This window comes from Crocodylus porosus, unplaced genomic scaffold, assembly GCF_001723895.1.
Source record: "Crocodylus porosus isolate Cpor-Errol unplaced genomic scaffold, CroPor_comp1, whole genome shotgun sequence".
NCBI lineage: Eukaryota > Metazoa > Chordata > Crocodylia > Crocodylidae > Crocodylus > Crocodylus porosus.
In genome coordinates, this window is record NW_017728886.1 from 246,490,107 (window position 1) to 246,562,195 (window position 72,089).

Here is a 72,089-nt window from a genome sequence, read left to right on the forward strand (position 1 = left end):
ATTAGCATGCACAATGTTTATTCCAGGACCCCATGAAGCAAAGCAAGCTCACTTGCTCCAAATTTGTGGATAGAAGGATTCCCTTCCCTTATGTATCCCTTCAAAAGAAAATAGGCAGATCAGAAAGGACTATTCACCAAACGAAAAAAATGCAGTTCCTATTAAAACAACAATCCACAGAGAAGGAATAAACTAATTAGCATGACAGCAGCCTAGCCTTGTTCTCATCAAAATCAAGAAATGACTTTCCAAGGCATAAGATTTTTTTTTTTTTTTTTTTTAGCTTTAGGCAAGTCCTAGAAACAATTATTCCCTCTTCAGCCATGCCACTGCCATGCTATGATTTAACAGGCAACTCTGAACACTAAAATGTTCTTCTACTTTGTAACCAAAACATTCTTTGGGTAGTATTATACTACATTACCTTAGACTCATCAAAAGGCACCCTTTTTAGCTCCCTAATATGAAACAGCTTTTCCTAACACCAGCAATAATATGAGTATATGTTATTTATATTTCCTAATAAGCATGTGATCTGTAATCAAACTTCTTTTAATTGGAAATCTGAAGGAAACATGTCTTCACTTAGCTTAAAAACTTCCTCTAGAAAATGAAATAACCCTATGAGAAGAATCATGGAGATTCCACAACCTCTCTAAGTGCCTGCTCTAATGCTTGACCAACCTCATATTCAGAAAGTTCTCCGGCCTAAATTTCCACTGCTGCAGTTTGAGGCCATTGCTTCTAGTCCTGTCCCCGAAAGAAACAGAGAAAAGGCTATTAAAAGCCTCTTTAAAATCATCTTTCGCATACGTGAAGACTATTATCAACCCCCCTGCATCAAGTCTTATCTTCTCCAGACTAAATAACCCTAGTTCTTTCAGCCTTTCCTCATACATCACGCTACCCAGACCTCTAATAATTTTTTTCACTCTCTCCTGGACTTTCTCCAATCTGTCAAATTTTCTTCAAGTGTGGGGCCCAAAACTGGACACAAGACCTCACCAGTGTTGAATGGTGCTGAAAAAGAACTTCTCTTGATTTGCAAGTGACACTGCTGATAATACAACACATTATGACATTGAGCTTTTTTTGCAACGAGAGCATGCTGTTTACTCAGATTCAGTGTCTGGTCCACTGTAATCCCCAGGTCCTTCTCTGCAGTGCTGCGCCTTAGCCAAATATTTGCTAGTCTGTATTTGTACATGCAATTATTCCATCCCAAGTGCAGGACCTTACATTTGCCCTTGTTGAATCTCATCTGACTGATTGTGGACCATTTCTCCGATCTGTTTGGGTCATTTGGGAGCCTAGCCCTACCTTCCAGAGTATCTCCAAGTCCACTGAACTTGGTGTTTCCCACAAATTTGCTAAGTATGCACTCAATCCCACTGTCTAAATCATTAATGAAAATGTTAAACAATACCAGACCCAGGACAGACCCCTGGGGGGCTCCACTTGATACCTCCTCCAATTAAAAACTGATCCAAAGATGATTTAGCCAGTTGTGTGTCCACCTCACAGTACTTTTGGTTAATCTCTATGTCTTTATCTTATTAATAAGAATATCTTAGGAGACAGTGTCAGAAACTTTGCTAAAGGGAAGGGATATCACAGACACTGCTACCCCCCACCCCCACTCCCCAATCCACAGATTGTGTCAGCTTCTCATAGAAAGACATCAAGTTGTTCAGGCATCCTGTGCTTTTAGTTAATCCATACCAACTATTCCAGATTTTTCTCTTCTCCTCCAGGTGTTTCACAATACATTCCCTGAGAACCTACTCCAAATATTGAGGTCAGGTTGACTGGTCTGTAATTCCCCTAAATCCTCCTTTTTCAGTCTCTTAGAGGTGGGCATTATTTTTGCCATTTTCAAATCATCCAGGACCTCACCTGACCTCCATGAGTTCTCAAAGAGGACATAGCCAATGGCTGTACAAATTACCTTCAGTACCCTACAGTGTATCCCATCCAGCTTTGTCGACTTAAAATCATCTGTCTTTTCTAAGTAATTCCTAACCTGTTCTTCCATTATTCTATGCTCTTTGTGTTCTTCCCTTTGCTGCCAACTGTGCTCACCCTTCTGTAGCTGACTTTCTTTATGAAGACTGACATACAGGCCATGTCCAGATGAGTGCTGCAGACACATCTGAAAAGCCACATAAGGCACATTCAGCTGTTCTCCATGTGGCAAAGTAGATCCCACAGTCAAAAAAAAAATGTGCATAATAGAAGTAGAGCAGTGCACATGGGGCAGCACATGCTACCCAAAACCAGAGCCTGGCAGGTCAAAGCCAAACTCTGGCTGCCAGCCATGCTCTGAGCAGCAGGATTTCTGCTACTGCTGCAGCCCCAGGAGGCCTCCAGGGCCCCAGGTAAGGCTGCTGGGGTGCTCCAGCTGTCAACTAGACAAAGTCATTGACTACTACCCTCTGAGCCCAATGATCCAGCCAGTTTTCCATCCACCTTAAAATACATTCATTCAACCCATACTTCCTTAACTTGCCTGCAAGAACGTTGTGGGAGACCATCTCTAAAGCCTTCTTAAAGTCAAGGCATATCACATCCACTGGTCTCCCCACATCCACAGAGTCAGTTACCTCATCATAGAAGGCAATCAGGTTGGTCAGGGCTGACTTGCCCTTGGTGAATCCATGCTGACTGTTCCTAATCACTTTCTTATCTTCCAAGTACTTAGAAATGGATTCTTTGTAGACTTGATTCATGATTTTTCCAGGGACTGAGGTGAGGCTGACAAGTCTGTAGTTCCCTGAATACTCCTTTTCCCCTTTCTAAAATATTGGGCACTATTTTTGCCTTTTTCCAATCATTCAAGACCTCCCCTGACCATCATGGGTTTTCAAAGATAATGGCCAGCAGCTCTGCAATCAAATCAGCCACCTAACTCCCTCAGCACCCTTAGATGCATTTCATCTGGCCCCATGGACTTGTACACATCCATCTTTTCAAAGTAGTCCCTAATCTCTTCTTTCACCACTGAAGACTGCTGACCTCCTCCCCAAACTGTGCTGCCCAGTGCAGTAGTTGGGGAGCTGACCTTGCCTGTGAAGGCCAAGGTAAAAAAGGCACTGAGCACTTCAGCCTTTTCTTCATCCTCTGTCACCAGGCTGCCACCTTCATTCAGTAAGGGACCTACAGTTTCCCTGACCTCCCTCTTGTTACTGACATACTTGTAGAAATCCTTCTTGTTACCCTTCATGTCCCTTGCTAGCTGCAACTCCATTTTTGCTTTGGCCTTCCTGGCTTCATCCCTGCATGACCAAGCAATATTCTTATACCCCTCCTAAGTTTTTTGTCCAAACATCCATTTCCTGTAAGCTTCCATTTTGTGTTTAAGCTCACCAAAGAGTTCTCTGCTAAGCCAAGTTGGTCACTTGCCACATTTGCTATTCTTCATGCACATCAGGATGGTGTCCATACTTGTACAATACCTTTTTATTGGCTGTTTTTGCCCCTGCCAACTGCGTCTTAAATCATACTGTGACCTACCCAATTTTCTCCTTGCTCATCTGCGCAATGGTCTTATACTCTTTTCTAGTAATACGATTTTAGGATTCCATTTTGACTTTCAAGTCATGGAAGGGTTTGCTGTATCCAGGATGGTCTCTTGTTATAATTCCCTTTTTCCTGTCACAGAGATATTCTTGCCAGGTGGATGAGATTGCTTTAGGGAATCTTCAAGTGCTTTAATGTCAGTATAATAAGTTTTATGTGGCCAAGTCCAGCCCTAGCATTCTGACTAACCTTGGTTCTTCACTGGCCCCATTGATCTAATCAAGTGGAGATTAGGGTTTGGCTAGAGAATTTAAGTTACACCAAAATAAGTGTTAGCCCTAGAATTAGGAGAATAAAGCCACCTTTATTCTCAGCTTCACTGAACATAGAGTCAGAGCAACTAAATCAGTTTTAATCTATATATATATTGTCTTGAATGCATTTTGCCAATATAATCCTAATTCTGTATTGTTAAACGTTGCTGTTTTAAAGTACATATGTGCACATTATTCTAGAAGAACATCATTAAATCAGAGTAGTTATTTTGTATGGCATATTATTAATAACGGCATATTGTGGGATAAAGTACAATGTATTGATCCAAATATATTGTAGTATTCAGCATAAGGTCATAGAAACAGCATCTTCTCACCAACTTAGCATAAATTAATGCACTATAATTCAAATAGATCCTCATTGTAAATATAAATTTTATGTTAAATATTGGAAAATGTTTAGATGTTCATTAAGCAATTCATAAATTTGAAATGTATTGCAGTCACTGGTATTACTTTTTATTAGCTAATACAAAAAAATCCTACAACCTGTGTTACTATCTTAATTGAATATTGGCATATGTAACACAAAGTTATCAAAGCTGGTTAAAAATTCAAAGTTAAAGGAGTTACACTAGTAATAATATATATTGTAATGTTTGCAACTAAATCCTAAACAGCCAAACCTGGATATCTTATCTTCTGCATCCATATTTAGGTTTCTAAATAAGTTTCTTAAGTTTTACGGCACTTGCTAAGCCTACAGATATTATATTATGATATGGTACAACAAATCCATGCCCATATATTTTCTTTGTTGATTTAGTACTGATTTAACAACCCAAGTTATAATCTTTAAAAAAAAAAAAAATACAGTTCATACAGGGTTGCTGGAGACTTGCTAGTTTAACACTGACATTTTCCATCCTCTCACAACTGAGTTTCTCACAACTCCCAGTGTAGTGAAGACCAGAATGTAAATACAAAGCAAGTGAGCAAGCTCTATCTGCCCACGGGTGCTTGTACGGAAAAGTGTATGCATATACCACCACCACAGAAGAGCACAACATGTTAGCGGCAAAGGGAGACTTCATCAGTGGTGAGACTTCATCAGTGGTGTCTACTCTGGTTAAGTATTGGGCACTGAAACTAAGACTACAAAGTATCTCTCCCCCTTGCTGGGCACTCAGGCAGCATGGAGGAAGAAGCTATCTGATTTAACAAAAGTTGGATTGGGGAAGAAAAGAACTGCTTAGGACAGGGTGTTTAGCAAGACTGCATATAGAGAGAAACTAGTGCTCAACAGGCAATGGGAATGGAAGTTGGTGAGGAAAATGGGGGGAGGAAGGTGAGGAAAATGCGGGGAGGAAGGAGACTGGAATACAGTTGCCAGGGAAGGGCCAAACTATAAAACTAGCTTTGTTGGATTAGGCTTGGGAAGTGAAAATAAAATCTAAGAATTGAGACTGGATGGGAAAAGGGGACTGGGATTTGGACCCAGATTGCCTGCAAGGACAATGAAAATGATTGCGGATCCTGAGAAAGAATGCTAAGCCTTTTAAAGAAAAAGCCTATGAATTGAAATTCAAACAACATTAAGATTGCAGAACCAGAACTAAATCAAAATTAAGTGACTGTCAGAATTAAGGTTACTAGCTCAATTGAATTTGCCACATACACACCCTCTTTGTGTAAAAGCAATCTGATACTCTTTAAATAGAAGATATATAGTTTTTCTACAGGACTCCCACTTTACTGTGTGCACAGAAAGGGTGGTGTTCACCTCACAAACAACCAGTCAATATTTTGTTTTCTCCTCACTGATCAATGTGATCCCATGCTTTCTCTCCTGCACAATTCAAATCTACTTTGGTAAATTTCCTCCTGAGCTTTTCTTTGGTGCTCAATACTGCAGAAAGTGATTTTTTCATAGAAGTTACTGACTTATTTTTCCACCAAACTAATAGGGTGATGAGTGATGAGGTGGTATTATCCTCATTTTACAAACAGTAGCAAAAAAAGATTAAAGTAACTTTGGATGCCCAACATAAAAAAACCTTGAACTTCTTTCTTCTGAATACTTAGCATTATATAGTATTTAAAACGTTCAAAGCATAATTCAATTGTTTTAACTTTCAGCTGTGAGGATTAGCACGCTTGTGCAGGGTTAGATTCCAGGTCCCATAGAAAATGAGAACATATAACAGTATCCGCTTTAAAAAAGTTTAGCTTAAATGACTTGTCTTGCTTTACACTGGAACAAGAAATTGAATTCAGTTTGCCAAGGTAACATGCAACTACATTAACTATATGAAACCATCCATTCTTCTGGCAATTCAGTGCCTCATACATACCTTACAACTTCTACAACCAATGAGTTTGATGACAGTCTTTCTTTTTATACAAGCTTTGATCCCCAATTCAGGTCCACCCTGCACTAAAAGGGATGGGAGTCCTGCAGAAGAAGATAATACAAGAACACAAGAATTCTGATTTATTGACCCAAACCATAGCTCCATCCTATAACCTGGTGGTAGAGAGTTGATCCAGAAGGAGAGGGAGAACAGCATATATCCAGAAATTTCCACCCACTGCAGCTTCCAGCAGGCAATATACAGTTGTTATTAAAAAAAACAACCATAATACCCACATGACAGTAGGCCAAAATAAGCTGGCATGGGCAACAGCAATTAAAGATTTCTTTATTTTAGGAAGTCTAGTTATATAACATTCTTGAAATGTGGTTTTGTATATAAAAAGTTAGGCAATATTGATTCCTTCTAGTAGAAGTCAATAGGAGCTGCAGGAACTCAGCTCTTCTGAAGATCAGACTACTCTAGCCAGACAAATAAAAAATAAATAAATAAATAAATAAATGGCCTAGAGGCTAGAAATCTATGTTATACCAGTAACTTGTATTAAGTCCACTTGGAATAAAGGAAATGCTTCCATTTACTTTTTAACATTCCTTAAAGCATCAGAATGCTCATTTCCTTAAAAGGTTGAAATTAAAAAACTGTTTAAAGATTACTAGAATGAGTTGCCACAGAATAAAGTAATTGTGTTTTCTTTTTTATTTGTAGCCATAAGTTTTGGGATGCAAACAAAGCTCTTAATTTGAATTTGGATTATTATTCTGATTCCTAAATAATACCAGTGAAATGCCTAGTCAGCTGCTAGTTATCTGTAAGATCTCCACACATTATAGAAGGATAGTTCAAATGCAGCATCTAAAACTGAAGGGATATTCATATAGTCCTATCTCATGGATCAAAGCTATATGCCTTTATCACTTTAGGCTTAAATCTCTTGGGCTTAAATTTTGAGCACTCCATTCTGAAGAGGGGAAACAGAAAAGGATGTCCTGGCTTCTGGATCCCTGCACCTCTGGTTGCTGACAGGCAAAACTCATTACATGGGTGACACTGTTTGTGTTAAGGTGCAGTGGGATGAAAGCTGCAAGCCTGCTAGCCCCTGCTGAGGCCATGAAGCCTGCCAGCTGTCAAGGAGATAGGTGCAGGCGGGTTCTGGGGCCCTGCACCCCTAGCTGCTGACAGACAAAACTCATGACGTGTGCTTGTGCAGACTGTCTCTGTCTTGGGGCAGTTGATTGTCTGTATTGATTATTTCCTCTCCTTAGTCTGTGGTTTTGTAGGTGTTAATCCATGCTCGTTAACTCCTTATGTAGTAGCTAGGTACTGTATTTTGAGCTGGTGCCTGAGCGAATCACGATTAACTGGTAACTTAGCAGCCAGGCCTGCAGTATTCACCCCCATGCCTCAAGACAGGCACAGTTGCACAAGCACCCATGCCACGAGTTTGGCCTGTCAGCAGCTAGAGGTGCAGGGCCCCAGAACCCAAAACCCCTGTATGTATCTCCTCAACAGCTAGCTTTCACCCTGCTACGCCTTAACACATACAGTGTCACCCGTGTCATATGAGTTTTGCTTGTCCACAGCTTGAGGTACAGTTTCCCCCAAATCCCTGCACCAATCTCCTTGAAACTTGGCAGGCTTTGTGGCCTCAGCAGGGGCCACCATCCCTGCAATTTTTATCCTGCTGCACCTTAACACACAGGGTCATCTATGGCACAAGTTTTGCCTGTCAGCAGCTTGAGATACAGTCCCCCCAAACCCCTGCACCTATCACCTTGAAACTTGGGAGGCTTTGTGGCTTCACCAGGGGCTACCATATCTGCAGTTTTGACCCCACTCTGGCTTAACACATACATGTGACATGAGTTTTGCTTTCAAGAATTTGGGGTGCAGTTCCTCCCAAACCTCTGTACCTATCTTCTTGAAACCTGGTATGCTTTGTGGCCTCATCAGGAGATATCATCTCTGAAGTTTTCACCCCCCTGTGGTATAACACATACATGTGACATGAGTTTTGCTTTCAAGGATTTGGGGTACAGTTTCCCCCAAATCCCTACACCGATCTTCTTGAAACCTTTCAGACTTCATACTCTCTATGGAGGCTACCATCCCTGGATGTTTTGTCCATATCAGACAAAAAAACAACAAAAAGAAAAAGTTATAGATATTTCATTGATTCCCCATTATACCCTATGGCCAGATCTCCGAGGCACTGCTCCGAGGATCTTCAGAGCTGCTTCAGCCGGATCAAAGTCGGAACCCAGTCCAGAGCTCCGGATCAAATCACCAGTGTCCAAAATGGCCAGATCTGAAGCCAGATAGAATAGCTGCCTACTCATACAATCCTACTGCACACAGTTGAAGTTTATTCCAAGATAATGCTATTTTTGTCCTGAAGCACTGAGGGGTTATGGTTCAGATCATCAAGAGGTATTTAAGCATATAAATCCTATTGCTTTCAATGTGAGGTTTGCACCCTGCTGCCTTTAAGATGTGGGTCTGTATTCTGTCTATATTTGTATCCTTCTTAACTTTCATATGTTCCCATGGGGTAATTTCCTACCCCAGACACATATTTTGTGCAATATCTTAAAGTTAATTAATTCTAAAAAATGTTCTTTTTAGGACATTGTCACTGGCACCACAGTGCACAATATCCCCAACGAACAGCAAGCTTACATGAATGGTTCACTCTCTGCAAATTAAAAACTGCCCAGGGTAACATGTTACCTCAGGCATGAATGTGTTTTTCCATATGGGGTAACACTTTACCCAAAGTCCATGTTAATGCATTAGGGTAACTTGTTACCCCAGTGCAATTTCTGTATAAATGACCTGTTTGGCCACTTTGGGTGGATGCATCTGAAAGGTCAGCATTCATTCACACCTCATTCATATCCACTTCAGGTATCCATGGTAACTAATGGTTGGCCATCCTGCACTCTACTTTTGCAGAAGATGTGGTAATCTTTTTTTCCTAACCACTTTGTTTGCAGGCTCTGAGGTCATCAAAACACCCTATCCTTTCCCCAAAAAAATCATACACTTTGCTACACCCAAATCCACCTCTGTTCTCTTTTTTCATGGCAAAACTCTGCTTCACCTGCCCCTTTCATAATATACAAGCTAGTTTGCCCTGCCTTTGTTGGAAGTGATGACAAGGAGAAAAGGGACAGCAGAGAAGAAATAGAAGAACATCATACTGCAATACAGCGTACACTATGGAGTTCCCTTCAAAGGTAGGGACTTGACACCTTCCATGCCCCTTTTGCCTGCTCTCAATAAGCCCTTGCATGTGTGGTTTCCAAATAGCATCCACCCACATTTGGCTTGCCTGCAAAGGATGGATGCTGGTCTCTGACTTCTGTGCCCAGGAGGAGAGGGTGCTACCTGCACTGCCATAGGGCAAGGCAGAATTGCTTCTGTGACAGCATAGGTGGACAGGCTTGTCTTCACTTATTATTTATATTCATTCATCAGTGTCAAAGATCAAAGTCTTTGATTTCAGATGCCGATGGCAAAAGGTCAGAAGCAAAAGGTCAGAGGCTAACAAACTCTACAAACTCTGTAGTCTATCCCTCTGTATTAACAGTGCTGCAGATACACACCCCTGTCTGTGCCTCATTTCAAATCACTTGAGCTCCCATACGAGAGAGAAACTAGCCTTGAACAAATTGCAGCCTGGTACCGTGACATCAAAAAAAAGATATCGGTACCCATGGTGACCAGATAATAAGACTGCAAATTAGCTGACTTTAATGCAGTTGTAAAATTAAATAATGTACTATACTCGCCCTCCTCTGACCAAACAGGACCAGTACCACCCAAGCAAAAAAATAACCCCCCCTTTTCCTGAAACTTGAGCAAACAAAGAGAGCACGAGTGCCAGCCTGTTAATTATTCATGCCTGGCGTGTAGTAATTGGTCACCTTGCCAAGTATAACTTTGAAAGAACTTCCGCCCAAAGCGGAGAACTCTCCACACACACACACCCAGGAGACATAGTTTGTAAATTGGCCTCTTACAAACATCTCCCCACCTCCAATCTTTATCTCGGCATAATCGTCCTTGCCAACTCACCTATCTCTCTCGTTATCTTTCTTATCAAGAGCTCTCGGTAATCTGCAGACTGCAACAGCTTATGTGAATCGCTTGGAATCTATAACAAGCAAGTCTATTACCCACCCTGTAAATGCTGGGTAACATGATATCTGCATACTGTAACTGAATAAATCAACTCCTCTGCCTACGCTGCACTACAATCAGTAGCGTAAGTAAAATAAACTTTGTGTAACCAATACACTTTAAATCATCTAACTCCTGCTCGCCGTTAACACCCACCTGTCCGGTCATAAATCCCTCCTCATGCCAAGCCAGTCATGCCGACCCAGGCTTTCAGGTCAAGGGTGCACCAGTCATCGGAGCGTGACAATCAGTAATCAATTTTCTTTTTTTCTGCAGTCCAGGATGAGAAGGCCATTGCCACATATTCAGTGCTGAAACTTGGCTTGCACAGGTAATCGGGGATGACAGCAACATATCCACTGATGAAATCTTGTCCCAGGGCAATGAGGATGCTGACTTTGTTCCAGACATGGGAGATTGTTCAGAGCAAAAAGACCATGTGTCTGTGGAAGCTTCATCCAGCTCAGATGAGGAGGAGTTGGTGTCACAAGCAGAAGTGATGCCAACACTTCCATTGGGAAAGGGAAGAGGACCAGCCCAGGGCCACCACCCCCAGAAAACACTGCAGATGACGACACCTTTAAAAGAAGGAATGGCAGAATGTGGGGGAAAAGTCCACAGCTAATACATCATTGGAGAACAGCCAAGGACATAATCCATGAAAGTGCTGGGCCAACAAGAGAAAGTAATAAAGACAGTGGTGGAAAAATTTTACCTGTTTCTCTCACAAGATATCCTGACTGTTATCATAAGAGAAACAAACAGAGAGACAGAAAGAAGATTCAGGGAGAGGAATGATAGCCATCCTGAAAATAGAAAGGAGTGGAAAAAGCTGAATGAAACAAAGCTGAAAGCCTACATTGGCCTCCTACTGTGAGTGGTCTCTACCGTGATGGTCACAAGGCACTGCAGAAATTGTGGGATCAACGTACCAGGTGCCTTGCTTCCATGCCACTGTGAGTTAAAAACAATTCTGTCAAATCACCAACTACCTGAGATTTGACAACAAATTGACACATGAGAAAACAAGACCTGTGGACAAGCTTGCTGCCCTCAAAGATATTTGGACACAATTTGTGGAGCAGCTCAGGAAATGGTATATTGCAGGAATACACCTGATGGTTGGTGAGCAGCTCATTGTGTTCAGGGGTCGCTGTCCCTTCAGACAGTATACGCCCAGCAAACTTGCCAAATATAGCTTAAAAATGTGGTGGTGCTATGATGCAGCAACATTATTCTCCCTATCTGCAGACATCTACCTGGGCAAACAACCAGAAGCTCCACACCAAGGTAATCTTGGTACTCAGGTCACTGAAAAACTGGTTTATCGCTGGTACAAGATGGGAAGGAATATGTGAGTGATAATTTCTTCGCAAGTACTGACCTGGCAGAATGACTGCTACAGCAGGACTTGACCTATGTGTCTCCGATTTGAAAAAATAAGGCCGATATCCCAAATGAAATGCAAGCAAATCAAAGAAAGAATACTTTTTCATCCATTTTTGCTTTTCGTGGAGAACTCACCCTAGTTTCCTATGTTCCAAAGAAGTCCAAAGTTGTGCTGTTGCTGTCAAGCATGTACCATGACCTGTCAGTGGGTGGAGAGGAAAGAAAGCTGAACATCATCCATGACTACAATAAAAACAAGGGTGGGGTGGCTAACCGTCACCACTTATGATCACCTGCAGACAGAAAACCAACAGGTGGCCAATGACACTATTTTTCAATATGCTGGATGTGGCTGCCATTGCCAGCCTCATCATTTGGCTAGGCCACAATGCAAACGGGAAGAAAAGATCACATTTAAGAAGACACTGCTTTTTTTTTTTTCAGGAGGTTGGAAAGCAGTTGATCAATGGACAAATAAAATGAAGAATGATGGATACATATAATCTGTCAAGTCTGGTATGACTGCCCTAATTTATAAATTGCCACAATTCACCCCAGTAGAATCTTCTGCAAGCATGAGTGGACATTGTGCTTTTTGTCCAAGGACCGATGACCACAAAACCTGGAAACAATGCGAAGATTGTAAGCAATTTGCTTGTGTGCACCATAGTACATTACTGCTGCTCTGTGAGAAATGCAATATTTAGTTAAAACAGTTAGGAAATGTTTTTGGAAGTAACTGTTAGTTTGAAAATGGTGTGAACTGCAGACTTAGCAAATTGTTCATTCACATGTTGAAACTCTAAAAAAAATGTTTAAGTTTTGTTCATAGTTCTAGTTAAAAAATATGTTGGGTTCAAATCATCATAAATACTCTTTCAAACAATCTGTATATTTAATGCTTAGTTTTTGGTACATTTATATTGTTGTCACTGGTTCCATTTTGTTCATGCGGTGGGATAACAAATTACCCCATGAGACCAACAATGGTGAGTTGAGGGGTAACAACTTACCCCATGAGAACAACAGTGATTGCAGTTTCATGAGAAAAGATGAGAGTTAAATCTAACTGGATGTTCTTATTAGGTACATACATTTCTAATTCTTTCTGAATACTACTATTATGCTTACTGCACCAGTAAAGTGATTTCTACAGACTACTTACACGTTGTGTAAAAATAATATTTCTTTTTTGCCTTGTTCCAGTCCGTTTCCTTTCTGCTGCAGTAAGCAAAGTAGTTTTTTAAAATGTAGATGCAAAAATAAATGGTATAAAGAAGAGAGACATCTCTGATTCAGTTCCTTGTTTCTAAAATAAAGTTAATTATACTTGTGTCTTTAGAAAATAAAGCCACATAAATATTTGCTTTTATTAGCAATGGAACTACTGTGATTCTTAATTTTTAATAACATTAGATTATTTCCTTATGTAAAGAGTAACTGGGAATGATGTAATAAAGTAATAAGATCATTGTCAAAACAGATCTGAAACAGGAAGCTTCATGCTGAGAGATTCACATAAGGTTAGGCCACTTTCCCAACTCTACAATGTCCAGATTCTGACTCCTAGTGAAGTCAATAGGAGGTTCTCCAGTGACTTCAGGAAGTTTAGAATGGGTTTGAAGTGAACGCCCTGAGTACATACTATAAACTTCCCCCGAGTTGAGAGAAATGTGTACCTGGGCATTCACTGGCCATGGTTGTGCACAAGACTTCATCCCATTTAAGGTCTTAACTTCTGTTTCTTCAATAAAAAAAAATAAAAAAATAGACATCCTACCTTTATTTCTTTTACTTCAGATCTTCCCTTTGTGCAGTATTGTTTAGCAGAAAACTGCTAATTATTTTGATGCTTGCTAACAGTGCAGTAAAAAAAAAAAAAAAAAAAAAGCTACAAATACTGTCTGTGTCCCCATTCTTTACCCATCTAATCCAACCCAAAGATACAAAACTGATTTTCCTTGTATGGAAAAGTTCATATGGTCTCTGGTTCGGTGGCAGGGGAACTATTTGGAGACTATTGTGATCTCTTTTGTGAACTTCCACACTACATATCACCCAGAGGCACATGACAGTAGGCTTAAAGGATTATTGACCTATCTTCTAATGACAGAGCATGCAACACTATTACACACGTTTTTGTAAATCATTTTATTCAGACCTTATCCTTAGAGAAAAAATGATTAGCAAACAAATTTAAAGGGCCACCCCATGTGTTTAACTATTTTAAGTTATGTCATGTTAGCATCAGCTGCTTGACAACTGGCCATATTCAGCTATTTCTTGGCACAAATTCAAGGTAACTTCCTTAAAGTCACTTGAGATCTTAATTCAAACTTGCCTTGGCATTAAAAAGAACAGACTTTAGTTTACTCATCTGCAAGCAACTACTGAAAGAAGTTATAAGATCTTGGATCACTGCAAAATGATCCAAGAAAGCTTTCATTTATGCTCTTGTACTGTGAAATGAATGCCTTAGGCCACTGTTACATATTACACTTTAAGATTCTCAAATGTTTATTAGTATTAGTGTTAACTTCATTTTTAGAGCAGTCATACATTCTAAAAACCTCTGATTATTCCTGACCTGCACAGCTGTGACTTGTCTCAAGAGGGCTGGCAAGCAGGGGCTACCCCTGTGAATTTCTACTAGGGCTAGGGGCAGACATTCAAAAAGCCTGAGCCTGAATTGATTCAATCTTGGCAAGTTAGTCTAATCTGCCTAGATTGAATCAGTTTGCAACTGGAAAGACATTCCCTCTTGACTGAAAAAATGCAGGCACATGCCTGCAGTGACTCAGGCTAGGAGCTAAGGGTAAAGGGGAGAGCACTACAGAAGCCCTCTCTTCCCTTCAACAGTGCTAAGCTGAGGGGGAAGCATGCCCAGGCCCCAGCAGGATGCCCTGATTAGGGAGGGGTTTAAACCCCCACCCTACTTGCACAGTCCCAGGCTTCTCCCTGCTCACTGTTCAAAGGACAGGAGTGTTGCCAGACCCCAACCTAGCACTCTGAGTGCACTAGAGCTAGCAGTCTGAGGCAGAGGCAGAGTGTGCAGTGCATGCATCTGTTGATGATACTGACCTTTTCAATCTCCCTCTCCCTGCTTTTTCATACCATCTGCAACAGACCTAACAGAGGAGGGAGACAGCAGGGAGATGATAACACAGTGTTTATCAGGCCACCATCAACAAAACAAAAGCCTCTCATTAGTTCAAGCTCTCCTTAAACAGCTTTTTCCAAGGAAGGAACGGAGGGACATTACCATCCGACTTGTTGATTAGCTCCAAAAAGCCCTAAGATGGCACTGTTCTCTCTGCCTGTCCCAGTGAAATTGGATGGACACATACACAAACAATTCTTAGCATTAGCTAGCATACCACATACCTAGGGTCTGTGGGGCTGGGGTCCATGCTGTGGGAGATGGGGGTAGGGAGAATCCCTGCTAGAGCAGCAAGTAGTGAAGCAGGATGGGGTGGGGGTAGTGGAATCCAGGCAGACCCTGCTGTGCCTACAGTCTCTGCCGGAGCTCTGGCTAGGGAACAGAGGCATGGGGCCAGCCCTGTTCTCTGGAGCAGACAGTCCAGTCCAGGGGTTTATTTTAAACTAGTTTTAGACATTTTGAAACTGTTTTATGTGCACTGAACTTAAGTTCTATTACAGTTTAAACCAGTTTCTGATCACTTAAACTGGTTGATGTGTAATGTCTGTCCCTAGGGGTCAGGGTGGTGAAATGGAAGAAGTCAGCCACCAAAGCCACTAAAGGATAAAAGAAGAAAAAAGAAAGAAAGAAAGTAAGTAAGTACATTTTTAAAAGTTTCATGTGTTAATAAATTGGGATTGGGATTGGGAAGCCCCAGCTCATGGGGACACTACCCCTGCCCCAGAAGGGAAGTCCCAGCTCACAGGGACCCCTGACCTGGCTACTCCCCATCTCCCCTCTCCATTTCTCCAACCCTCCCTCCCAGATTGGTCTGTTCCCCTGCAAGCTGCCCAGCTAGGTCACATCCCTAGGGACAGGTGGAGGAGTCGGCTTGGTGTCAGTACTACTCCCAGGCAGTAGAGTTCAGGGGGTGAAAATTTGTCCCCACAGAACTGGAGAGTCAGGGGAGGGGATACTGCATCCTGCGATGCTGGAGGACTGAAACTTGGGTGGCTTATCTGTGCAGAGTGGCCAACATTTATGGTACACAAGCTGAGTAACACAGATCAGAGATAAACCGGCTGTGGAGATTCATAACTTTAAGATGCTTAAAGGGTGCTTAAAATAAGTTGCATATCTTAACGTGCAGACAATCCAGGGGCTAAGTGCTCCCTGAGCTGCCTAACATTAAGATGTAACAAGGCCATTATTGCAGTGTCCAAGACACTGAAGAATGAAATCTTACGCCTAGCGTCCTGTAGAAGAAATGTGAGATTAGCAAAGAATGTCACTGGAAAGTTATTTCAAATATAACCATGAATGTATCAAAGCCTGCAAGTGGAGCAGGGTGACGCAGTGCAGTTGCACTCTCCTTCACCTGTGCAGTGAGCAATCCTGCAGTGAGTTCTCCCCCTCCAGTGCTGTTTCCTCTCTGAGTTACCCATCTGCTTGGCATAGGCTCTGGCCACAAACCCTGCCTTCATCTCCAGAACTCAGGGGATGAGCACTTGCGACATTTGCCCTCCCTTTCTCTTGCCCCCCGCCCCTCAGCTGAATTCAGCAGGAATAGAAAAGAGAGCCAAGGAGTAGCAGTATTAACCACTGGGCTCAGGAGCTGTGTGACAGCAGTGGTTGAGCACTGTTACTATTCACTCCCTCTGTTGCTGAATTTGGTACCAGAGAGAGGTAAGGGCAGGGAAAGGAGGGCTAACAGCAACAGCACCTGAGCTCTGAAGCTGCATGAAAGCAGGAGATCTGCTTTCCCGGGGCCCGTGCCATCCGGCTGGCAAGCTTAGAGCTTACAGAACATGCAGAGCTGTAGTGGGAGCTGCACAGACATGCCAGTGAGCTCTGAGACCTTGCTGGCATCCAGGATCATGGCAAGGGGCTGTGGCACCTTCATGCTGGGGCACAGTATGTGATAGGAGTGAGAGAAAGCTTACTCCACAGACAAAGGTGTGGCTCCACCCTTCTGGATGCTATCTTGGATCTTCCCATGTCCAAAGAGGCTATCAAATTAAATATAAGCCATATGCAGGCTATAAGATATGTTGCAACACAGGTGCTGTCCCTACATAGCCCCTTGTGTAAAGCAACTTTACCTAATTTTCCTACTCTTCAGACTGCTATGATTTTAACTTAACCTTTTAATCAAGTCACTGAGAGAATTCAGGCCCTTCCTGTGTCTGAGGGTACCCAAGTCAAAATCCTGCAAAAACCAAAACCAGTGGAGATTTTAGGCTCGTTAGATTTATCTCTTCCCTTTCCTTCAGGCAGACCCCAGGTGTAGCAGGTTTCCTCAGGAGGCTGCTAAGGATGCAGTCACATGTTTACTTGCAACAGCTACAAATCATTGGAAAGCTGTGACATATTACAGTTAGTTCATATTAAAGTTAGGGTGCTAAAACTGCACTTAGTAAATGTTAACCTAAATGCGTGACACCACCCTAAAATATCAGTTTAACAAATGTGCCTACCTTACCATGTCTGTAAGGGGTAACCAGCTGCATGCAGGCTTCTCACACAGCATGGGAGCTGCCAGTGTGCTCTGCTTCTTAATCAGCCCCAGATGAGCTGATATTTCTCCTTTAAGACTTTGCACTTATGCCATGTAGTTGGACAAGTTTGCTTCAAATCCCTGCAGTTTATTCATTTCTTCCTGGAATTAAGGTGCCCCAGTACACACCTCAAGATACTACCCAACATGGTATTTAGTTTTCTCCAATAGAATTGCCATACATAGGCTGAGCCTTTCTGACAAAAACAGTGCTATTCAGTGGCCACATCTAAAGACACTGACTGCACAGTTGTTACCGCAAAGTCATTTAGTACTTGCATACCCAAGTACTAAGTGACTGCACAGTAATGGGCGATACTGCACAGTAGTATCTCTGCATGGCTTTGTGGTGATGCTAACTGTGCAGTAGCTCATTACTACTGCACAGTAGTGTCACATCATGGTTTATGGCCTGCGATGCTACTGCACAGTAGCAACAAGCTATTGTACAGTAAGCATCTCATGTAGATGCAGCCAGTGGGCTCCAGCTGGAGCAACTAGCTTTAGTACCCATCAGCTAATGCCTGATAACAACCTAGGATCTCAGATATCTCAAGTCAGATAGCTGTCATTTATGTAAGCAAAGCAGGGCTGAGTGGAGTTCCTTGAGCTCTTTAGCTCTTTCTGATTAATATGCGTTCTCTGCATCTTGACAAATCTAGTTTAAAGGTTTTTGTCAACCATAGTATATGATGGATCTATGACTGATTCCATAGTGATGCAGTGGCATAACTAGGACAGGGTGACCAGAGCACTGACTTGGGAGAGGGAGGAATAGATGCCTGTATAGCCACATGACCATCCTGCCGCAACCATGGTTGCTTCTGCTCCGGGTAAATGCCCCAAGCACCCAGCTACATCATAAACACTCTGAGAGGCAATTTTCCTCACCTTTTCCAATGTGATTACAGTATGTAAAAGCAGATAAACATCAGCTTTCCAAAATTCATGGTATATTTTTAATGGAAGATGAAAAAGCTAAAGAGCATACAAACTACTTTAAAAGCTTTCCCAAAAGTTCTAAGTGTTATACAATCACATTAGTATTTTTAAGCACACTGCTTTTCCAATTGTAAATTAAAGTAACAGTGAATAAAAATGTGCTTTTTATAATGGCATCTTTATTATTCACCTGAATTCATTCATGATATCAAAAAAGTAAAACAGAAAAAAATATTGTGAGTCATACCTTCCTTGCCTAAATGCACCTTCTGAAGTTAGAACAAGCTGCAAAATTCCTGTGCTGAAACAGACTAATGGATCAAATAAATAGACTTTCATATGCTCCTGTCTTCACTGACTTCAAAAACACATAAATGGGGCCCTTTGTGCTGACTTCTGCAGTTATTCTCCCTTCATTTTCTCTCTCCCTCAGGCCCACATTTTGTCTTTGAACATAAGCTGTTACCTCATGATATCAACATTTATCCCTTTCCTATATGCGACAGATAGGGACCAAAGCCTAAACGCTGGGACAGTGCTGGAGTGAAATGTCCTGGAGAAGTGGAGTAGCAAAGAAAATAATGTTTCTCTTGACCATCCGTGAGACATGGAAATATTACAGTATGTGAAGAGGTCAGCTAATGCAGAGGTTGTATGGGTGCAATGTTTCAAGTGAATGTTATTTTAGCATGTATGATCTATGCTTCCAAAGATGCCTGCTCACATTTTGAGACAAGTATATTCAGCAGCCATGTATTGTTCAATGACAGCTACAATTTGTCCCTCATTTTCACAAGTATGAACTAAAAGTGATTAGCTTTCATTGGCTAACGCTGGGCACATCTACATGAGAAGCTTACTGTGGATTGTCTAATTAGCTCTGCAGTAAAGCATCACCATCTACATGGGCAGTGCTATTAAACCAGAGTAAATTAATTAACTCCACCATAGGATAATACTGCCCAATACATGTACTATTCTATGACAGTTATTTACTCTGCCACAAGACACATGTAGATAGTGACCAGGGCTGGCTAGGGCTCAAGGGTGCTAAAGTATAGGGCTGCCTGTTGGCTAGCACTGCACTGTAGCACCCTCATGCCCCAGCTAACCCCTCTGCAACTCACTGAGCTGGACAGGAGCTGTATGTGACCAGACACATGGACTCCTTGTCTGGACCATACAGTTGAATGACAAACCCTTTGTATGAGATCCTCTATTTCCTTATTACGAGTACAGTATGACACCTGTTCTGCCTTATTAAAGACATTAAGTGATCCTAAATAAACTGTGTAGGAAAAAGACATCATCATTTACAACCTTGCTAATTCCCACAAAGTTCCCACCCGTCTTCAACTGCATACAGAAATCCTTTCTTTCATACCTGTATGGGAACATGTTGATTCCAATGTATCACTACCACATGTAACAAGTGGCAGGATTCCTGTACTACGAACCAAATTCTTCTGCTGAGCCTCATGGCAAAACTCCCTTTAACATCAGTGAGAGCAGGACCCGAGTCCTGTATATGAGTGAATCATGGATTACACGAGCAAGCTGACAACTACCAAAATGCTATAAGTTTTTAACGAACAAAATGTACAATAGCTGTTTTATGTGCGTCTTATCAGTCACATTTGCATCCACTTTATGGTCCAGTAGGCAAAACTGGGTACATCTACACATGCAATTAATGTGAAGCAATAAACTCCAGGGCTAATTGCTCTGCAATTTAATGCTCCTGGGTGTGCCATTTGAATGTGTGCCCACTGAGCCAAGTTGGAGCAGCCCTGGCTGGCAGGGGGCCCAGGCGGTCAGCCTGCCAGCCCAAGGTTGCTCCCTCCTGTTTCAACAAGGCCACAGACGGCTGGCTGGGGCATAAGGGTGCTTCAGTGAAGGGGCTACCAGCTGACTAACCTCACACAGGAGCACCCTCATGCCCCAGCCAGCTGGTAGCCCCTTCACTGAAGCACCCTTATGTCCCAGCCAGATGGGACAGAGTCTACATGTGTGCTGCTGCAGAGTAAAAAACTAATTTGTTATCACCATACAAAGGCTTTTGGTTTTAGGAGGGGGCCTTGCCAACATTTGTTAGATTGGTTTTTTGTGCCAGTTCCTGTTACTTAGAATATAAATAATAGAATAAGGCAACTGAGAGCATCACAGAGGTTGGAGGTCAAAAAATGTAGTTGTGCCTGCATACCCCCTGCATCCAGAAGGTACTATAGCCCAGTACCTGAATATTCCAGTTATGTACTTTCACCTCCAAAAGAGCCCATAGCTAAAATACTAAGAAGAATATGCTCCCTTTCATTTGGTTTACTTTCTGCAAAATTGGCGCCTTCAGAGTAAAAGGTGCTACCTAAGCATAAATTTTTATAATTACAGCTGTGGGTAGTCCGGGTTCTTTTTGGTTAGAAAGTCAGAGAGAAAATGAAAGAGAGGCCTCCTCATACTGAAAGCTGAATTCCAGAACTGCTCGATAGATGTGATAAGATGAAACCTTAGCCATTCATAAAAGTATTCCATTTACATTAAGTTGGCTTTATCTTTTCACTTTATGAGATACATTTCTATAATACAAACTATAGTTGTAGGAAGCATTTGAAGAAATTGCTACATTATTAACAAACATTTTGTAATACTATGTAGAAGTGAGCAGGTTTAATTCTCCTGAGGAGCCCCTTGCTCTAACGTAAGCGCCACAAAAAGAAACTTTCATTTCTGTGATGCACTTCCAGTGCTTCCTTCTGCATCTCTTTCTTTGAGTTTGTTCATCCAGTCCCACAGTTTCCCTTTATTTCCTTCAGCCTTCCAGATTGCTCACTTTTGAACTTTGTTTCTTAACACTATAGTCCATTGTTTCTCCCATTTGAAATTAGCCAGTTCTGAGGAACAGACACAAAACAAGCATCTAATTTTGTCATTTGAATTAAGTAAGAATCCTGTCCCAGATGAAATCCTGCTGACTTCATTTGCCTTGCTCAGGCTTAACAGAACATCATGTAGGAGTAAGGTAAGTGAGATCAGACCTCACATTTTCATGCCAGGTGATGAATCAAGTACAAAAAGCACATCCTGGGCATGCACTTAATCAAGTGAATGTTATTTTAGCATGTATGATCTATGCTTCCAAAGATGCCTGCTCACATTTTGAGACAAGTATATTCAGCAGCCATGTATTGTTCAATGACAGCTACAATTTGTCCCTCATTTTCACAAGTATGAACTCTACATAGGGACCAGATTATGGCAGTTTGCTACTGGGTCATAGTAAGGAAGATCCAGGAAGGATCCAGAAATTGTATTCCTCTAATTAGAGCATAGCAGGGATCAAGCCTACCATGCTATTCCATTTGATACTGCAAGGTATAGACAGACTGGGCATGTCTACTCATGCAATTAATGCACCTGACCTTCCTGGGCAGAAAATTCAGTCTCATTAAAGTGTGCCTGGGCACACATCTGAATGTGCACCTGTGTCAGAAGAAAGTTTACTCCTGATAGGAGAAGTTCAGTCCAGGGCTGCTCCTGCCTTTCTGCTCTGCTCTGCCTCCTTGCAGCAGCCAGGGGGAGCTCCAAACTCCCCCAGGTGCCAGTTCTGGCCTGACAGGGTGCACAGGAGTCAGGCCTGGGCTCTGGGGAATCAGGGGGAGCTGTCCCAGACTGAAGGACAGCTCCGTCACATGGAGCTCAGAATCACAGTCCAGCTCAATGGTGCCGGCTTGGGGCCTCTGGACTTTGGGGCTGCTCTGCTTCCCAAGGCACTCAGCTTGAGGGAGGGTAGCAATGAGCTGGGATACCCCAGCCTGCAGCCAGCTCCTGCCCAGTGCCAGGGGGAGGTGGGAGCTGAGTAATTCACTGGTGATACCAAAATTTGGGGTGAGGTGAGCACACTAGTAGGGAGAGAAAGATTGCAGCAAGATCTGGATAGGTTACAGGGGTGGGCTAACATAAACAGGATGCGTTTCAATACTGATAAGTGCAGGGTGCTGCACTTGGGCAGTAGAAACCAGCAGCACACTTATAGGATGGGAAACTCCCTTCTTGAGAGCACGGAGGCAGAAAGGGATCTTGGAGTCATTATCGACTCCAAGACGAACATGGGCCGACAATGCGAGGTCACGGTTGGCAGGGCTAACCGGACCTTGTCGTGCATCCATAGATGCATCTCAAGTAGAGCCAAGGAGGTGATCCTCCCCCTCTACACCATGCTGGTCAGGCCACAGATGGAGTATTGTGTCCAGCTCTATGCACCCCACTTCAGGAGGGAAGTGGACAACATTGAGAGGGTCCAGAGGAGGGCCGCCCGCATGATCCGAGGACTACAGGGCAGACCCTACAGTGAAAGACTGCGGGACCTGAACCTGGTCAGCCTTCACAAGAGAAGGCTGAGGGGGGACCTGGTGACCATCTATAAACTCACTAGGGGGGACCAGAAGGGTTTGGGAGAAATACTGGTTTCCCCTTGCGCCCCCTGGCATAACAAGGAATAATGGACACAAGTTGTTGGAGAGTAGGTTTAGATTAGACATCTGCAAGAACTACTTCACAGTCAGGGCGGCTAGGAGCTGGAACTAACTTCCAAGGGAAGTGGTGCTGGCTCCTACCCCGGGGTCTTTAAGAAAAGGCTTGATGCCTACCTGGCTGCACTCAGTTGAGTCCAGTTTTTCTCCCGCCCAGGTGGGGGGGGAGGGGGGGTCGGACTTGAAGATCTACAAGGTCCCTTCCGACTCGACTTCTATGATTCTATGAGCACGGGGGCCGCTGGCAGAGGAGGACAGGGTAACTCAGGATGTTGTGCTGTGCCATACAGGGATCTGCCATCCCCTGCATCTGTGCCAAGACTTTGATTGCACCAGCACCATCACAGATGAGGTTTGAGAGTCACTGGAGAGAGGCCTCACCTCAGTCCTTCCTGAGGCCAGAAGCATGGAGCCAGGCTAGACTACAGAGGGGTTGGGTAACCCAGCCTAGTGCACAAGCCCCAAATCCTAGAGAGGAGAAAACTGCTACAGAGAAGCTGCTCAGAACTCCCTGTCTCAGCCACAAAGTCACAGGCACAGCAGAGATGCTTCCCCGGAGGGGACAGCAGAGATGCTTCCCTGGGGAGGACTGGACAGATGAGGCGACCCCAGGGCCCACAGGCACTCTTGCTGGCCCTGTGCTAGCTAGACTCTGCACATCCAGCTGATGCAGGGCTGATCTGGGCTCAGGCAACAGGAAGGGAGCAAGTCTCACAGACCCAATTGAGGCAGGGAGCTCCAAGTGACTCCTCTGTAGCATGGAGCCTTGAGAGAGATGTGCAGGGCCGGCAGGTCCCTGCACAGCACAACACAGCACCCCCAGATGTCCCATTCTAGGAGATGTGGATCCCACTGATCCCAGCACTGCTCAGTTCCCACCTCCCCCTAGCGCTGGGCAGGAGCTGGGGCATGGGCTGGGGCTCAATACTGATCTCTCTCCAGCCAAATACCATGGCAGGTAGAATGGCCTTGTAGAGGTGCAGAGGCCCCAAGCCACTGCCATCGAGCCAAGCTGTAATCCTGAGCTCTACACAGCTGGGTGCTGTCCCCAGCTCCAGAAAAGCTCTCCAGAGCTCAGCAGCTATGGCACCCTGCTGCCTGGGCTGATGAGGGGGAAATTGGTAGTGGTCAGTGTCTACATGTACACTACAATGTGCCATTTTCTAGTACTTGTTTTTGCTGGTACTACCAAATATACATTACAGTAATCTAATACATATTAAGTGCCACTCGTGTTGTTGGTGATGCTTTTCTGTGCGTTACATTAGTCTGATGTGCAGTAAAGCATCTCATGTAGACACACCCACTGTTGTGCTACCTGACTTTTATAGCCTTACATCTTCCCCTGCTTTTGGGCAGACTTTTGATCCCAGGCATGAATGGAGCATTTTACTTATTGGAAATGAGTAACCCATAGGCAGAAGACAAACACTATGAATTATGAATCTTCTCCCTTCTTTTCCTCAAGTCTTCTTCTTCATTCCCCCTCTAAAAAGCAAATAATCTCTACAAACCAGAACCAGTGCAACTGTCCAAGTTATTAAAAAAATCTTGTTAATTTAGGATGGTTTCCCTGCCCCTTCCTTTGGGCTTTTTTGCTGACAGATTCATTTTCATTACACACATTCAGTTCTCTCCAGCTGCTTTACAATGTAGTTTTTATAGACTTATTTAACACTGTTGAGATTTCTTTACCTTGTGCTGACAAGAGTTTTACAGAATTATTGCTGGATGCTGGTGTTCATGACAGGTTTGTGCAGGGTCTGATACAATAAAGCTATGAAACTGTTAGACTCACCTCACTCACAAAATCAGTGGCCCTTTCAAAAGACCTATGGACAGTTTAAGACCCTTTATTACTCTTCAGTGAGAAGTCATGGCTGTTTAAAATAATCTTTCTGTTTCTGTAAAAAACAATAGAACAATTAAAAGTCATTATAAGGTTTTGAAAAATAACATCAGCTGCACATGATTTCAATTGCCTATTGAATATATGAGCTACTTCAAATGCTAAGTTTCTTTAAAGTCTTATTAGCTGTCTGGTCCTACATGTTATACTTTAATAAAACTGTCCAGTTCCCTTCCAATAATTAATATTTTCTGTGTATTTGCTTAGTCACAGAGTCCTTACTAAGTTAAAAATGGGTTTCTGTAGTGTCAGTTAAATGTCATTGCTTAAGCAACAGTTACAAAAAGGGCATGAACACTAACAGAACAACTCAATCCCATATTTTCATGTGAAAATGTTAACTGTATGCACTTACTGATAACTATGTATTTGCACTGTTTGGTGGTTTCTATTTACATGCAGAAATAGCAGTTTTCTGTACGTGCATTATTCAGTAAAGAGAGTCACTTCACACAACCAGAGCCTAGAAGTTTTTCTAAACTAACAAAAACCAGGAAGTAAATCCTTACAGGCAGTTCTTAATCCAAGCAGCTATGAAGGAAAGTACAGGCCCAGTGGAGCCATTAAAGAGAGAGGATATTTATATGGTGATAGTGCTGCTTATGTATAAGGTATACAAAAAGGTTTTTATTACTTGTTTTAGCAACAAGTTGTGTACATTAAAGGAACATTGCAATAAAGAAATGAGTAACCTGCCAGCCCACCTATTTTTCCCCACCTATTTTTTAACTTGCTCTGAATGTATATGTGGAGCAGCTGGTTAGCTTGATGTTATGAACTGACAGATAAAAACTGGTGATGCCTGAGATGCTGAAGTGAGGAGAGCAAGATCACAATTTTTTTTGTGGCAATGGGCATTTCTCCAAAACGCATCTTTACTATATGGTGTTTCATGGCAATTGTAAATTTATGACAGTGTAGTGTCAGGATAAGATCTTGTAGCAGATCAGGGATGCACACTGACAGAAAAGGCTTAGGCAAAAGATGAACTAGTTGTTTATTAGCCACATTAGAAGCCACTAGAAGATTAAAACTATGAGCCCTAGGATTTAGTAATTTGACTATTTGCTGTAGACTGGGGAAATAGGAATAGCAGATTTCCTCTACCCTGTTCCAAAAGGACACCAGCTTGAATGAATATTCTTATATCTCCTAGAAATGAAATGGTGGATAAAGTACAATGACCACAAGTTGTATCACTATGCCCTTTATCCCTAGCATCTCTTAGAAGCTGACCATTTCACTTTGGCCTGAACACCTCTCACTAGTTACAAATAACCAACAAAATTCATGACTATCGTCTGACAAAGTATACTGACACCTACAAAAGTTCAAGTTTCTCTGAACCAGTTAGCCTCTAAGGCCATGTGCAAAAGTTTTGGGGACACAATCTAGAATCACATGGCTTACTGGTTATTTAGTCATTCAGTCAATGGGCCTGATGAAAGAAAATTCATTGTTCCAATAAGAGCAATTCAATATTGATAATTTTTGATAGCTCTGATTATTAGCCATCTCAGAGATGCTCCATTCCTGATTCTGCAGATGTTTGCAGTGATGGGAGCCCAGGTGCCCTAACAAGACCAAACACAGTATCCAGAATAGACTGAACCAATCAGGATTTTGTTGATTTGGCACTGATGAGGAACGGAAAAGTACTGAAAGGAGTGTATACATGTCAGGACAGGATGGGAGATGTGGGAGAAGGCCGAGCAGGAACAACACAGCGGCCTTCAGGATAAGCTTATCAGAAAACAGCTTGAGAAAACACACCTAATTCAGCAAGACATCAGGATAAGTCGCTGTCAGACTGCCAAAAGTATGTTACGGGGTGGGCAGATCTGTATGTTACTTATCAGTATATAAAGAAGTCTGTGCTTTGCTTTTGTTAAAAATTAGCTGCCCCTTGCTTTTTCTCCCGTGGTCATGCAAAATAAAGTGCTTCTGATAACCAAACAGTAATCCTGTCTGAATTTCCACATCATCTTGGGGGTTCACCTGGGAGGTGTCCTCACACAGACTGCCCCGAGTAGGACCATTGTCTTGGCTCTTCGACTCAGTCGCTCCGAGAAGACTATCATCGACTCGGTTCTTTGGTTTTGCGGTCTCAACACCCCAGACCCTGATCTACCAGCCATCTGTTTGGTTCTGGAAAAATCCCTGGCCAGGGTGAGTACCTGCCTGTTTCCGTGTCAGTAAGTCCTAGGCGTGACAATGCACAGCGGGACCTCTAAGGTCCCGCTGCAGGATCCCGCCTGGTCTATGTATCTAAAATATGGGCCCTGGTCAATGCAGTACATAATTAAATGGAACGAGTATACCGGTGGTGACCCCAAATTGTGCTGCCCTAGATGGGTCGTGGGATCATCATATCCTCAAACATCTCAGAAAATTTGGAAAGCAAACACGCTGTTCAAATGGAAGCCTGGTACCTATGGGAAGACAAGTCCGAAAAGCACCATAAGTGCTCCCTTGTGGCTTCCTATAAGAATAATGAAGAAAAATTTAAGAAGCAAAAGCCAGAAGAACATCCTGCCAACTACTATTCTCGCCTGGTCCAAGCCTTTAGAGCACATTCTGGTAGTCAGGACCCAGAAACTAGCCTCCCTGCCATGATTATTCAGACCTTTGTTTTAGAGCTGTTACCTAGGATCTCCAAGTCCCTGCAAAACACTGTGATTAAGTGGGAAACTAAACTCCTCACCGAAGTTTTGGCTGTTGCCACTCATTTCTATACTAAAGCCCAGCAACAAAAAATCAAGGGCTCAGGGACAAACTGATGGCTTTGCAAATCAGAGATCTCCAGGGTGGCACCAGACCACGGCACCCTGCAGGACCATTTCACTTGGCCCGACCACCTGGTCCCTTTGATATTCCCAATGATGTCTGCTGCTACTGTAAGCAAAAAGGCCATTGGAAGAATGAGTGCCCAAATAAACCTTGGGGGCCCCCCCACTCTCAGCTAGTGCCCCTCCATTTCAGCCAGGCACCCACCGAGCTCCACCACCCAAACCAGCTCCTCTCCAGTCCCTCAAAGTTGAAAATCAGAGACTCTAGCCCCTTTACTTTCTACCTTTTCCAATGCTACGATACCTGTTACTGTGGGAGGATAAACTGTTCCCTTTCTTGTCAACACCAGTGCTTCTTTGTCTATGCTTAGCTCTGGTTTTGTTTCTAATGTTCCCATTTCTAGTAAAGTAATCACTGCTGTAGGTATTGGGGATCAGTGCATTGACCACCCCGTTGCACAGCCGCTCTCATTTACCTTGGGTCCCCTTACTGAGCAACATGCCTTTTTGCTGAGTCCTTGCGCCTCTGTAAATCTGTTATTTAGTTAGGCCCAAGCATTGTGATCCACATAGGAGGTCTGTTAATCATAAAACTATAGTTTCATGCAGCAGTTTGCCTAGGTGCTGGTGGGCCACCCCAATACACCGTGGTTATGGTGCCTGGGGCTGCTGGCTTCCCCACCAGCCCACTTGGCTTGGTGCAGACTGACTGATGACCTGCAGTGGCAGTTGCTGCACAGCATCCTAGCCACTAGCATGTTTGGGTCTAACTTTGATCCAGCCATCTTAATGGCCTGCCCCTTCTGCTCTGTGGGCATTGAGGAAAGCCTCTTTCATGCCTTCATCAACTGCCCCTGCCTGCGGCCACTCTTTATCACCCTTGAACCACTGCTGAGGGTGCTGGGCAGGAGCCTCTCAGAAAACAGCTACATGCACTCCTGCCTATACTGGGTGGCCAACTGGGGCACCATCTGCCTGGCCAACTTTCTGCTGGGTCAGGGGCAAGATGGCTATCCTCAAAAACCACCACAACCGGCTTGCCGGGACTGGCTCAGACGATGCCCTCTGGCTTTTCAGCCTCCTGGTGCAGGAGCACCTCCCACTGGAGTTTGAGCATGTTATGCTCCAATGGGTGGTGCCTGCCTTTGAGGTGTGGTGGCCCCTGAGGAGACTCTGTCATGTGGGGAATGACTGTCTTCAATATGCACTCTGATGTCATGACCAGTCTGGGCAACCAGGCAGGCTCAGTGGCAGACTGCGACTCCAAGCTCACGCCATGGCCTGGGCCCTCACCAGGCTGCCTGTTACCTTTTTTGTGTGTGGGAAGTTGAAGGTTTTGTTACGTGTACTATTGGATACTTTTGCATCAGGATCTGGGGGAACGCCTGTTCACCAGACAACCCCAAGTGATGACAAGGTCCAAAGGTCACAAACTCCTCCAAAACTGTTTTAGACTGGTGTGAGGGAGCGGGGCCTAGGAGCGGCCATGAACTCCCTAGTGCCCCCTACCGTCACTCAAGGCTGTACTCAGCACCCTCAAATTCTCGCCTGCCACAACTTTGATTTTAAATGATTAAATGGGAGGCTGCCTTTATTCCCCTAGTGAACGGCATGTGTTCTTGCCCCTACTCCAAGTGGGGTGCCTCGGTGCGCCCGTCCCTTAAGGGGTATGCGTGCCTCCAAACCTCCCCTTTAGCACGCCCCAAGCCTCACAGCTGTTCCGTGGGACGTTGTGTGGTCCCTCGCCCCTCTGGTGCTCTCTCTCCTTCACGGGCACCCTGGGCTCCTTGCCCGCCTGGCGCCCCTGGGCCAGGCTCCTATCCACCAGCCCGCTCCTGGCGCCCTTGGGCCTGGCTCGATACTGCCGCCCCTGTTACCGGCGCCCTTGGGCCTGGCTCAATACTGCCGCCCTTCTCCGGGCCCCTACTGTGCCCGCGCTCTCCGCGGCTGTTGCCCACCCTTTCTGGGCCCACGCCTGCGTTCCTCGCACGTGCTCTCTCTCTCTCTGCCCCGCTCTGGGGCTTTGCCCTCTCTGGGGCCACTACTGCGCTCCGCACGCTGGGGCACAGGCGGCCGCCGCCTTGCCTGTCCCCTTGACCCTTCGCTGGGTCTGTTGCCCCCACTGGACAAACACCGCCCTTATGGGCTGGGCTCCCTGACCCTGCACCCCGTGCCTCTCCGGCACAACACCGCGCCTCACCGGCATAAACACCTTGCCTCTCTGGCGCCAACAATAGTGCCCCACTGGCACCCTGCCCCTCCTGGGCACTAGGAACCCCCAAACCGCTGGGGAGCCCCTGTGAGGCCTCCTCACTCCCCTATAGCCTCACCCGGTCCTCCGGATAACTGTAACCAAAACTCAAGCCACCTGGCTGTAACATAAACCACACAGAGTCTCCGTGCTCCAAACACAAACTCCAAGCCCCTCACCAAGGCTCTCAAGCCTACCTCCCTTTAGGGTGTTCTTGTCCCCAGCATCATCGCAGCCAGTCAGCGTGGTAAGGCTGCAACTCCTAACTCAGGCCGCTCAGCTCAGCCGCAAAGCTCCTGCTCCTGCTCCTGCTCCTGCTCCTGCTCCTGCTCCTGCAGCAGTCAGAAGGGAACTGCTGGTCAGGCTCCAGCCTAAGCTGTTTATAAAGGCCTGGCCCTGCCCCCTTCTGGCCACCTGACCCGCCTAGTCGCCCTGGCAACCGGGACCTGAGCTGCTCTGGTGATTGGCAGCTCTGCCAATCTCTCTTGCAGTCACGGGGCACCTACGTGACTCCGTGACAACTGAACATAATGAAAAACTTCTTTACAGCCCCAGCCCCCAAGGCCTGGAACAGACTTCCTGCAGAGGTGGTTCAAGCACCTACTCTGGACTCTTTTAAGAAATGTTTGGATACTTATAAAGCTGACTTTTTGCCCCTGGGACAGGGGGTTGCACTCAATGATTTTCTGAGATCCCTTCCAGCCCTAATATCTATGAAATCTATGAAATTGAGCAAGGTAGGAATCACTTGTTTATAGGGGGCTTTGGCCTGTACAACCATGTGGCCAGTGTCCCAACCACATACCGACCTGTTAGGCACAATGTGTAATACTGTGAAGGCATCTGTCATGGTGTGATGCTATAAATGTAATGGCATGGTATTCTTGGTTTGATGGAAATTTGTTTGTCTTTGCGTTGTATATTGGACCTGGACCCTGAAGGGGCCAAATTTTTGTAACCCAAACCCCTGAATAAAGTAGCTAAAAAGTCAAAAGTCCTTCCTTCCTTCCTATTTCTAACCTCTCTCCTTTTTCAAAGATGAAAACAATTATAATAAATAAATAAATAAATGGAGTATTTGTGATTAGATAGCATAGGATACAGCAAAAGGGCTTTGATTTAAGCCTGAATAATTAATCTCTTTTCTTTATGTAGATATAAATAAAGCTAGGGTTATGAATAAAAAAGATACAAATATGCTTACAATTTATTAAAAATATGTAACCTCTCCCAAGTCATTAGTTTTAGTTTTGTCTTTCAACTCTCCTCATTTATATTCAAGTCTGTTCTCCCTCTCTCTCTCTCTGCCTTTCTTTCTTCCTTCCTACTGCTTTGCTTCAGAGCTGGTAGCAGAGATAGATGTATTTATATGTATATCCAAAGCATAGGAGAAATTGTCCCTGGTCCTTGTACAGGGGTACAGGTCCATGTGCATGTGTGTGGGGAGGAAGAGTTGGGAGAAGCAGGGCAGGAAAGGAAAATGTGAAAGAAGTACATTTCTCCTTTACTATGCACACAGCCAGTACTTAAGTGGACCCAGTTTCCATTCCTGTATTTGCCCAGGACATGATGTGCTGAGAGGTTTGACTAAGCATCTAGACTGAGTACACAGCTTAATCCCACAGTGCACTCACTCCCACTTAAGAGATCCTAAGTGATTTCAGTTCTCATGGCCTTAAGTTCTTTTTACAAAATAGCATCCTGTGCTTACCTTTACAGAGTGGTATAGGCAACAGACCATTAAACAATAAGACATCTTTTATGCCAACTGCATTTATACTATTCCTAGTGCAGTGGCTAAGATAAAATAGGGATTGAAAAAGGAGGAGGAGAAAGAGAAAGAGAGAGAGAGAAGGAAGACTGCAACAGGCTTAATGCTGAGGTGTGCCAAGCTCATGCTTAGTGCAGCTAAGGGTCAGAAAAGGCAGGGGCTTTATGTTGCTAATGACACATAGCAAGTCAGAATGATCAAAAGATACCCCTGTGTTTTGTTGTTTGGAGCTTTATCCCCTAGCAGAGGATGAAGTGGAGTACCAAGAATTTAAGCACTGCCTGTGTTTTACTCTCAGCATGAACCAGTGCACCATACATAATATGTGCAGTAGCTGTCTTTTATGCTATGAATGAATTCTGATACTGATTGTCTGCTTTCTTAGTGCACTTAGCAAGTTTTGAAGATTAATTCCAATATATTTCATATGTCTTTATGTGTTTTTAAGAATATTATAGTACCCATCAGCATCATGAAATGTAATTGAGTTAAAATAAAACTGAGAGAAGTTAGAATGGAGTTGTACTTTTCCATTCTTCCAAGTAAATACTAAAGGTGAAAGCCTGAATGACTGTTTATACACCAAGAGTATGGGTAGATGGATGCACAAATCTATATTACTTGCAGAAATAAGAAAACTAATATTGGTAAAAATGAGATATCTCTGTTTATGCGGTAGAGCAGATGTCAGCCCCTCTCCCAGTCTCCCGCCAACAGCTCCATATACCAGCTGTTCAAAAAGAGGTTTTGATAAAGCGTTAAAGTCTGAGTGTTGCTGATTTCTATGCACATTTGTGTTTGCAAAAATTAGAGGAATAAAAAAGGCATTTCCTCTTTTTCAAGGTTGTTCATATTACAACAAAATTCATGCTTCATGTGTTTACATAGTAGCATAACTGATTTTTTTTAACAGCAAACACTCTTAAGGGATGAGGTTCATAAAAAAATATTAGCATAAGCCAAAGACCCTTACCTGTCACATGTATAAAATATGCCAAATCACTTGGTTTTCATTCTTTGTATTTGTTTGACAAATACATTTTGTCAAACTTTAATAATGACTTTTTTCAATTTAAGAACAAATATTCTTCCCCCCTTCAAGGATATTCTGTAATTTGTCCTCAGCTCCTCTTTGTAATTTATGATCTGCTTCATATGAATTTGCTGATGTGCTGAATGTCTGTTGGTTACACTGATTACATTCAGCATCAGAGTATGGAGCTGTATGAAAAATGTCCATTGTTTCTAATCCATTTTCTTTTGGCTTAGGTTCTCTAGGGACAAGAATAACATTTTAGAGGGTGGAAATGGCTCAAAATTGAAAAATAATTTAAATGAAATTAATGTTTTATTTTGCTAAAGTTTTGGTTAGGCAAGTTCAGGACCCAATTACTATAAAAGTTTCAGAGTTTAAAAACAGGGGTCCATTTAGATCATCTATTTTGGCATCATGTACATCAGCAGATCATTACATTTCATCCAGATACCCCTATATCAAGTTCTAGCACTTTTGATTGTCCTAAAGCACTTAAGTCCACAGGAGACTAAATCTGTGTGCCACAGACAAAGAGTAGGAGAAAGACCAAGATGTCACCAAGGCCCAAATCCTCTGAACCTGGCAGGAAGTTGTTCAAAGGAGATTCCAGTCAGTTAACCATATCTGATGCAGCACAGTAGGCTAACAGACCTCCAAGGTCTCTGCCAGTCTAACCAAGGGAAAATTTCTTTCCTACCCCAAATCTGGTAACCATTATACCCTTGAGCATATACACAAGACACATCAGCCAGATATATAAAAAGAAGTTTCTCTGAACCATCTCACAGCACCAGTTGAGACTACCTAGCGTGCTATCTCAAGCTGTGCCTAATGTGATATTTCACAGGAAGGCAAAAGGCAAAGAAAAAGGGTGGGGGGCAGGGGGAGAGAGGCTTATGGTTTCAGGGGGTAAAAACGGTCTATGAGGGGACTGGTGCATCGGTGCAGGGGCTCTCTGGGGCCAGGGAGAGGAGGAAGCTAGTTGTGGGGGAAGGAGGGAGGACAGTTAAAACAGAAAAGCCTTAGGGCTCAAGTAAGTGGCTAGGTGTTTGTAGTTGTTTATTAGGCTGAATTAGCCCACTTCAGATTGAGTTAACCCAGATCAATCATAAGCTAGTTCATTTCTGAAGTGAACTAACTTTAGAGCATGTGTGCCATTTTAGGTCAATTTAAGCCCCGTGAAAGCATGCATGCCAGGCCATTAAGATTGACCTAACTTTGGATCAAGTTTAGGTTGATCAGAAATGTAATGCTTGTACATACCCTTTGGCTTAACAGAACTGAAGTTTTTCTGGACATGTTTAAGGGCACACAGAAAATCCCATTATCCCCATAGCTCAGAAAGAAAAGGGATGGACCTGAAGACTGACATTCATAGATAAGTAATGATGAGTCTGCAAGGAGTTCCACCACTATAGGTAGGCAGGAAATTTTTTGTTGTTGTCTCAATTCAATATCCAGTTATTGGATCTTGTTCTGCTTTTGTCAGCAAGACTGATAAGCCTTCAATGGGAGATCTACTTTTCACATGATTAGCAGGATGGGACATAGCATGTAGTAGAGCCCCCTGATAACCTCTGGATTCCTGCTTACCAAGGTTCTCCTTCACCTGCCACACCTTGATGTCTCTTGGAAGAAAGTAGTCACAGAGAGGCTGCCCAGGACCCTGCGGAACCACTTATCTCATCTAAATACCTGTCTCCCTTGGCTAACTCAGTCCCAGGTCCTTATGGGATATGTTCCTCGACTCTTAAGGCACCAGTGGTGTTGAGGATGATTCATGCTCTCCAACCTCCCCTAGGCCCTGCCCATGCCTCATAGGTGGTATCATTCCATCACTCTCCTGTTGAAGTTCAGCCTTCTTGGCCTCTGCCCCTTTTCTCTCACTGAAGCCTTCTAGCCAGGCCCACTGTGCTGGTCCTGGCTATTGGGATCCAGCCCTGGTCCTGCCCTCTTGGGCTCTTACCTCTGCCCATCTCAGGCTGCAGGCCCCTGGTCCCAGTCTTTGCCTGTCTCTGGGCTCTGGGCTCTTTACTCCTGTCTCTGCCCTCTCTAGGCAGTGATGGGACTTCCTTTCACCCCTACTTAATCCCACCAAAACCACAGGTAAAATCAACTGGAAGTCTAGCTAATGTCCTACACCTGCCATAGGTACACCTAAGTTCTAACAAAAGGTTTCCTGATGCTTTGTCTTAAGTAGCAATTTACAGCACACTAGTCTGCTGCATTAAGTATGCAAATCTTCCTCTGGTAAACCCCCTTCCAGGCTTCTTCCTATCTGGTTCCCAAGAGTCTGATCTCCTACCAGGAGTCTCTTAGTGTGAGGGCTTCACTTCTCTGCAGGGCTACCTCCCTGCTTTGCACTCTCTGCACTCTTCCAGGCACTCTCTTCCTCCAACATTAATCCTCTGATCTTGCTCTTATCCACCTTCTCTCATTAGCACCTGGATCCAGTGACTCACTTCAGGGTGTTAGAAGATTGGCCACCTCTCCCTCCCCAAGCTGCCCATTCTTGGGCTGGCATTTTTTATCTTAATAAAAATCTTTTGTCAGTTTACCCTCACAGCAGCCCTCCTGATGAGCCTGTTTAGTCTGTGGAACAAAAATCTCTATTTTTGTATTACTACGTGCAAAGATATATTTGTTGAGTAGTACCCCAATCTTTTCTTCAGTACGCCAAATAAATTGAGTTCTTGAATGCTCACATGATAAGGGCTCAATACACACACACACACACACACACACACACACATATTTAATTCTCCATTGAAGTGACACTATTCAGGACAAAATGGGAAATAAAATGAAGTGAGACTAGGCTCTTAAAACTCTGAACACTGCTCCCTGTTCTACTCCATGGCTTTTACTTTATTCTAGTATTGAGAGATGACCCAGAATGCACCAGTATACTACAGAATGTGACAGCCATCAAATTACATGTTCTGTGGTGCAGGGAGACCCTGGATCTGGGTTAATGTTAGGGAAGTCAGTGAAAGTAGTGGCAACAACAAAGTTTAAAATAAAATTTAAATATGAAGATGATACTGACTGTCCTAAATATATTTTATCTAAATATGAACAAATGTATCATTTCTTTAGTCCTGAAATAAAAGTAAAGAGGGTAGACCTAGACCACTGGCTATGTTTTATGCATCTGAAATTACCAAAAAAAGAGGTGCAGGTTAACACAATGGAGATCCAATTACAAGAACTCAGTCGGCAAAACGTTTATCCCTATTTGAGGATGAAACAGAACAAAAATGGCCAATATCTGGGGGGAGTTATAGCCAAATCAACATGGGATTATTTTTTACTGAAACACAATCAGTTTGTTAAATTCAGCAAAGCTTCCATCAGAATGTTGTTAAATACTAGTTTACTAGAAATATGCTGAATCAGGCTTTTTAAAAAATCTTTTTCTGCAAAAGGTTTACATAGATCTACTCACCTTATTTGTTCAGTTCTAATATGTGTCCCTCATCTTGGGATATGGGAGGAAAGCCCCTCATCTTACAATGGAGTACACAGGCAGTGATGTGAGGGGTAGGTGTCTGCTATGGCCCAGGCTCTAGCCCCTACCCAGGGTCAGGACCATAGTCAAAGCTGCTCCCTGTATCCCACTCCCTACACCCTGCCATCTTCCCCTGGCCTTTCCCTTTATTCCCCCTCTCTCTTCCCTCTTTACTCTTGCTTCATGCCAGCAAGCTCCACCCACACTGAAGCCTGGGGCACTGAGAATGGCCCCAACCCAGCCCTGTAGCACAAGCATGCAGCCTGCTCCAAGCAGAATGAGGACCAAGACTGAAGGTGCAGAGCAGAGGCTAGAGGAGCAGGGGGGGAGTGGGGAGCATAAGCTGAAGTAGAAGAGGGGAGCAGAAACTGATGGGAACAGGAGACTCAAGGCTGCAGGGTGGGCAGGTAGGAAGCAGAGGTGATGGGGGGCAAGAATAAGCAGGGGTAAGCTGCTTGACCTTCCCATACCACCTACCTCTCTGGTGCTGGCACCCCTACAGTGGTGAGAGGGATTAATTAAAGATGAACCTCCAAATACTAGATTCTATACATGAACCATTATAACAAATTTATAAATTTTCTAAGTATAGAATCTAATTACTGGGGAGTTGTCTTAAATTCAGGGTCATCCATGTCAGAAACTGTTGGGATTGAAGCAAATTGTTATACTTATCTAATATATATATATTTTATATTGATGTAACAGGTGCTTATGAATACATGTAAACAATGTTAAATTACGTAAGTTCACCCAAGCCCTATTGCCAGGTGCCTACAGTTATAATTGTAATTTGGTCAATACAAAATAAATATAATCAAAAATCAAAACTTAGAGGGAACCTAAGCCAAATAAAGAACATTATCTGTGATGTTTAGAATACCACTAGTTTCTGTTTTAGGGGAAATGCTAAAGGTGGCCCTGTACTGAGGTATCCATTTGGGGAATTTAATTTGAAGAACTGACAGCAAAAAAGCACTGTTGTTGGCATGATACTATGATTATTGAGGATAACAACTAATGTTATGTAACCACCATAACTATATAATATCAACTGCTAAGAATACAGTTTATATGTTCCTAGTGATTTTTGCATTTCAAAATTGGGCACATACATCGTGTTCCACCTGCAATTTTGAAAGATAGTTCTACTTATAACAGCTATCACTAATTTAGCCAGGAAATTATAAAGCAGAATGGGGAGCTGAAGTAGAAGAGTAGAGCAGAAGCTGATGGGAACAGGAGACTCAAGGCTGCAGAGGGGTAGGTAGAAGGCAGAGGTGATGGGGGGCAGGAGAATCAAGGACAGGGTGGCATCTAAGGGGATGTGCAGACCTTACAATTAGATCAACCTAACTAAGGTTAGGTCCATCTAAATGCCAATCTGTACATATATTTGGGAAGGTTAGATCAGGCAAAAATGGCCAGCCTAATCTAACTTTAGTTTACCTAAGAGAAGAACTACTTAACTAGAGCTAATGCACGCCCAATCTAACCTGAACATGTTTACATGTTTGGAGTGTAGCCCTTGGGGCTGAGATGATCTCAGACTCCCTCCAACATTTGACAAGGTGAGGAAAGCCCTCAAGCAGATGAAGAACAAGAAGGCATCTGAAGTGGACAGAATTCTCACAGAAATCTTCAAGCAGGGGGGAGAGGAGCTCATCTCACAGCTTCATGCCCTCATTTTAAGGATCTGGAATGACAAGAAAATCCCAGACAACCTCAAGGATGACATTATTGTGACAATCTTCAAAAAGGAGACAAGTCCAGCTGAAAATTACAAATAGATAGCCTTGCTGTGCAGCACAGGAAAGATCACTGCAAGAACTTTGCTGAACTGCCTCCTTCCACTTGCTAAAGAGGTAGTCCTGGAATCTCAGTGTGGGTTTGGGGCATCAAGAGGCACACCTGACATGATCTTTACATCTCACCAGCTGTAGGAGAAATGCTGGAAAAAACATAAGCCTCTCTACATGGCCTTTTGACCCTGTCAGCTGAGAAATATTGTGGAGGATCCCTCAATACCAACTGAAATGTGTCACTATTCTCTGCCTTCATGGTGTGTGAGTGGTAGCTCTCAGTAATGGATCTATAACAGATCTTTTTAAGGTTAAAATTGGAGTTAAGCTGCAACATCACTCCAACACTCTTCTCAATATTCCACAATGCTGCATCTTCCCACTAGCAAGCTTCCAGCCATAATGGAGCTAAACTACCATGCAGAAGGTAAGCTGTTTAACCTCAGCCAACTCAAAGTCAAAATTAAGACTACCCTGACTTCAGTAATTGAGCTCCCATATGCTGATGATGCTGTAGTGTGTGCCCACTCAGAAGTAGACCTTCAGGCAATCATCAGCATCTTTACCGATGCATACAAGAAAATGGGACTAATGCTTAACATCAGAAGACTAAGGTTGTTCACCAATAAACTCCTAATGAACAGTCCTCAGCTCCGATAATCCAGATCCATGGGGAGATTCTGGAGAACGTTGCATATTTCCTGTGCCTCAGAAGCCATCTCTTGCAGAAAACTGACATCAGTGAAGAAATCCAACATCACCTCAAATGTGCAAGTGCAGCCTTTGGATGCCTGAAAAAATGGGTGTTAAAAAATCATGGCATCAGAACTAAAACCAAGCTCATGGTTTATCAAGAAGTCATGATCTCCACCTTACTGTATGGAGCCAAGACATGGACAACATACAGGAGACATCTAAAGTTATTGCAGAAGTACCATCAACACTGCCTATGGAAGATCTTCCAAATCCAGTGGGAAGACAGACTGGTATTAGCATCCTCCTGCAAGCAAACACCATGAATGTTGAGGCAATGACCAACTTCAGTGGGCTGGCCATGTCATCCAGATGTCCAATTCCAGACTCCTGAAGCAAGTTTTATTTTCCCACCTCAGCCAAGTTGTACGCTGAAGAGGAGGGCAGAGAAAGCACTTCAGGAACCCTGAGTTTAAGGCCATCTTAAAAAAATGCAATGTCCATGTCAATTCATGGGAGACTATCACCCAGGACCACCCCAAATGGAGGAAGAGTCTGCTGCATTACTTTGAAACCTTGTGACAACAGGATATGAAAAAACAGAAGTGGCAGAAACAGCATGTTGTGAACCAAATCAAAAATCCAGAGCCACCCACGCCATACAGAATCACATGTCTAAGCTGCAGAAGAGTCTGTCAATCCTCAATAGTCATCACCAGCCACTTTCAGACACACAGATAAAACAATCACGGAAGACAATCATCCTCGATGGTGAAGGACTGCTAAAGATCATGGGGCTCTTTAGCCTGGAAAAGCACAGGCTCAGGGGTGATCTGATGGCCACCTGTAAGTTTATCAGGGGTGACCACCAGGATCTGGGGGAACGTTTGTTCACCAGAGCGCCCCAAGGGATGACGAGGTTTAACGGTCATAAACTCCTGCAAGACCGTTTCAGGCTGGACATAAGGAAGAATTTCTTTACTGGCCAAGCCCCCAAGGTCTGGAACAGCCTGCCATCGGAGGTGGTTCAAGCACCTACATTGAACACCTTCAAGAGTAAATTGGATGCTTATCTTGCTGGGATCCTATGACTCCAGCTGACTTCCTGCCCTTTGGGCGGGGGGCTGGACTCGATGATCTTCCAAGGTCCCTTCCAGCCCTAATATCTCTGAAATCTCTGAAATTCCTGCTCTGGATTGCAAGGGCTGAGAGCAGTATATCCCGGGATGCTGGAGAACTGCAAATTGTTCATTTTATCTTTGTGAAGCAGACTAAAGTTACCGAAAAACATGAGCTAGGTAGCACAGCTCAGAGTTAACCCTTGCTTGAAGTGACATAACTTTAAGATGCTCAGAGGGCACCTAGCATGAGTTAACACACTTTAATGTGTGGATTTTCACATTTTAAGTGTACTTAGTATGGTCCAAGTGTAACATATAACTTCACCCCAAGTACAACCCGTTGTGCAAGGATAAAGTAGAATTTGATCACAGCCACAGGCTTATACTACTTTGGATTTATAGCTCCCATTTAATCCATGGGCATCAGTACCCTTCATCTGCACTAAACAAGATTCATTAAAAGCAAAATATTTTGCAAAGAAATATCTCCATGAATGACAATTCCTTTCAAAAGAACAACTAGAAGAAAAGATTTTGATAAGATGCAAACATTAATTTTCAACAGAAGTGTTGTATTAACCTTTTTTAAATTACTTCTTGTTTGATCTATTTTATTTTATATTATAATATATAAATTTAAAAATATCAGCATTAAAAAATAATATTTCAGCATTTTCAAAGACAACTATTTGATTGACCTGAAATACAGTTTTTTAGGTTCTTTTGGGCTGAAAAAAATTTGGAATTTTGGTTTTGCTTTATTTTGTTTTCATCTCTTCCAGGAGGAACCAACATTTGAAAAGCATTAAACTCCTCTTTTCTCTCTCTCCTCCACCACAAATAAAACCCCAGTTCTCATAAGCAAAACTCACAGATTTCATAGGTACAGTTTAGATCCATTTTACATCTGGGAAAATTGAGCCAAAAAAAAAGCAAGTGAATTACAGAGATTCACAAAGTGAGGCCAAAGCAGAGTGAAGCATGGTTCCAAGGACCTTGACTCCCAGTTTCCTATGCAAAGTATTAATCCCATATTCCTCATTAATTCTGTAATCTTTCTTTTTCCAGTCCTCCCAGCCAATTTACAGGCAAATGAAAAGGTTCAGTCTCATTCAGATTTTATGCTTTGTTTTTATTACTCTTACTACAATTATAAGGAATATGAATTTATCTCCCCATCGTCAGAGGTCTGCCAGAAATTAATTGTACCATCAAGCCAGTGTGAGTTAGGCACACTGCTTTCTGTACCCAAGAACATGCAAGGGAATGATGTAGCTAGAATTGCATCTGGTAGCATTTGACCACAAAACCTGAATCACCATTTACATTTACTCACTGTGTACTCATTTACTGCTGAGTTAGCTGGGCACCAGAGGGCAGGTAGGGGGGCTGCAGGCAGTCTTTCATAGAAGTGCATGGTTTAGCCCCAGCTCAAAGTTTTGGCTCTTTAAACAAGCCACCTTGATTGCTGTGTCAGCACACCCTTCCCTTACTTTCTTGGTATAGCTCATAAAGTTAGCAGGAGCAGACATTTTGCCATGCAATGTAACCACTGCTTTAAAAAGAAACCTGCTTCACACTTCGTTTCACTGCACCAATAATTCTCCATTCAGGTTTTCTGTTTTTTAAGCCTTACTTTTTAAGATGCTTTTTTCTTCCAACTCACACTTCTTATTTTTCATTTAGGATCTCCTGATTTTCCAGATGAGGCATTTGATTGTCCAATATATTTTGACTTTATATAGTACTACATCTGGAAAACTTGTTTCCCATCACAAGGCTCTAATGTACTAATAAAAATATATTTGTAGCTTTTATATTAATGTGTCCTATGTACAAAGAAACTGTTTTGGATTCCATCTTTGTGTTAACTGTAGAATTAGGGGCAGACATGAGTCCCATTGAGTCAGGCTGATCCCAACCCAACCTCTTGAGTTCAAGGGGATCCTGAACTACATTTTTCAGAAATAACTGACAATTATGTATTTCTCCATTTTGGTGCCTAAAGGAGTGGGCATTGAGAGGCCTGACTTTTCGAGGTTCAAGCATCCACTCTTGAAAGATCACAACACTTTAACAAACCTTTTTTTTTTTATACTTAAGTTCCAACAAAGCAAATCATTGAACACTTCTGAAAACATATACCTCCTATATGTTTGATTATTTAAAACACCAGCACATAAGCGCATCTTGCTGATGTTGCACGCTGAACAATTTCAGGGCATGAGCCTGTCTGGGTACATCTACACTGCATCCCTGAGACTCAGGGAAGGACACTCTATGCCCTTCCTACCTGCTTTGCTTGTATCAAAAATGGATACAGCATGCTGAGGATCCAGCAGCATCTCTCACATTTGTGAACAAACACATTAGGGATAGAGAGGTAAATGATCAGCAGAGTTGCCCGCAGAGTGGAGTTACTGCTGCATGAACAGGACTGTTCACACAAACAAGTTGATCGCAATTTGATATTTAACACTTGTTAAGTACCTTGAAACCAGTGTATGAAAAAACAGTGTACAGTTGCAAAATACTAGTATTGTTATTTGAATATAGAATCCCTAGCTCTGGGAAATCTATATATACACACATCTTGACTGGATTCCCTCAGACCTGCCCTTGCTTGTATGTACCACCATATGTAGTCCTGGAGTTAACAAATTCATAGTGGGAAGTGGAAGCTATCAACATATTTGATTGCCTTGGAGACATGTGTGCCCCAAACTTCTTTGTGCAGCCTCATCTTTATTGAGCTTTGTTTAAAGAAAAACTTACCTAGAAGATATTCTGTCTTCAGAAATATCAGATCTGGGGTGGGTGGAAAGGAGGCTTGTCAAAAAGTTTGGTTTCTGTTTCCTGGTATAGATTGCCTATAGGATCCTGAAAAACTCCTGAATGTCACCAAAATGCCTCACAGGAAGGCTTAATTCACTAGTTTTGTAGAGACTGTTTAATGGGAGAGTGCTATGAAAGTTCAGAGTATTTGCAATGATACTGAAGGTTTGTTTTGCACAAGATTCATTGCAGAATTGTCAATAGAGTCGAATTCTACTACCTGAAAATACCCAGGTTTTATTAACCTGGGTTTGGCCCAATCTTTTCTTTGTTCCCCATTTTCCCAAGGGGCATATTGACTCTCATGACCTCCTTAGCTTGTCATAATTCCAATAGCAATTATGACAAGCTATTGTCAACTGTATTAGCTGGTACATTCCCACCCTACTCTGTCTCTTCCTGTCATCCAGCTCTCAAGGTAATGAGGAAGAATGGACTTATAGCATTCACATTACACACTGTACCCAAGTTCCTAGTAGTCAACACCTAGTTATAGTCTTGCACCTAAGTACAGTTCTGCATGGCTGGAGAATACAAGTCATGCCATCTACTTTCAGCTGTTTTTAAATGCCCAATTATTGAAGTGGTACTTATGGGGTACTGAACATTTTGGAGAACTACTGTCAACTAGGTTGTTCCTTTAAGTCAGGGATGTCCAACTTCTGAGTTGGTGAGGGGCCAGAGGACTCCCAGCCAGATATTTCATGGGCCACATACTCCCAAGCCTCATGCTGGAATGGCTCAAGCCCTCACTGCTGCACCATACAGGCCCCTGCCCTGCAGACATTTTGGGAGTACATTAACTGGTTCCAAGTATACCTGACATTGCTTAAAGACATATTATCATTTAAAAAACATAGTCATTGCCTCAGTGACAGTGACAGGTCAGCACTTCAGAAATAAAGAAAACCTTGTATACAATTTACAACTTTTTTTTTCTTTTTCAACTCTGTAATGCATGGTGTTCTGTTTCTTCCATAATTCTAAGTTGCTATTTCATGGTAGTGTGTGTTCATGTATAATTCATATACACACACACACACACACACACACACACACACACACATGTATTCATACACAGAGAGAGAAAGAGAGAGAGAGAGACAAAAGAGAGTTATATTTTATAAGTTATTTACCCAAATTATATTCAAATGTTACATATGCCAGATCATTGGGTCATGAATTATTAAAGGATATTTGGAAAATATTTCTCATGAAATATTAATCTCTTAAAGTTTAAAATACAAATACATGTAAATTTAATGCTGTGTCCAGGTGCTTCACCCAGTTGGGTGCTAGAGAGAAGTGGCAATGGCAGCAGCCACAACCTAGCGGCCTAGCTAAGATCCATCTAGGCACCAGGCTTGGTTATTTTGGCCTGCCATTGTAAAATATTATTAACCCCTGATTTACATATTTGTAAAGCAAATATTTAACCCCAACTGTAAAGGGAAAATCCTGGAAAAACTCATTAAAGAATCTATGCGCATTATGCTCATTGAGGCTAAGATTCTGAACAACAGCCAGTATGGCTTTATTGTGGGTAAGTCTCGTCTTACTAATCTCATCTCCTTCTATGAACAGGTCTATCACCACATGGACATGGGAGAGAAGGTCAACATTATATACCTAGACTTTCAAAAGGCTTTTGACCTAGTATCCCACGATATCCTTGTGGAAAATCTGGAAGATGTGGGCTTAACTGCTCAACAGTTCAGTGGGTGAAAAATTGGCTGCATGGTAGGACCCAGAGAGTTGTTATGAATAAATTTGTGTTGTCCTGGTAAGAAGTGGCCAGTGGTGTCCTTAGGGGTCCATGCTTGGACTGGCGCTTTTCAGCATCTTTATCAATGATTGGGATGCAAAAGTGAAAAGCTCACTGGCCAAGTTTGTGGATGACACCAAATTATGGAGGAGCGTGGCCATGCCAGAAGATAGGCTGCAGATACAAGTGGATCTGGACAGGCTGGACAGTTGGGCAGATTGGAAGCAGATGACATTCAGCGCTCAGTGCAAGGTGTTCCATCTGGGAGTAAACAATCCCCAACATACCTACACAGTCCCACAGATGAGGTGCAGTCACCTACCCTGGAAATCTTCTAAAAGAGCCTGGACAATCAGCTCGCTGCAGTTACTTGACCCCACCTGTCTTTTCCTGCCTAGTGCAGGGGGACTGGACCCAATGCTCTACAAGGTCTCTTCCAGCCCCTAACAATTTATGTATCTATGAAAAAGCAGGAATCAGAAATGCTCCGTGTTTTCTGATGGACGTCGTACAATATTGTTGATGTATCTTATTTCCATTGTTTTGTATGAGTCATCTCACTTCAGTCCTGGATTACTTTAGCAACATGTATCCTGTTGGACTATGATCCCATATAAAAAGAAAGGATAAACAGACCATTCCAAAAAGCCTTCCAAACACATTCAAAACTCAAATAATTTCTAAAAGGAGCAAAGTATTTCTACTGAATAAAATGATTTGGCTGGTTTGACTTAATCAATTAACATCATAAAGTGTATGATGACCCTTTTACACAAAAAGGCCACACTCATGAATCAGTAAACATTCTAAACTAATTACTATCACTGGTGCCGTGCCAGCTGCATAGAGGCACTTTTTGTGGCAAGGCACAAAATGTCAGAAGTTACTATCTAGACGTGTATGAATCTGAGAAATGCAGCTTGCTTATAAACATGGGCGAAGAAACAGAAATGTGCTTCCAGCTATTCTGAAGCTGAATTCCATTTATGAACAAACTCTTGCAGTGTTTTAAGCTGCTGCAGCCATTCAAGCAAATCTTTCCTGCCATGCGGACCATAACTGCTTGTTCTCTTGCTGTTTGAATTGGCAGCCCCAGACAATATGTCCTCTGAGCCACTGACAGGAAAAGCAGCTCCTGAAAAAGGCAATACATACCACATTGGTCTGGTAAAAAAAAAGCCATTTGCAATGCTAGGAACTTTTTCACTCTTAAACATATGAGAAGATGGAAGAAAAGAAGTGAGAAAATGAGGGTGTGGATTGAGCCGGAGATGAATATTGCTGTTATAGAAGGTCTTTTTGAACATATGGCCTGCATCAACTCCTATTGAAATCAATGGGCATTTTTCCATCAGCTTCACTGGGAGCTGGATCAGACTTAAAGTAGATCAGTGGAAACCAATGGTGCTAAGCCCCTTGAAGAAATGGGCTGTGAGACTTCAGCTGATGTAAATAGCAGTAAGAGACGGAAAATTGTACATTTTCCATGTTATCCTTATTGTTCAAGAAAAGACAGAATAACTTGGGTTGTGGAAGAGCAGCTATGAACATGCTTTCAGACAGAGGTTGGATCGCAACCCGACAGCCACTAGAAGCCCTGTTCATTCCCCTCAGCACAAATCGCTTGCTGAAAAATATCACAGCCACTTTTTACTGCGTGCTCAGAAAGGTCTCAGGATGTCAGGCTCGCATGTACTCGGGAGGTGTGCCTGACAAGCACTTCCACATGGTACATGTGGAAAGGAAATAAGTTTTGTTTCTTAGCAGTGACTATGAAATTACCATGGAGATTCACCACAGAGACTCGAAAATGGGATTATTCACAATTCTACACCGCTTCCCTTCTTCCTACCCTGCACTGCTATATGTTATGCTCTCCAATCCACACTATTTATACAAAACATAAGGAAAACAGTTTCGCTTTCATCAGCCTTTTGTTAGATAAGCTCTGTGACATTTGGGATGTTTTAATTATTTAGAGGTATTCATGAACCTCTCATTAAGCTCTTACTCAGGCAAAACATTCACTTGGAGCTTTGCCTGAGCTTGGGCTAAATGAAGGTTTTGGTCCTAGTTTGGATTTCATTTATGTTATAGCTTTGCTAGGTTTTTACTACTTCCCTGCTTTTGCTAACCATGTCAAAAGCTAAGACAAATTAATAAAGATCTATTAATTAGTGGATGCTATGCTACAGACTTTTGGCTTCGACTAAAGCTGTTGGTGTTTCTTTATTCAGAAAAGCTCTCAAGCATGTGCTTAATATTAAACTATATTAATATAAATAGACATTGCATCTGGTTATTTATATTTTCCATTTAAAATTTAAGTCTCAATGTTATTTTTTAAAATAAGGGTGTAGATTCCTAACTTCAAGGTTGTAGGTTGTGAATCCTAAGTGAAAGAAGGTCTTTAGCCTGAGAAAAGGGTGAGATGTAAGACACATCCTGTCTTCACATTTCCTTCTGGCTAAGTCTAGAAGCCTCTTCAATCAAGATAGCTTCCTGCTCAGAGTGCTGCCAGGCTTCCTTCCTTAAGTACTTAACTCTTCCTTTGGAATATATATGGAGCCTAGAAGCTTAAGTCAAGGCCAAGGCCAAGGCCCATAAAAATCAGGATTACAGTGTTTGCCACTGACACCTAAGTCTCTTTTAAGCCCTGTCCCCAAGTCACTTGGAAAAGTGGTACTGAAGTTCCTTGACCAGATAACTTCTCCAGAATATTTTGCCCTTATGTGTTTAGGATGGGGGAGGGAGGCATGAAACTGGTGTATAAAATGCCAAATGTTTCAGAGAAAGCCAAGCAAACACTTGCTTTGACCTTTTCTCATAATATTAAAAAGCAGCTTTTAATGGAATAAGGGAAATATCTTTTTACATAATTCATATTGGACCAGTGAAATTCTTTAGCTGAAGATATAATAGAGGCAAAGAGGTTAAAAAGATACAAAAATAAGTTAGATAATTATATTTATAATGATAACATCCAGAGATGCAATAGAACGATTATATATCTATATATACACATATATAAACCCACATGCTTTAAGGCATAACCTTGTCACTGACTGACAGCATTAGAAAGTTCCTTATGTGAAGGTGGTATCAACAGGCCCACAGGGAGGTTTCTTTCATCTTGCTTAGAACACTAGTCTAGGACTAGGACTAGTCACTGGCAGAAGCTGGACTAGGTGGACTGCTGGCATAGCAATTCCTTCAGTCCTGCCTAGACTATTCTTTGCCACCAGGAGCAAAGGAGAGAAAGAGCCTGTAAAGCCCCACTCAATGAACACAGAAGGACAATGTGGATTTTGTGAAAACATATGTAACTTCTCTCAGGCAAGTTGGAACAATTCATAGCTCTATAAGGTCTGTACAGACGTTACACTCAATTCTCCTTAAGTGTGCCAAAGTGCCTTACAGCCATAACAAAACAGACATGCATGGCACAAAAGATGCTCTAAAAATGGTGGATCCCACTTTAAGTTCACCCTGGATGGATGTGTATTAACCTAAAGTGCTTTCCATTGGAGTGCTTTATCAAATATCTGTGCCAGATCCAAGCATGGGTTAACTTAAAAAGCAATCACCGCTATCCCATGCTGTGTTTTGCAGAGTTCCTGTGCTCTCCTGGAGCTCCAGGCTGGCCCCTCCCCCTCAGCTGTCACTGACCCAAGTCACTGACCTGGAGACCCCAGAGCCCTTCCCCTGCCACATCCCTGCCAGCCTGGTGCTCTGGCAGAGCACAGGAACTTTGCCTGAGGCTAGAGCAGAGTCCAGCACAGTCTGGGATGGTGGTGATTATGCTCTAAATTAATCCTTAATGGGAACTGGCACAAACATTCGATGAAGGACTCTAAAAGACAGCACTTTAGGTTAGTACACATTCATCCAGGGTTCACTTAAAGCAAGATCCACCATTTTTAGAGTACTTTATGTGCCATGAATGTCTGATTTTTGGCTGTTATGGCTAAGAGGGGCAGAGCTGGGGAGAGAGGCTGCTCTGGCAGCCTCCTGGGAGGCGTATGGGAGCACCCTCACCAAACACCCAACATCTGCCTAGTTTACTCCCACTCTAACTTATTGAACTTTGAGTAAAGTGTGATAAGTTAGAGCACTTCTGCCAGGGGTTTTTCAAATGTCTGTACTTAACCAAACTGATGATGCTGGGCTAGGAAAGAGAAGGAGCAGCTAAGAGTATTCCAAATATTAACTTTTGTATTCTCCCCTTCTGTACTGGAGATACCCAGTTTCTCTCTCCTCCTCTTTCTCTCAACAGATTCTAGGGGCAACAGCGACTGAGAGAATCCAGGAGCTCCTGTGTCAAGTAATTAGAGTTTCTGGAGCTGGTATGGGGGTCACAGTTTTCATATAGATAGCCTTGTGATCTTCAGACGTTGGTTACCCTGTTTCTTTCACAGAAAGAGGGGAGTTAACTCTATGATGAGATGCAGCATTTTCCTATTCAGATCAAAATGCAGGGCACATTCATTTTAAGTGTCAAATATTATAGAGCTATTGCATTAGAGCTGCCTTGCTTCCTGCTTTACATTTAAGTCTCAGTGTTGTATTTTTTTCTAGACAAATGCCAAATTGATAAAAGTCTGATTTTTCAGCACAGCTGTTCCAATTGAATCCTCAATGCTACAGTCATATTAAGAAAAAGAGAGTAGTAAAATGGTTGGAAAATATTTTCTTTCCGATTTAATATCCAGATTGTTGTGTGAAGGTCTCTAGTCTTTGTCTTGGCTTCCACTTGAAAACTGGGCATTGACATCTGCTAATCGCTAGCTTCTAAGGGAATTGTGCTTAAAACATACTGTATCTACTGTGCCAAATTTACTGTGCGTCACAAAGGCGAGATTGTTTTCTTCCTCCTGTTTTATATTCAGAGCTAAAACAAATTGGAAAGAGACTAGTGACTATCATGAGCAAGAAACTAAGAACAACAACACATATAATCAAATAACATTCAACTAAGGAATCTAGTTAAAAAAAAAGAAAACAGTTAACAGCTGCTGCCTCAGAGCATCTCCACAGACCTCTTCTGATCTTCAACTCTGGACTCGAACTGAGATGAGCAAAGCATAAAATGTAAATGTTATTAGGAGTGCATTACATCCAGAACCCAAAAAGAAAAGTACTTCACAAGCTGCAAGTACCCTATAGCTACCAATAACTTACCACATATCATACACACACCGGGGAATAATGGAGCATAGTCGAGTTAAAACAAAGGTGAAACAAAAAGACATTTCTTCACCTGCCAAGACCTGAGTTCAGTCTTCTGGGTTTCTTCTCTAACAGCTGATGACATCACTAGCACCTGAAGCAGAGCAGGGCATATGTTGTTTGCAGCTTGTCTAGCAGAAAGAAATGAAACTGGCAGGCAGAAATTCCTAACTTCTAATCTTGGCTCACTTTCAAAATGTAAAGAGATTTATGTCCAAGTCTAGACAACAAACTTACCGTGCCTCGCAGTGGCTCTCTTAGGTATGCTGCACAACTCCAGGCATGCTGCCTCCCTAACTGGAGGTTGTATAGCCATATCTGTGTGATGCCAGGAGAAGGCTATCTGTCACTGGCATTCAGCAGTGCCAGTTAGCCTGCCTTTCACGTCCCAAGAACATGACTACGTTGCTTCTGCTCCGCATGGTAACATGTATGCATCCATACAGTGTCTGAGGGTGCCACTGTTGAGCACATTAAGGTTTCAGTCTAAATGTGGCCTAACAATTGCAAAGGTTTGATTTGGCTCCTACATGCACAAGTGTTAATATGAATGGTATTCAACTGGTGTAAGTGAAAAGAGAATCAATGCCAAAGCTATTGCCTTAGGCATTTGGGAAGTCGTTATCTGCTGCTCTAGAGAAGTTTGCTTACTTTGAAATTTTTGTTTTCATCTTACCTTATAAAAATTCTTGTTCCTTTAAGATCTAATTATTAAAAAAAATTGGAGTGAAATCCGTGTCTATGCTAGATGCCTAAGCAGGCCTATGAACTATTCAGTGTTTCCTAATCCATAAAAAATTTTTCACTATTATGCTGGCTCTGTGCAAAAGGGAGAATTATACACCAGAATCAAAAATCCAGGCTTGTTGGGCGCAGACCAAATTAAAAGAATTTGTCCTTTGAAAATACAGTTTGTCTGCACACAGAGTAATGGTATGTGCATGGCTGTATATTTGTTCAAACAGCAGGCTTTGAGCTGCTCTTTATTTTTCAATGCTAGGTAAAGCTTCAGTCACAGGTTGCTCTCCTTCGGTCCCCTTGGTACTGAAAGACAGAAACAATGCTCAAGACACAATCAAAAAAGAATGTTAAGTAGCTGGTAATAAATGGTCATGAAACAGCTGAGGTAAACTGCCACACCTCCACCATAGTCAGTGAAGGTACACTGATTTATATCAGTTGAGAATCTGATCTATTAGCTCCATATTATAAAGATGTAATACAAAATGGAGTAATTCAGTGTGGGTGTAACTCTGATTCCTATGCATTGGAATTTGCTTACTATGATAATGTATTAAATGTAAATACATGATGATAAAATAAATTAAAACTAAATGTTAAATGATGGAAAACCAATGTTAAATATGGAAAACCAATATAGGAAGGCATACATTTTAAAATGCCATTTTCAGGGAAAAAAGAACATAAACACAAATAGTCCACTGTTTTAAGTTATCGGCAAAATTGTCACTCTAATGCAATTGTTACTCAAATGCAGTGGTATTTTTAGACCTTTTTAACTCAGTTGCAAAGAACTTGGAAAGACAACTGGTCAGAATGTTTTTTGATTGCAATGTGTTTGAAATATCTGGGGTTATTTTAGAAATCACAAGAATCATAGCAAAGTAGGAAAGGGAGGAACCTCATAAAGACATCTAGTCCAGCATTTCTTAACCCATGGGGCATGAATCAATTTTGAGTTGCAAGAATAATTCAAAGGGTTGCAAGCAAGGCAGGGCACTGTGAGTCACGCACCAGCCATCCCAGAGGGGTGTGGGTCGGGACAAGCCATTGATCTTTGCAAATGGATCCCAATGCAAAGAAGTTTGACAACCACTGAGCTAGTCCACCCCTGCTCAAGGCAGAATAATCCCTGGCAAAACCATCCCAGCCAAGTATCTGTCTAACCTGCTTTTGAAAATTTCCAGGGATGAAGATTCCACAATGTCTCTAGGTAGTCTGTTACAATGCTTGATCACCCGCACAGCGAGAAAGTTCCTCCTAATATCCTTGTAACCCTGGTGGTACTCCAAGAGGTACCCCCTTTCCAATTAAAGGGATCAGAGCAGGTACATAAGCACTATAGGAGGTGTAGGGACCCTCCTTCCCTTATAGAGCAGAGCCAGTTCATTAATGGGGACTTTTTTAATGAGAGAACAGTACTGGGAACATAACCAGTATAAACCAGGGGGTATAGTGGACACTGCAACACCCCAAGGGGGCAGAATTCAATAAGGTTAGGCACTTACAATCATAGACATATTCATCCAGTTGGCAAAAGACAGGGTTAACAAAACATAAAACACAAACAGCAGAACAAACAATACTGGTTGGCGAAATATAAAAGGCACAGAATACAAAACATCAAATAACAAGGAATATAGGGCCTACGTACCTGGGGGGGTAAGGAAGGAAAACACAATGACCCTTTCCCCCTGCAACAAGAATTATTCCCCTGTCACTTCATTCACCCTAAGTCACCCCAGCTGGGACTTAAACTCAAATTTCCTACAGCATAGGGAGAAACGCTACCACACAGCCACCAGTGCTGGAGCTACTCCAAGCTGTGGGGGGTCTTGGCCTTCCAGGAGTCCTGGCCTCTTATTGGAGGAGCTGGAAGCAGGGTGGGAACCTCTCAGGTCACTGCTCAGATCCTTGCTGGAGCTAGGGAACCTCTCCTGCTGGCTGCAGCCTCTCATAGGGGATCCTGGAGCCCAGCAGGAGCCTCTCCTGCTGGCCGCATGCTGCGCTGCTAGGGAGGTCCAACTGCTGCCTGCAGGTCCAACTCCTTCAGGCTCTTCTGGGGCAACTGCTCCTGCCCTGCTGGTCCAGATCTTGCCAGCTCTTTGAAGGTCCTTCCTTGTGGTCCCTTGCTGGTCTCCCCTGAGTCAGCTGCGCTGCCCCTTTTATCCCCCTCCAGGTGACCCAAGGAGCCAATCAGGGGGCATGGAGGGTGAGTCTCTAGGGCCTGATTGGTGAGGAAAGGGAATCCCAAGCCCTCCGATCATCTTTTATTCTTTAAAAACCCCTGGGCCAAGTCACTACCAGCTAGCCCATCACATCTTTCTTAAAATTTCCCCTCCTGCAACGAAGTCCATTTCTCCTACTCCTGTCCTTTACAGCCATACAGCCAACCTCCATCCTCTCTATAATTATTTTTCAGGTATTTGAAAACTGCTGGTTGAAGTCTTCTCTTCTCCAGAGTAAATGACTCCAGTTTGTTCATCGTTTCCTCATAAGTCTTGTCTCCCAGGCCCCTGATCATTTTTGTTGCCCTGCGCTGTACTCTTTCCAACGCTCAACATTCTTCTTGAGGTATGGGGCCCAAACCTGGACACAGTACTCCAGGTGAAGCCTCACTAGTCCTGAATAGAGCAGAAGAATCACTTTCCTTGATTTGCAAAGTTACATTCCTGTTAATACCACACAGTATGCTGTTTGCCTTTTTTTGCAAGAGAAGCACGCTGTTGGCTCATATTCAGCTTATGGTCCACTGTAAATCCCTTCTTCTAAAGCATGTATAGATGTTTGCCTACTTAACAGTGTTAACATTTCACAGAACCACATGGGACCCCTAAAAGGATCTCATAGCATCCCAGGTTTCTGTACTACCTGGTTTAAGAAAATTCACTGCTCTAGGGAATCTTATCCACCTTAGAGTGTGCGTGTCTACTGGACAGTAGAACTAAGTATTCTTTATAAAACAAGCACATCACCAGTTAAATTAATGATAACAAATATTTCTCATAGCTTCTAACTGCTGATTGCTACCTTTGCAACATTTAGAGATCAGTTTTGCCTGCCTGGCATAACTGTTTGGTTTTATATTGGTATCACTCTACACTTTAGCTATGTCACTCATGTTGTGAAGAATATAAAGCAGGTCAGCAGGACAGAACAGCACTCTTTCAACATATAGTGTTATATACCAGGCATATGGAGAGCAGGGATGGATCCAGAGGAGGTGCAGTGTCATGGTTGCACTTCCTACTTCTGTAGAAGCAGCAGTAACCACTCCCTCCCCACCACCATCACCACTTCCTTCGATACTAGCTCATTGGCACATTCGCTTCCCTCCCATTTTGCCCTCCACCGCCCACTGCTGCTTTCATCTCTGACTGCCCTCAGGGTGGAGGAAGCTCCAAAACTGCTCGTATTCCACCCCAGTTGGTTGTGTAAAGGCTGGGCTCAGCATGGGACAATGACAGAGGGAGTAGTGCATGGTTTGTCTTTCCTGCCCAGTCTCCCAAGTGTTCCCCAGCAGCCCAGAAGCAAGCTCAAGGACGGAGAACCCATCTGCTACCACTGATGCTGCTGTTCCCAGCTGAGCCCAAATCCCCACACAGCTGGTTGAAGCAAGGCATAAATGGTTCTGGAGCTCCCCCACTCTCAGTTGGGCTGCTGGGGATAGTGGCATCAGTACACAGAAAAGGGAAGGAATGGGACAGGCAGGGATGAGCCACTGAGCAATGAGAGAAGGGGAGGAATTCTTATCTGTTTTGGAGACTCAAAAAAGTCCCCAGCTGCTGTTCCCATATCAGAGTGTACCTGTCCAGGCAGGGAGCTAGGAGCAGGGATGCAGTCGCCCCTACAGTACTAGACCACATCTCCCCTTACAAAATTCTGGATCTAGATAATGGGGCAGCAAGCCACTCATTGACATTTTTCTTTCCTTTACATATGAAGTATGTTGAACTGAACTGCAGGGTAGGATTTGACAGTCACATTGAACCATTTCTCTAAGCTGTAACTCAATCTGTCTTTTTTCCTTGGTCATCAGGTGCTTTCAGAATATAGGATGTAATGAGCCATGATATCTCACATCTGTCTGTCTGTAAAATACTCCTCTCTTTCTACACAAGGAATTAATGAAAATGAGAGGACACCCCTCATTGGCCTGCTTCATTCCTGGACAGAAAGCTGTTGATTGCACATATTCTGATACATTAGCCCTTCAGTAGCAAAGGAAATATGGAATAATTTAGTAGCAAGGAGCTACCACATTCTGGCTGTGATATTTTAGCTCTTGTCTGTAGTTGTAGTTGGTGACATTTTTTTCCTTAACATTCATTCTGGACTTAATATAATAAATTCTCTCTATGCACTGCATTCTATATTATACCATTACTTTTCACTTTATAACTATTCACATTTGAAAAATGACTTTTGTTTCACCATCCTTTTAAGACAGAAATGAAAAATGTTTTCCATATTTCCAATCTGTGGAAAATTGGTTTTTAATCTAATTTTGCCAGTAGTAATAATGTTGGTAATACCACCCATATTCACCTATTTCACATTCATGGAAGGATTCATTAGTTAACAGTCACACAAGTTTTTGAATAGATAAAATTGCAACTTAAGTGTTAAGTACCAACAAAAACCCAATGATTTATTTATAAGTGTCTATTTAATATATTAACCCAAGCAATGTTATGCCTTATGAAAAGACCTGAAAACTTTAGTGAAAAACTGGCAAGTCAGGCAGACTGGCAGAAGGCATGATGCTGAAGATAGCCAACATGGTTTCATTGCAGGTAGGTCATGTCTGGCCAACCTCTTCTCCTATGTTCAAGTAACAAACCACTTAGATGTGGGACATGCAGTTGATGTAATATACTTGGATTTTAGAAATATCTTCAATATGGTCTCCCATAATGCTTTTATTAAAAAAATGGGGGATTGTGGGCTGGCAGAGTCCATGGTCAGGTGGTTTGGGAACTGGCTACGGGGTCGAACCCAGACAGTGTTAGTAGACGGGTCTGTATAGTCTTGGCAGAAGGTGGATAGTGGTGTCCCGCAGGGTTTTGTTCTTGGCCCTGTGCTGTTCAACATCTTTATCAATGATGTAGAGGAGGATGTGGACAGCATGCTGGCCAAGTTTGCAGATGATACTACCTTATGGGGAAAAGTAGTCACACTAGGGAATAGGATGGAGATCCAAGTGGACCTGGACAACCTGGAAAGGCAAGCAGAATGGAACCAGATGCAGTTCAATAAAGATAAATGCAGAGTGCTTCATCTGGGGAGAAGTAACCAGCAACATGAATATAGGTTAGGAGATGTCCTGACCAGCATGATGGCTGAAAGGGACCTTGGGGTTATGGTTGAGCACAGGATGAACAGGAGCCATCAGTGCAATGCTGTAGTCAACAGAGCTAATAGCATACTGGGATGCATTAGCCAATGCATCATAAGCAGAGTCAAGGAAGTGATACTTCCTCTCTGCTAAGCATTGGTGAGACCCCAGCTGTAGTATTGTGTCAGTTCTGGGTGCTGCACTTCAAAAAAGACATGGAGAATCTTGAAAGGGTCCAGTGAGGGACCACAAGAATTATTAAGGGCCTGGAAGACAGACCCCATAAGGAAAGACTAAGGGACCTGGAACTGTTCAGCCTGGGGAAGAGAAGACAGAGGGGGGACTTTGTGGCTATCTATAAGTCTGTAAGGGGTGAATATCAGGAGCTGAGAGAAAAACTGTTCACTAGGGCACCCCAGGGATGGACAACGAGTAATGGCCATAAACTGTTAGAAGATAGCTTAAGGTTGAATGTAAGGAAGAACTTCTTTATGGTAAGGTTGACCAGAATCTGAAATAGACTTCCCAAGGAGGTGGTGCAGTCCCCAACTTTGGAAGTCTTCAAGAGGGGACTGGACATACACCTTGCTGGGATCATCTGACCTCAGCAGTGTTCCTGTCCAGAGCAGGGGGGGTTGAACTCAATGATCTTTTGAGGTCCCTTCCAGCTGTTAATTTCTATGATTCTATAGTAGTTAGTAGATTACACCACTACCATCAAAATCTACAGGATGCTTTAAAAAAAATCTACAGACAAGTTAATACTTTTTACTCTGTTTTGCCCTAACTTTATGAGATCAGATACTAACACAGTATTCGATTTCTATGGAAGATTACTGCTTCTTTCATTATGCTACATTCTATAGGAGTTTTCCATACAGTTTTTTTTATATGGTATCAAGAGTCTAATATATGATAGATGATTAAGGGTATGCTGTATCTATTTGTTGTGTTCTGTCCATTGGAAATGGACTGCAGATACCAGCTTGGAGATCAGTTCTTGTTGTCATGCAGTCTCTTGACTCCAGAATTCTCATTTGATATATGAACTGTGCCATCCAGCTAACTTGGAAATGATCTCTTGTTTTTCTTAATTTGTTCTGCAGTATTATTTATTTAAGGAATGCTGGGAAAGGTTGGGGATTTTACATTAAGTAAATGATTAGAAGGTAATTACTGCATAGACATAATGCTTCAGATTAGACTGGAAGTTTGTTTCTCTTCCTGCTCCCTCCAGTGGAAGTTTTGTGTTTATAAGAATAAATTTCTAAAGACAAGAATGTGGGCCAGGTCCTGACCAGCCATAAACAAGACTTCTGGTAGATTCAGGACATAAGTTCAAGTGTTATCTTTCTGTCTATAAATATCTGTATTTGTTTGAAAAAAATGTTGTTTCTGTTCTGCACTGCATCAAGCTCCTAATAATTTCATGTCCTTAAAGCACTAGATAATCTGTGTTAATCAGACCTAATAGTCCATATGCTCTTTTATCCAAAATAGAACCACCCTCCAAATATACACTTGAATGTGTGATGTAAATGTCTGTAGATAGGCTTGTAAGTGATAAAATGTAATGATAGAATCAACTCGTAGGTAACAAAATGTGTGTCATGGAGTCACGTAAGTGCCCCGTGACTGTGAGTGTGATTGGCAGGCTGGAAGATAGGAGCCTGGCCCAAGGGGGCGCCAGGTGGGCGAGGAGCCCAGGGTGCCCGAGAGAGAGAGAGAGAGGGCACCAGAGGGGCGAGGGACTGTACAACGTCCCACAGAACAGCTGTGAGGCTTGGGGCATGCTGAAGGGGAGGTTTGGAGGCATGCATAGCCCTTAAGGTGGGGCGCATAGAGATACCCCATTTCGGAGTAGGGGCAGGAACATCGGTACCGTTAACTAGGGAAACAGAGGCAGCCTCCCATACAACTTATTTGTCATCAAAGTCATGGTGGGCGAGATTCTGAGGGTGCTGAGTCCACCCTAACGTGACGGTAAGGGGCGCTAGGGAGTTCACGGCCGCTCCTAGGCCCCACTCCCTCACAATGTGTTGCGTCAGAAAAACACACAAGCCAAAGGTTTAACATGTAACAAAAGTATTTTTGTACTAATTAATTCTTTATAATAATGTTATTATTTTTAAAAAAGCTGATCCCTGCTTTGATCTACACATTACACTGAGATCTGGTTTTTTATCAACCTCTAGTGGATATGTAGGATGAAATTCTAACTTTGGTAAAGTCATTGATGGGTCTATCATTAGCTATACTGGGGCTAAGATTTCACCCCCAGGATACAGCTATACAACCCAAAATGCTAATCGGAAGAGTAGGTAATAATCCTAATACTATCTACCACTCATTGGGCACATCAACATATTACCCTACAGTGATGTTGTTACTGCACCATGGTTTAGTACTTCCTTTTAGAAGTACTAAAACACAATGAACTAACCACCCATACTGCACTATACGCTCAGCAGATGGTTATTTTTAGCAGCTAGTCCGCTGTAGTGGCATGCTATAATAGGGGAGGGCACCCCTACAGCAAAATAGTTCCTGGTCACATGCAGACACCTGTGGATGTTATATCACCAAAGCACATCGATATGGAGACTTAGCATGATGTATAGATGCACATTTTTTCATTTATATCTGCTGTATTTAGCAAGTGCATAGAACAAGGGCCGTTTACCTTCTGAATAAAGTGTTTGTATAGCGACATTATGGAAATCTATTAAACGCATAGAAAATCTCTCCTGTTATTATATAATTCACAAATCTGCTATTTTAGGTAAATAATTTCTATAATTGTAAAACAGTGATTCACTGGAGCATTGACACTGAATCAAACCTCTAGTGGATTACAAGAGCATCAAAAGGAACATATTTGGTATGGATTGGTATAAGTGAGAATAGCATAATAGGATACTGGTCATGTTTACACAAGATGCTTTCCTGAGCATTTACTCTACTGAACACTAAAGCATCACTGTCTGCACATGTAGGTGCTTACTGCACAATAAATTAGTCTACTGCACAGTACATTTGTCTATGCTGCGAATTTCAGTGCATCAGAGCAGCCTCAATACTTATATACAGGTGCCCATAGAGATTTTGATATTTTACGCAAGGGCTATGATAATATGATACCTTTTTATCATATTGTCCATTAGTATTGATGGATTATTTTCTATAGTTTCTATCAGTCTCAAGTATTTTTTGAGGGGTTTTTTTATACGTTTGTTGGGGAGGGGGTGGGAGGGGCATCTCCCCATCTTTAAACCCATATCCTGTCATTCAAGTCTTATCTCTTCTCTCTTCTCCTCTTCTTAGTTTCATAGTAGTTTCATATCTCTTCCCTCCACAGTTTGGGCAAGCTTACTATTCCTACCCATCCCAGTCAACTCACCAAATATGCATGTCACAGGGAGGAAGCAAGGGACAGACCCCCCAGGGACCAGGGGGGACCCTGGGGGCTGGAACGCACCAGGCGAGGCAAGAAAAGAGAAGAAAAGCTGGAAAATCTCTTACTTGTAGCCGAAGCTGTGGCGAAGCCGGAAATGGAGGTGGGACCTGTGTGGCCCGTTAGCCGCATTTTTTTAAAACTGTGGCCAGCTGAGGAGAGAAGCGGCAGGAGCTGGATGGGGGAGATAAAAGGAGCCGCGGGTGAGGGAGAAGGTCGCCAGCATGGAAGTTTTTCCCAGAACCCCTACTGGGGATCAGAGGAGGCAGGACTGCCTCCCACAGGGCGGAAGACCGCTTTGAAGTCCATCGCAGGGAAGACGCCGGCAACGACATGGAGAGAGAGGAGGAGGATGCACATCACCTGGACAGATGATTCCAGGGAGAAGATCAAAGAGAGCAGGAGGAGGAGAGGGACGTTGAGGATTACCTCTGAGGAGCAGGGAAGATTGGCAGAGCCCGAGACATCAAGCCAAGTGGGACCGGTGTGGGTTCGGGAAGGATCCAGGAGCAACCCCAGGTGGGGAAGGAAGAGCCTGGCCCTGAGGATCAAAGGTCAAGTGACCAGAAGAGGGAGGAACATAGAGCCATATAAACCTGGCTTCTGGGAAAGAGCCTCAGTCTTATGCAGGCAGTGTTCGGTTGAAGGAGCTCTGTGCATTGAGCTGAGAAGCAATCCTGGAGACTGGTTTGGAGGGGAACTGTGAATAGGCCCCCAAAGTGCCACAGATGGGGCCAGCCAAAAGAACTGAGTAGTAGCCTGCAGGAGACTAAGAAAAGGCACCCCCCCCACACACACGCAACTGATTGTGCTTGGGTTTTTTATTACAATGGGTGAATAGACCATGAGCCTTGGGAACAGCTAAAGGGAAGCAGGGAGGCACAGTGAGGGGTGACAGAGAAGGCATTCAGCAATTTCAGTTGCAGTTTTAGGGATCTGGTGGAAGGAGGTAGGGACAGGACCCCTATGCACTAACAGATGGATTGATCTTAAAGGAGCAAGTAAACCCATAGACTGAGTTGAGGGGCAAGCAAACCTAATAAAGAGAAGGGACTAGTGATAGAGACTAAACCAAAGACTACGCATCTAAGGGGCTGGCAAAAAAGCCCAAAGACTATTAATTAATGAAGGGGCTGGAGACAAGGCCCAAGAGTGGCCAGTCGGAGGTGAAACTACAGGTCCTAGAGAGGCCAGTAATCAGACTATAGGGCCCTTGCTTAGGATTAGGGTTAAAGGATCAAACTGATTGGTATCCTAATGATGAGCAGAGTGAAGCAGCCAAGACTCACTCTGGCATTGTGAAGGGCAATGTCCCACACTGATATCTGTTTCTTACCTCCAAGTCAAGGTGTGGCAGGTGAGGTAGCAGGGTGGTACCCTCAGAAGCTAGAGTGGGTGGAATCTGGATATGTGTGACCATTATGGGGAGCCATGGGTTAAAGGCAAATTCTGTTACAACACACAGTAGTAATAACATTGCTTGGTTTATGCTATATTTTAATTAATTAATTTTGGTTTTGTCTGCAGATTGGTTAATATAATCTAACCTTACCAGATCTAGGATCATAGGTGTTAGGGGGACAGATTGTTAGCCTTCCTCTTTGTCCAGAGTCCCCTGATAGTAGATGCTTTGATACTGATATTAACATATTCCTATTAATAAATAATAGAATCCTATGTTATTGAACAAACTCACTAGTATCTTGACAACTACACTAACAGCAAAAAGGATGTTACCTGGAACCATTATCAGCATGAACACAGACGAGGGATTAAACAAAATTTGTAACAGTAGACCAAAAATAACAATAATTAATGAAGTTGTTACACTTTATCACTTTCCTTCATTCCCAACTACATGTATCATGAAACTTACAAGCAACAAAGTATATTATTTTGTAACTGATTTATCTGTGAAATTCCTAGTGGTGAAGAAAAACACACAAAAGCCTCAGAGCTGTGGACTGAGGTATAAGTGTGTCACAATGAATTTAGCAAATAATAATGTGAAACCACAGGAAAAAATATCTAGAGGAACACCAATTTCCCTGGCTAAGAAGCTCTTGGGTATTTAAAGTCAGGAAACCAACAGTTTAGACAAGGGAATTCCCCTTATTCCCCAGCTCACAGATAAATCATTGTTCTAACTATAGTTATTATTTAGAAATCTCTCTGTTTTGAACCCTCATTTCTTGTTTTGTTTTGTTTTGTTTGGGGGGATCCCCTTAAACAAACATCCTCTTAACAGAGCTGCAATGATAATATAAAAAAATCAGCTCCTCCTTTTGGTGGAGGAAAAATAAATCAGAAAGTTAATTCCATTGTACTACTTAAACTGTCACAACAAGCCCACATTTTTTGTAAAAATCTCATTTAATGGGAATGAAGTTGTCAAATGAGAAAATCTACAAAATGCTCAAATACAGAAAAGTTTTAAAGAAACTTTTATGGAATATAATTAAGCTGGTAAGTTATCCAAAGTGTGTATATCTTTTTCCATAAGCGGTCTGATCAAGATGATTCACTTATGATGTATACTGAGATTGTAACTCTTGTACTTTTTTTATGAATGTGACTCATTACGTTATATTAATGTCATACATCTCAGGGTTTCAGTTTTCATCTGGTTTTTACCAGTATATCTGTTAATAAATCTAAAATCTTTCTTAAAGTATGTTTAGTTCTCATGCCTTCTATTTAGAGAGGAAAACAACCAAAATATGGTGTACTACGTATATCTTCAAAACCAGAGTCAACTGGGTATACCTAAAAGCATGCAAAGGCTGGAGTGACTTAGTAAGAACTCATTCTGAATGCTGAACATGCTGATGGCAATTGATCTGGGGAAGTATAATACAAATATGAAAGTAATAGCAGGAAAATCATACCCAAAAGACAAGGAAACAAATGATCTGATCACTCATTCATTCTAAATGAAATCTGGTTGTGAAATCTGGTTGAGCAGGAATATTAAGGATAACATACAGTTAGCAAGGGAACAAGTGGCACAGGGAAGAGCAAACAGTAAAATCTGAAACAAGCTATTTCTATTAGTTTATAATAGCAATAGTGGATGCTTCTACATATGCATCATTGCTACTGTGCACTAAGTTTAGTAACTCTAATATGAGGTACTAACTAAATGTACAGTAACCAGTGATACTGCACAGTAGTGAACATGCATGATCTTTTCGTGATGCTTAATACACAGTAGGCCAATTCTCCTGAGCATTAGCATGGCTTTTGCAATGACGTGCTAATGCATAGTAGAATTAGTCTACTGCTCATTAAGCGTCTCCTGTAGATGTGCCCAGTGTTAACTAAAGATGTACCGCTTGTGAGCATTTGTTAGTGCAGGACAGAAATTTGTCAGCTAAATGGGTTTCCACTGACTAATCCTGATTTGACAAAATCAGACCTCTTCATGAAAACATATTGAGGTTTTTCAGTTCCAGGATGGAATGATTACGAGAGAGAAAACAAGACAAGCAGTCCAAACTGACCAGCGTGTGAGAAAATTAGTTTGAATCTTTGCTCTAATATTGACCAGGGACTTGAATGATTTAACCAGGGACCTGCTACATTTTATATGAATGCCCTAAAACAAGGTTGTCCAACTGGTGCATCGTGAGGGATTAAGCTGCTGCCCTTGGGCTCCCAACTATCTGCAGTTTCCACTATTTCTCCAGCTGCAGCAAGGGTGCATATTCTTAGTACAATAGGGTCATCATGCACCATGAAGCCCAGGGGTCATGACTCCCACCAGTGCAGCTCATGGGATGGCCAACCTCCACTAGTACTGCCTGCAGGGCCTGTACTTCCTGGCTTCTTAACAGCGGGACAGCCCTGCCATAAATATTATGCTGGTAGTTCGGAAATCCTCTCTCTTCTTTGCTGGAAGTTTTCAAAAAGTCTCATTTTCTTTTCAGGACAGAACACAAATGAATTATAAAACCTGGACTTGTTTTATGAAACATAATACTTTTTTTATCCAGGTCCTAATCTGTACATGCATGCATGCATGCATGCATACACAAGTGTGTAACAAACTACCCCCTGGTGGATGTCCCAGTAAAAGTGAGGGCTATCTCCAATTAGACTTACATACCTCGAAGTTACACGGTATGCCTCAGAGCTCCAGGAAGGGGCTTCTATCCAGTTTGCGATCCACAGCCTGGAATTCTGTGCTGAAAGGAGGAGGCACTTATGCTTACTTTTTGAAAGAAGAGGGTGACTCATTGTTTTAATTTTAGAATATGGCTGGCTGTTTTATTTAATACCCTAGTTGTCAGAGCACTTACCCAGAAAGTGTGTGACATGGATTCAACTCCCTACTTAGCTGAATGGGCTTCAAACAGATACCTCCCAAGAGAATGTCCTAACCATTATGGTTTAGGATATTCTAGGTGGCAAGAGGAGGTCTTCTGAGCCTGGTCCATGAAACAGAAAAAAATTCAAGATTAAAGGTACCTAAACCATGACCATAAGCCACAGCGTACGTTGATCTACTCTACTCAGAAGATCAGCCAATGTATCCAATATCAGGTCCTGATTTATGCAGACTCCTTAGAAGCCAGTTCAATTACCAGTGTAATTACAGTAAATCAATCTGGAGGTGATAATGGCATGATAAACTGTGGCAAATATGACATCTGACTGTCTTAAAACTTCTGAGGTCATTCTCAGCAGCTGCTCCGCATTTCTGGAACTCCCTCCTTCCTGAGGCCCATCTTTGGGAAGTGCTGTAAGACTTTTTTGCTTGGGCATGCATGTAGCACCCAAGACTAGGCTGAGATGTTGTTAGTTGGTCTCTGCTTTATTTTGCTTTATGCTGATATTTTGTTTTATTTATTCTAGTTGCCCTTTTAAATTGCTATTGCAATAAGCCACTCTGTTGGGAAGGGCAGCATATAAATTGCTTAAATAAATCAATAAATTCTTAGTTAGCCACACAAAAAAAGGTAACTTCTGACAGCATATTTTAATGTTGTCCTAATATTAATTCATGGGTCATTATGCTACTTATGCTAATTTCTGGAACATCACTCTTAATAAATTTCTTGAGGAGACTGGATATAGTTATTCAGGGCTTAAAAAATAGCCTTAACCTGTGTTGAACAAATGACTGGGAGTGTGGATGAAAGAGCACTTCCTTATTTACAGACTTGCAAATAAATAGGAATATTTCTACAATAATTTAGTGACTTTGACATTTACAAGAGATTTGAATGAGTTCAGGAAGCCATTTAGAGGAGGCTAAGTTGCTCAGTAATTTCTTGTCCTTTTTATAACCTGTAAACAATATTTTAATGATTACAGATAGGATTTTCAAAGCAATAAGCATGGTCTTATTTCTTTTCTAGCTGATTGCAATAGAAGTTGAGTTAGTTCAACAATAAGAATCCCACTCTAACTTTTGAATGAAGGATTCACTCCAAAAAAAATAAATTCAATATTACTATGTACTTATACATGTCAAGTCCTATCTCCAGCTGATGATTATATATAGTGTAACGATGTGTGTGTGTGTGTGTGTGTGTGTGTGCGTAGTAATGATTTTTAATGAATCACAAGTGTAGTTACTTGCACATAAAGATCATTTTATAGAGCAAAATTTCCCTGACACATCCTCTTCAATGACTGTACTATGCAGGGCGCCCTAGGGTCACTGTGCTCTCCCCTAGTGCTCCACCCCATGTCCAGTTCACCTATAAGGCAACCTTCATTCTCGCCCGCCACGTCTTGATCATAAATATATTAAAGGGAGGCTGCCTTTCGTCTTGATCACAGTGCTCCTACTACTCCGTGTCTTGCTTCTATACGGGGGTTCTGAGCACCCCAGCCTTATGGGCTATGCGTGGCTCCAATCATCCCTGTACCACACCCCAGGCCTCGCAGATGTACCAGATGTTGTTTGGTCTGTCTCACTCTCTGCATGCCCTCTGGTGCTCGGGCTCTCCACAGCCCTTGTCTCTCTTTTGCTCTGGGCTGCTCACTTCCCCCTTGCCCTGGGGCTTCTCGCTACCCCCTCGCTCTGGGGGTTACCATGCCCACACTGGGGTTGGGATCCATGCACTCCCAATGCTGCGCCCTCTCTGGCACCGGAGTCCCCATGCTACTGTGGGTCCCCTATGAGGTCTCCTCCAACCCCTAATAGCCTCACCCAAACCACCGGTCGTAAACCGTCAATGCAAACTCAAGCCCTTTGGCTGTAACATAAACCTAAGCCATCTGGCCATAATCACCTTCAAGTCTATCACCGGGTTTCTCCATCTCTCACCCGAACAACTGCCCATGCATTCTAGCCTCTTCCTTTTTCTCACTTCAGCAGAGTTCCTACCCCTATGGCTGCTGGCAGGCAACTACCTGCCAGGCCTCAGCCTGGAAGTTATATAGGAGCCAGGCCCTGCCCCTTCCTGTCAGCTGACTCCCACCAGTCTTCCTGGCAATCCACAGCTGGGCTCCTTACTTGCTGCTCTACAAGTAGCAGGCACCTCAGTGCCCTGCTACAATGACAAAACAGAAACTTAAAAAAAAAGTATTTAAATCAGTGTATGTCATATTATTCTGAGTCAAGGAGGTTGTTCACATGAAGCTGATTACTCAGCTTCCAAATGTCCTCTCCACACTTCCAGCATTGGTGAATTGGGGGCCCAGGGGCTGGGAACAGGAAATCTCTGCCTCAGAATAACCCTACCCTGTTCAAGCAAGCAGAGAAAGATCAAAGTTTGGAGAGCAGGCTCAGTGGACCGGTGGCTGAGACTCCTATTTCAGCATCACAGGAGAAAAAAGAGAAAAGAAAAAAGCAATTTGTGTCAAGAGAAAAGAAAAAAGCAACTACAGTAGTTATTAAAATTAATATTCTTTATCAGGTCATTGCTTCAAGGAATTCTGCAGTGACTAGGATACTGAACTGGGAATCAGGAGAGCTGACATTTGTTATCATCTCTCAGAATGACCCACAGTGAGATCTTGGGCAAGTCACTTCACGTCTCTGTCATAATCCTTTCCTACCCTTTGTCTATCTTGGATATTTGCACTGTAAGTGTTTTCTAGCTATGTGCTTGCATGGCACCTAGCAGAATATAATAAATACAAATAATACAAATAAATAATCATACTCTTAAACAATGGATATAACTGACTCTAGAGGATAAAACACTGAGGATAAAACAAACCCAAACCACTTATTGAACCTTGAGTATTTTGCATTTTGATAAACCTGTAGTTTAACTAACCAATTTGCCATAAGTCTTTAAATTAAAAGTAGCAGCAATAACACTTATTTAATATCTTATCCTCACTGACTACACCATCAGCATTTCTTTCATTGAATAATTATTTAATAAATACATGCGTTGATAACCAGCTTTAGATTAGCTACTTTAATGATAAAATTAGCAGTGATAGGGTTGTTGGTGGAACTGGAGAGTTAGTTGCAATGAAACTGCCTTTGGCATTGTGACTTTTTGCAATTCTTTTTAATAAACTTTGTAGTCTTTGTTGTTTTTTATTTTATTTCAGGGAGTCTCTTGGAGAAGTAATCAGGGTGTGCAGCAAGATGGTAGAGACTACTACCTCATGCTAGCTTTGCCAACCTTTTTCTTTTTTTTTTTTTTTAGCATTTCCAAGAGAGGAGTTGCTGATCAGAAGCTCACAACCTTCTTTTTTTGCCTTAGGACTGAGTGTCTTATGCCTGTTGAACCCTATATCAAACTTCAGTCACTTGTCCTTTCCCTTCCACACTTGGACCTTAACACAAAGGGTAACATTTTAAGCCATTTAAGAAAAGCTTTGACAATAGTTTTTGCCACTGACTTCTGTGGGGCCAATATTTCAATGGTGTAAACAATGAGCTCTTACTCAAACATACCCTACCTAAGCATGGTAGCATAACTGAGTGTCCATGTGTATAGACCAGGGATCTGCATGCACAAAGCTGGATGGAACACACAAAGAGATATTATCAGGCCCAATCAACATGCCAAAATAATAGTGTCGTGGAAGTTTTTATATATCTATATTTATATATCTATCTAGATCTAGATCTAGATCTATAACTGCATTAAGTATTTTTAGCACCTATTACCACAGTAGATTTTACTGGGCTTATCCTTACAAGAACTGAATGGAATAAAGTCTGGTTATTCCCATTTTATAGATAACAAAATCACCCCTACAAAAGCTGGTCAACTTTTTCCAAGGTCACACAGAAAGTGTCTGGGAGAGCAAGACAGACCTAAGCTTACTCTAGGCCAGAGCCTGAATTACTGGATCGTCCTTCCTCTCCTACTTTATATTCTGGTCTGGAATGATCATCCTGCTCACCAGTGTTTCATTAACTGATTTCAGTTAGTCATTTCAGTTTATCTGTATTTCTGTGGCCTATGTTTACCATAATGCCTGTAATGTGGCTTTTCAACTCTACTCTGCAGAGAATTATTTCTCTGCCAGGGGAGATCTTCTTACTGGTGCAAGCCTAATATGCCCCAGACCTGTGGTGCTTCACAGGCCATCTACTAGAAAGCCTATGTAAGAGTTGGGAGGCCTTTTAAATCTATTTGGCTATTGTAGTTAGTTACAGTTAAACTCCATGCTTTTCACTCATATGACAGAAAAATGTATCTTGCTGTCATTCAGTTATGAAAACTGTTAAGCAGAGAGGTAAACACACAACCTGAACCATTTTATCAGGACATTCTGGAAACAATGCATTATTATGGTGACATAAGTAGCCTAAACTACAAAAGGTACCTTGACACCAAAACTACTCTACAGTGCCATCTAGTGGTACAGAAATATGTACGGAAGAACCAAGCTTGTACAATCACTGTTAAGTTTTCAAGGATACCAAATTCCCCTTCTTTGCAGGACGAATCACCAGGGCTGCATTTGGTCCCTTAGTGCTTTCTCTGTCCCTGGAAGTGGCCCTACTTAAGCATGGATGACAATAGATATTGTGACCCTATGAGGAATAAGGTCTGTGGCATGACTGGAAAACAGTGTCTGCTGCTGGAATTTCTGGGATTTGTAGATTTGGATCGTTTTTCCCCACAATTCATGGTTCCTAAAAAGAAGCACAGAATAAAACTTGCAGCTGAGACAAAGGAGCTAAACTGATTCTAATCTATCTACACAACTTCTTAAGCTTGAGCTCTTCTAGCAGCTGGAGTGGATCATGACAGGGAAATCCAAGTTACAGCAATATCCAAAGGCCACTCTGTGAACAATGGCAGTGTGTCCTCAACATGGCACATGGCACACCCTCCACCACATTCCCACTATGCCAGAGCTTACAAGGGGGCCTTCTGGCTAATTTTCTCATTTCCTACATTGGACAGTGTTTTCACCGGGATACAGAATTTTTGGCTCCCTTAAACCAAACTACTCCCTTTATTTGGAGTGCAGGGGCCAGAGCTAAGGTGAAGATCTCACCTTGGACATCAGCAAAACTTTAGACTTCAGAAAACTTATATAAATACATTAAAAGTTTCTTTTAACGAGTCAGTGGGATATTGTTCTTTTTCACATCAGGTTGCAGAAGCTATGATCCAAAAAGCATCAGGGTAAAACAGTTTGAAATTGCATATGAAGGAGCACTGTAAGTATTTCACAGCCTGTTACAACTTACTCGGGATAGACTCTACGCAGTAATACAGCTGAGTCCAACATGCTGAGCTCTGACTGCCAAGCATATGAACAAAATATAAGGATCTAGCCCAAAATAAATCTGTAGAGATGTAGTTCCACCCTTAAATGTGCATATACAAGAATCCAAATCCATTCCCAGTCAACATGACAACATCCCAGCCACCTGACCCACTGCTAATAGAGTCCTTTCTAAAAAACAAGGGAAAAGATGCAAGAAAACATGCTGGGCCTGGAAAAAGATACTGTTGTACTCTGTTTGCCTGCTGGGAGTGCTACCTCAGACTTGGCCCTAAAACAAGCACCTCACAATAAGTTCACCTGCCTGACAGCTCTCTCAATTTGTTTTGGCTGAGATTATGACCCCAGGCAACCCAGCCCATTTTAAGCCTTCAAGTGCTTAGGCTGTTTTATAAGACAGATCTTTCTGGATGCCTTCTTTCTGCTATATCAATGATGTGTATTGTTTTAAATTCCCATATTTGCTTGATTACAAGATGAGTCCCCCTCCCCACCCCCCATCCCCACAGTCAGCCTGAAGAAAAAAAGCTCCTCATCTTATATTTGCATAATAGGAGACCTCATTAAATACACTATCATTAAGCTGCTGCCAAAAGTAGCATGTGCTCAGTAATGGAAACCAACTATGAAGCTGATTAAAGGCAGACAAAACAGAGCATGACTCAAAAACATATGGCCCATATTGGGCAAACATTAGGGCTTTGTGAAGCTTCAGTCGCTGATTTGATTCAGCAGAGATTCAGCCTGCTTCTGTGGCTGAACCTCCGAATCCGAATTGAATCAGGAGACTCTTTAATCTCTCCAAATTGAATTGGAACCCTTCGAATCAATTTGGAGAGATTCAGAAAGTTTCAGCAATTCAGCCATAGACACAGCTTTAAATTTTTTTCTACATACCTCAAGGTACCAGGCAGTTCAAGAATGCTGCAATGGTGGGGCAGATGGAGCGTCCCACAGCAGTGTGGGAGGGTCCCTGGCACACTCTGCAGCACAATCAGAAATGGACCAGAAGCATTTCTGGTCCACTTCCAGGTCCACTGGGGAGTGCAAAGCCCCCCCACCCCACCGCGCCCCTCCTGGCTTAGCAACTGGTGCCTCCTGGGTCTGGGGGTGCACCCAGGGTCCCCCACATGGGCAACTGCTGAGTCATGGCATGCAGGGGGATCCCTCAGCGTGCTCCCTGGCAGACCCAGAAGTGGACCAGAAGTTCCCAGTCCACTTCCAGGTTCACTGCCGAGCATGCGGTGGGTGGGGGCCCACACTCCTTTGGGATGCCCCATCCATCCCAGCATCGCAGCATTCACAAGCCATGCTGATACCTAGAGGTATGTAGAAAAAATGTTTAAAGCCATGTCTATGGCCGGATCACCAATTCTCTGAATCAGCATTGAGTCTTCAGATTCAGATTTGGCCGAATCAAATTGGGGATGGAGATCTAAATCATCTAATCAAATCACTGTCCCTGATTCAGGCTGAATCTGAATCTGAATCAAATATCCCTAGCACCAAATCAAACCCTGTTTTGCACACCCCTAGCAAACAGCCCAGAAGCTCCTGAGAGCTAGTAGCCCTGAGCTACTTGCCAGGGCAGCTCTTTGTACTGCACAGGTGCTGGCCCTGGGCCCTAGCTCCCCCGGGCTGCAGATCTGGGAGGAGCCAGGCAGGGTTATTTTGCCCCAAGTGGCACAATTTGCTCCACAACAAAGTGCATGTCCAAAGTGCTGAGACAAAAAGCCCCAGCTCAAATTTGCACCTCTTCTATTTGAGCTGCTGCAAGCACACATGCTTGCATGTATGGACGCGCCCTTTCTGTGGGATATCTGGAATACACACATTTACTGTGCAGTGGTAAGGGGTGACCATAGCTTGAAATTCCATTGACTCTGCTGGGGCCCAGTTCAATAAACTACATGGCAAATCATGAGCCTTTTGGTTTTCAGCTAATACCATGCATAGTTTATACTCTATATGAGTAGATATAAAAGTGCTGCTTAAAAGTTTGTTTACACAGTACATGTACTAAAACTTGCAGGAGTTTCAAAAAGGCAAAATGTGCAAGAACTCAGTCTAAGGGTACCTATAGTAATGTGCCCATGTGTAAATTACTACCGAAGGCTGCATCCCCATGAGTGGGAACATATACTTTGCAGCACCTTAAAGGTATTTCAGGTGCTGCAAAATGCACATGGCTCATGTGAATTGGTTCTCCACACGCATATTTGCAGTGCAGAGAATACATTTGCAGTGAGGAGGCAAAATTAGATGCTGGAAACTCACTGTATCAAAAACATGGGGCAAAAAAAGCAAGGCAGCACACACAGCTGCAGAGTGTATCACCCAAAACTGAAGCCTGTCTAGCCAGAGCCACACCAGTCTATGTGTGCCCAGATCACGGCTGCTGCAGTACTAGAAGGCCTTCAGGACTCCAGGTAAAGATGCTAGAGCCAGCCCAGGTCATTTGGGGCAATTTGCCATGTGCCAGAGTACATGTGCATGGGCATTCCCCAGGGACAACTTGCAGTAGCACAAATATGCCCCACTGCTAGTTGTTCCTGGGGAAACACATGTCTGCACTCATTGGGATACACCCAATATGTTTATTTCAAGATCAGTGTTTTCAAATTGCCCCTTACTTCTATGTGCTCAGAGACAGCAGGGTCTGATAGCAAAAAGGAGGGGAAGGGACTGCAGGGGAGAAAATGGGGAGGTGAAGCAGAGGGCAAAGGGGTCATCTGACCCCATTTTTTTTTCCTGCTATAGCAATAGGAGGGGACAAAATCAAGGCAAACCTCCAATAATTAGAATCTATACCTGGAACATTATAACAAATATATAGATTTTCCATATATAGAATCTAACTATTGGGGGATCATCTTCTATTCAGGGTCATCTTAGATTTGAGTAAGCACAGTAAAACATTTACACTCCAGGCTAATCTAAGCTTTTCCAAATTTAAAAAGTTTATAGTTATCCCTTTTTTACATCTAAATGCCTCTCAGTCTTTGATATATTTATTATATGTCTTTAAAATAGGAGAGTATTTTTATCCACTTTTACATATAACTAAATGAGGCACAGACAGATTAAATGGCTTGCACAGGTCACAAAGGAAATCTGTGATACAACAGAGAACGGAATCCTGTAGCCAAGTTGGAAACTACCTATATATTTGTTAAAACAATTTCTCTTCCACTTTATTTACAAAACTGGGAATAAGTTAGAATTTCTCTTTTTGAATTTGAAAAATTGTATGGATGTACTGTTCACG